Raw genomic sequence first — 72,089 nt, 5'->3', positions numbered from 1 at the left:
CAAGCCGCTGGGATAACCCCGACACAGGGCTCCAGGCCGCCGGAGCGACGCGCGCCGACCGCGGGACCCCGTGCCGCGCTGCATGGTAACACCCTGACTGACGAACAGGAGGCATTTGACATCGGAAACCAGCATGACTGTGTGACCCTCATGGCCCAGGAAATGGCTGGGTTTGCGCATGTCACAGACAAGCCCCTGCAGAATCCCCAGTTTGAGCTGTTTGTGGATGGATCTAGATACCTAAATGACGAGGGAAGGTTTGTAACAGGTTTTACAGTGGTCACGCAACAAGATGTCCTAAAAGCAGAATGCCTCCGCATGTCTCAAGACAGGAAGCGGAATTGCAGGCCCTCACTGAGGCGGGTAGAGTGGCAAAAGGCAAGATGGCAAACATTTACACTGACTCCCGGTATGCATTTGGCATAGCTCATGATTATAGCCCAACATGGAAGGCCAGACAGCTTGTTACCTCAGCAGGACAGCCAATTAAGAATGGTGCAGCGGTGCAGAGTCTCACAGAGGCCCTACTTACTTCTACCTGACAAAGTGGAAAGCTCACACCAATTCCTACACCGGAGAAACAAGAGGCAACGCCATCACTGACCACACAGCAAAGGCAGCGACCCTCAAGCCGTGGAAGAAAAGAAGAAAAGAAGAATTTAACAAAAACTTTGATACAAACTTTGGACTTTGATACAAACTTTGGACTTTGATACAAACTTTGGACTTTGATACAAACTTGGACTCTGATATGCTAAAGACTTTACAGTTACAAGCCAGCAAGGAAGGAAAGAATAAATGGACTAAATATGGGAGCAGCAGAAATGGGACGGCGTATGGCAAACAGTCAACAGCACTTGCCCACCACGGTCCCTGTGCCCCATGATGGCCCAGCTGATGCACGGAAAGACACACCTATCAAAGCAGCAATGATGTCGGCGCTTGAACAAGGACGGGTTGCTCCTGGGTTTTCTGTAGCTGCTGCATCATCATTTGTCCAATTTTGCATGATCTTTGCCATAAGCAGCAGGGCAGAAGTAAGTTTGCCACACAACACTTGCCTAGACCACTCTACCCATTTCAGGGATTGCAAATTGGCTACACCCAGTTCCCACTCGTTGGGAAGTATGAATATGTGCTTGTTGTTGTTGATTTCTTTTCAGGTTGGAGACCTACGCCGTTACTAAAGTAAATAAGCAGGTAACCACACGGAAGCTCATGAATGAGGTAATCTGCAGATACGGGGTACTAGAGACAATTGAGAGTGACAGAGGTACATATTTTACAGGTAAAGTGATGCGAGAGGTGATGTCTGCCCTTGGAGTGGAACAAGCGTTTCACACCCCATACCACCCGCAGAGTTTAGATAAAGTTAAAAGACTAAAATGGTACGCTTAAGTTAAAAGAAGTGTTGTTTGGCTCTATGCCAAGATTGGGGCTGTATCATCCACAGGCCCTACAGCAGGGCTATGACATAGTAGCCGGATATGTAAAGCACCTGTGTGACCAACTACCAGTAACCCAGAATCTAGTCTTTTTCTCCCATTCCAGACCCAGACAACATAGGGGGATCTCACTCCCTACAACCTGGAGACTGGGTGGTAGTAAAGAGGCGTGTCCGGAAATCCCTAGGGCCCAGACTCAAGGGGCCCTATCAAGTCCTGCTGATCACACTTACTTCAGTAAAGTGAACTGTTGCTTGTCTAGAGACTAATAGGACTTTTCACGCCCTACTTTGCCCCCCCCCCCCCCCCCGCCCATGAGAAGGAAAATGAAGGACATTTTTATTGATGGACTTTTGGACTCCTCACTCCATGCTTCGCCCTTGTGAGAGGGTGCAAAAGGACAATGCCCAGAACCACTTTGTTAGACACCACCAAATACTGGTAGATGGACTGAACACCTCACAGGTGAAAGACTGTTGGACTTGTACACACACCTGGTGCAACTAGTTTTCCTTTCCTGGCTGTTCCTGTTCCGTCAAAAGAACTGTTTGCATGGACAAATGAAAACTCAGAAACCAGAGATAGCTGGTGGGATAACACATTTAGTTCTTTGAACCCTGCCAATTGGTTTTCTGGTTTAGGAGGTTGGTTCATGGGGATTCTACAAAGTATATTACAAGTTGTGATGATTTTATTATGCAATTATAGAGCAATTAAGGTTATAATCTCATGTATTTCTAAATGTACTGAAAAAGTTTTCTCTGCGCCGATATGAATTACGTGTTTATGGACTAGGAGTCGTACTTGTCTTGACTCCATGTCCAAAATGGGGGAGATGTAGAGGGTTAATTTAGTTGCTAGGCTATCAAAATACGAATAAATAGTAAGAAATACAAAATGTGTTTTGGTTAGAGAAACAGGTGGATGAGAAGAGACTTCTCATGAAGCCGTTCAAGGTCTGTCTCTTATCGAGGGACAAGAACATCCTGTGTTCTAAACTAACGAGATGCTCTGTTTCAAGTTTTTATCTCTACAATAGCTCATTAAGAAGGAATGTATTCTTGCAGTTATTTGCTGACCACAGGACAAGCCCCTCCTGTCTGGGCAGTGGTCTATGTTCTATTTAATTTGATGTTTTTGCTTCAATAAACCAGAAGCCATTTTGATCACACTCTGTGTAGTCAGCGTGTCTTCTCAGAGCGCTCGTTGATTGCTTATACCAATTTGGGCCCAGGCGACATCAGCACTTTGGTCTCCTTTGCAAGGCCACCCCTAACACAGCCTAAACTTTTTCTACATAAATGTTACTGGGGTCCGCCTATACTCTTTGTACAGAAATGTTACTGGGGTCTGCCTATGCTCTTGCTACAGAAATGTTACAGGGGTCTGCCTATACCTTTTCTACTGAATGGTTTGAGGGGTCCGCCTATACTTTTGCTACAGAAATGTTACTGGGGTGCGCCTATACTCTTGCAAGAGAAACATTGCTAGGGTCCGCCTATACGCTTGATACAGAAATGTTACTGGGGTCCACCTAAACTCTTGCTACAGAAATGTTACTGGGGTCTGTATATATTCTTGCTACAGAATTGTTACTGGGGTCTGCCTACACTTTTGCTACAGAAATGTTCCTAGGGTCCGCCTAAACTCTTGCTACAGAAATGTTACTGGGGTCTGCCTATGCTCTTGCTACAGAAAAGTTACTGGGGTCCGCTTATACTCTTGCTACAGAAATGTTACTGGGGTCTGCCTATATTTTGGCTATAGAAATGTTACTGGGGTCTGCCTATACCTTTTCTACTGAATGGTTTGAGGAGTTCGCCTATAATTTTGCTACAGAAATGTAACTGGGGTCTGCCTATACTTTGGCTATAGAAATGTTACTGGGGTCCGCCTACACTTTCGCTACAGAAATGTTACTGGGGTCCACCTATACTTTGGCTACAAAAATGTTACTGGGGTCTGCCTATACCTTTTCTACTGGATAGTTTGAGACGTTCGCCCCTTATTTTGCTTCGGAAATTTTACTGGGGTGCGCCTGTATTTTTGCTACAGAAATGTTACTGGGTCTGCCTATACTTTTGCTACAGAAATGTTACAGGGGCCCACCTATGCTCTTGCTACAGAAATGTTACTGGGGTCCGCCTATACTCTTTGTACAGAAATGTTACTGGGCTCCGCCTATACTTTGGCTACTGAATTGTTACTGGGGTCTGCCTATTCCTTTTCTACTGAATGGTTTGAGGGGTTCACCTATATTTTTCCTACAGAAATGTTACTGGGTTCCGCCTATGCTTTTGCTACAGAAATGTTACTGGCGTCCGCCTACACTCTTGCTACAGAAATGTTATTGGGGTGCTCCTATACTCTTGCTACAGAAATGTTACTCAGGTTCGCCTATGCCTTTTCTACTGAATGGTTTGAGGCGTTCGCTTATACGTCTGCTACAGAAATGTTACTGGCGTCTGCCTAAACCCTTGCTACAGATATGTTACTCGGGTCTGCCTACACCTTTTCTACTAAATGGTTTGAGGGCTTCGCCTATAATTTTACTACAGAATTGTTATTGAGGTGTGCCTCTACTTTGGCTACAAAAATGTTACTGGGGTCTGCCTATACCTTTTCTACTGAATGTTTTGAGGGGTTCGCCCTTATTTGTGCCACAGAAACTTTACTGGGGTCCGCCTATATTTTTGCTACAGAAATGTTACTTGGTTCTGCCTATACTTTTGCTACAGAAATGTTCCAGGGGTCCACCTATTCTCTTGCTGAAGAAATGTTACTGGTGTCCGCCTATACTTAGGCTACAAAAATGTTACTGGGGTCTGGCTATATGTTTTCTACTGAATGGTTTGAGGGGTTCGCCAATACTTCGGTACAGAAATGTTACTGGGGTCCGCCTATAATTTGGCTACAGAAATGTTACTTGGGTCTGCCTATATTTTTGTTACAGAAATGTTACTGGGGTCTGCCTATACTTTTGCTACAGAAATGTTACTGGGTCCACCCATACTCTTGCTACAGAAATGTTACTGGGTACCGCCTATACTTTTGCTTCAGAAATGTTACTGGGGTCTGCCTATACCTTTTCTACTGAATAGTTTGAGTGGTTCGCCTATACTTTTGCTATAGAAATGTTTCTGGGGGCCGCCTATACTCTTGCTACAGAAATGTTACTGGGGTCTGCCTATACTTTTGCTACAGAAATGTTACTGGGGTCTGCGTATACTTCTGCTACAGAAATGTTACTGGGGTCCGCCAATACTCTTGCTACAGAAATGTTACTGGGGTCTGCCTATACCTTTTCTACTGAATGGTTTGAGTGTTTTGCGTATACTTTTGCTACAGAAATGTTACTGGGGTCCGCCTATATTCCTGCTACAGAAATGTTACTGGGGTCTGCATGTACTCTAACTACAGAAATGTTACTGTTGTCCGCCTATACTTTTGCTACAGAAATGTTACTGCGGTCTGCCTATACTTTTGCTACAAAAACTTTACTGGGGTCCGCCTATACTTTTCCTACAGAAATATTACTGGGGTCCGCCTATGCTTCTGCTACAGAAATGTTACTGGGGTCCACCTATACCTTTTCTACTGAAAGGTTTGAGGAGTTCGCCTATACTCTTGCTATGGAAATGTTACTGGGATACACCTATACTTTTGCTACAGGAATGTTACTGGGGTCCGCCTATGCAGTTTATACTGAATGGTTTGAGGGGTTCGCCTATACTTTTGCTAGAGATATGTTTCTGGGGTCCGCCTATACTCTTGCTACAGAAATGTTACTAAGGTCTCCCTATTCTTTTGCTACAGAAATTTTACAGGGGTCTGCCTATACTTTTGCTACAGAAATGTTACTGGGGTCTGCTTATACTTTTGCTACAGAAATGTTTTTGAGATCCGCCTATACTTTTGCTACAGAAATGCTACTGGGGTCCGCCTATACTTTTTGTATAGAAATGTTACTGGGATCTGCCTATACTCTTGCTACAGAAATATTACAGGGGTCTGCCTATACTTTTGCTACAGAAATTTTACAGGGGTCTGCCTATACTTTTGCTATAGAAATGTTACTGGGGTTTGCCTATACTTCTGCTACAGAAATATTCCTGGGGTCCACCTAAACTCTTGCTACAGAAGTGTTACTGGGGTCTGCCTATACTCTTGCTACAGAAATGTTACTGGCGTCTGCCTATACTTTGGCTACAGAAATGTTACTGGGGTCTGCCTATACCTTTTCTACTGAATGGTTTGAGGAGTTTGCCTATAATTTTGCTACAGAAATGTAACTGGGGAATGCCTATATCTTTTACTACAGAAATGTTACTGGGGTCCACCTATACTTTGGCTACAAAAATGTTACTGGGGTCTGCCTATACCTTTTCTACTGAATGGTTTGAGGGGTTCGCCCTTACTTTTGCTACAAAAACATTACGGGGGTCCGCCTATACTCTAGCTACAGAAATGTTACTGGGTCTGCCTATAGTCTTGCTACATAAATATTATTGGGGTCCGCCTATACTTAGGCAACAGAAATGTTACTAGGGCCTGCCTATTCCTTTTCTACTGAATGTTTTGAGGGGTTCGCCTATACTTTGGCTACAGAAATGTTATGGGGTCCGCCTATATTTTTGCTACAGAAATGTTACTGGGGTCCGCCTATACCTTTTCTATTAAATGGTTTGAGGGATTCACCTATAATTTTGCTACAGAAATGTTAATGGGGTCTGCCTATACCTTTTCTACTGAATGGTTTGAGGGATTCGCCCTTACTTTTGCTACAGAAATTTTATTGGGGTCCGCCTATATTTTTGCTACAGAAATGTTACTTGTGTCTGCCTATACTTTTGCTGCAGAAATGTTACTGGGGTCTGCCTATACTTTGGCTACAGAAATGTTACTTGGGTCCACCTATACCTCTTCTACTCAATGGTTTGAGGGGCTCGCCTATACTTTTGCTACAGAAATGTTTCTAGGGTCAGGCTAAACTTTTGCTACAAAAATGTTACTGGGGTCTGCCAATACTCTTGCTACAGAAGTATTACAGGGGTCAGCCTATACCTTTTCTAATGAATGGTTTGAGGGGTTCGCTTATAATTTTGCTACAGAAATGTTACTGGGGTCCGCCTATACTTTGGCTACAAAAATGTTACTGGGGTCTGCCTATACTCTTGCTACAGAAATGTAACTGGGTCTGCCTATACTCTTGCTACAGAAATATTACTAGGGTCTGCCTATTCCTTTTCTAATGAATGGTTTTTAGGGGTCTGCCTATGCTTTTGCTACAGAAATGTTACTGGGGTCCGCCTATACTTTGGCTACAGAAATGTTACTTGGGTCCGCCCATACATTTTCTACTGAATGTTTTGAGGGGTTCGCCTATGCCTTTTCTACTGAATGGTTTGAGGCGTTCGGCTATACTTTTGCAACAGAAATGTTACTGTCGTCCGCCTAAACTCTTGCTACAGAAATGTTACTGGGGTCCGCTATACCTTTTCTACTAAAGGGTTTGAGAGATTCGCCTATAATTTTGCGACAGAAATGTTACTGGGGTCCGCTTATGCTTTGGCTTAAAAAATGTTACTGGGGTCTGCCTATACCTTTTCTACTGAATGGTTTGAGGGGTTCGCCCTTACTTTTGCTACAGAAATTTTCCTGGCGTCTGCCTATATTTTTGCTACAGAAATGTAACTTGGGTCTGCCCATACTTTTGCTACAGAAATGTTCCAGGTTTCCGCCTATACTATTTCTACAGAAATGTTACTTGGGTCTGCATATACATTTTCTACTAAATGGTTTGAGGGGTTCACCTATACTTTTGCTACAGAAATTTTACTAGTGTCAGACTAAACTTTTTCTACATAAATGTTACTGGGGTCCGCCTATACTCTTTGTATAGAAATGTTACGGGGGTCTGCCTATGCTCTTGCTACAGAAATGTTACAGGGGTCTGCCTATACCTTTTCTACTGAATAGTTTGAGGGGTTCGCCAATACTTTGGTACAGTAATGTTACTGGGGTCCGCCCATATTTTGGCTACAGCAATGTTACTGGTTCTGCCTATACCTTTTCTACTGAATGGTTTGAAGGGTTCGCCTGTACTTTTGCTACAGAAATGTTACTGGGGTGCGCCTATACTCTTGCTACAGAAACATTACTAGGGTCCGCCTATACGCTTGCTACAGAAATGTTACTGGGGTCCGCCTAAACTCTTGCTACAGAAATGTTACTGGGGTCTACCTATGCTCTTGCTACAGAAATGTTACTGGGGTCCACTTATACTCTTGCTACAGAAATGTTACTGGGGTCTGCCTACACTTTTGCTACAGAAATGTTCCTAGGGTCCGCCTAAACTCTTGCTACAGAAATGTTACTGTGATCTGCCTATGCTCTTGCTACAGAAATGTTGCTGGGGTCCACTTATACTCTTGCTACAGAAATGTTACTGGGGTCTGCCTATATTTTGGCTACAGAAATGTTACTGGGGTCTGCCTATACCTTTTCTACTGAATGGTTTGAGGAGTTCGCCTATAATTTTGCTACAGAAATGTAACTGGGGTCTGCCTATACTTTGGCTATAGAAATGTTACTGGGGTCTGCCTATACTTTCGCTACAGAAATGTTACAGGGGTCCACCTATACTTTGACTACAAAATGTTACTGGGGTCTGCCTATACCTTTTCTACTGGATAGTTTGAGACGTTCGCCGCTTATTTTGCTACAGAAATGTTACTGGGTCTGCCTAAACTCTTGCTACAGAAATGTTACTGGGCTCCACCTATACTTAAAGGGGTGGTCTCGCGAAACCAAGTGGGGTTATACACTTCCGTATGGCCATATTAATGCACTTTGTAATATACATTGTGCATTAAATATGAGCCATACAGAAGTTATTTCACTTACCTGCTCCGTTGCTAGCGTCCTCGTCTCCATGGTTCCGTCTAAATTCGCTGGCAGCTTGCTTTTTTAGACGCGCTTGCGCAGTCCGGTCTTCTCCTTTCAGCACGAGCCGCTTCAGTGTGCTCCCCGCTACAGCTCTTCTGCGCATGCGCAGACGAGCTGTCACTGCTCGGGAGCGCGCTGGAGCGGCCATTCTGTACCTTCCTCTGTTAGAGGAAGGTGCAGAGCCGCCCAGCTGTCCGGAGAAGCCGCCCAGCTGTCCTGCCGTCCAGGTAAGTGATGGGCCGGGGGGCTGCCGCTGCGCTGGGGGGGCTGTCGTCGCTGTCGCTGCGATGGGGGGGCTGTCGCTAGGCCGGGGGGGGCTGCCGCTGCGATGGGGGGGCTGTCGCTAGGCCGGGGGGGGCTGCCGCTGCGATGGGGGGGCTGTCGCTAGGCCGGGGGAACTAGCGCTGGGCTCCGGAACCTAGCGCTGGGCTCCGAAACCTAGCGCTGGGCTCCGGGGCCTTCACCTGGGCTGAGGGTCTAGCGCTGGGGAGCCGGGGGCTAGCGCCGGTTACCTGCTGCCTGGCGGTGGGCGACTGGTCGGCGGCTGCGGGGCGTCTGGTCGGCGGCTGCGGGGCGTCCGGTTGCCATGGAGACACAGCTGGCGGCGTCTCGGGAGCGCGCACGTCGGGCTGCAGCGAGCGACGGGGAAAGAGCCGGCGGCCATCTTGAGGAAACTTTTATAAGTTGCTGAAACGCTGGAACGGTAAGTACAAACCAGCTAGGAAAGTAATTAACAGGGGTAATTAGTAATGTATGTTTAATTAGGGGGACTGGGCAAAAAAAAAAAATAACTGCTTCCTCGAGACATCTCCTTTAAGCTACAGTATTGTTACTGGGGTCTACCTATCCTTTTCTACTGAATGGTTTGAGGGGTTCACCTATGCTTTTGCTACAGAAATGTTACTGGGTTCAGCCTATGCTTTTGCTACAGAAATGTTATTGGGGTGCTCCTATACTCTTGCTACAGAAATGTTACTCAGGTTCGCTTATGCCTTTTCTACTGAATGGTTTGAGGCGTTCGCTTATACGTCTGCTACAGAAATGTTACTGGCGTCTGCCTAAACCCTTGCTACAGATAAGTTACTCGGGTCTGCCTATACCTTTTCTACTAAATGGTTTAAGGGGTTCGCCTAAAATTTTACTACAGAAATGTTACTGAGGTCTGCCTCTACTTTGGCTACAAAAATGTTACTGGGGTCTGCCTATACCTTTTCTACTGAATGTTTTGAGGGGTTCGCCCTTATATGTGCCACAAACTTTACTGGGGTCCGCCTATATTTTTGCTACAGAAATGTTACTTGGTTCTGCCTATACTTTTGCTACAGAAATGTTCCAGGGGTCCGCCTATACTCTTGCTGAAGAAATGTTACTGGTGTCCGCCTATACTTAGGCTACAAAAATGTTACTGGGGTCTGGCTATATGTTTTCTACTGAATGGTTTGAGGGGTTCGCCAATACTTTGGTACAGAAATGTTACTGGGGTCCGCCTATACCTTGGCTACAGAAATGTTACTTGGGTCTGCCTATACTTTGGCTACAGAAATGTTACTTGGGTCTGCCTATATTTTTGTTACAGAAATGTTACTGGGGTCTGCCTATACTTTTGCTACAGAAATGTTACTGGGTCCACCCATACTCTTGCTACAGAAATGTTATTGGGTTCCGCCTATACTTTTGCTTCAGAAATGTTACTGGGGTCTGCCTATACCTTTTCTACTGAATAGTTTGAGTGGTTCGCCTATACTTTTGCTATAGAAATGTTTCTGTGGTCCGCCTATACTCTTGCTACAGAAATGTTACTGGGGTCCGCCTATACTTTTGCTACAGAAATGTTACTGGGGTCCGCCTATACTTCTGCTATAGAAATGTTACTGGGGTCCGCCAATACTCCTGCTACAGAAATGTTACTGGGGTCTGCCTATACCTTTTCTACTGAATGGTTTGAGTGGTTTGCGTATACTTTTGCTACAGAAATGTTACTGGGGTCCGCCTATATTCCTGCTACAGAAATGTTACTGGGGTCTGCATGTACTCTAAATACAGAAATGTTACTGTTGTCCGCCTATACTTTTACTACAGAAATGTTACTGCGGTCTGCCTATACTTTTGCTACAAAAACTTTACTGGGGTCCGCCTATACTTTTGCTACAGAAATATTACTGGGGCCCGCCTATGCTTCTGCTACAGAAATGTTACTGGGGTCCACCTATACCTTTTCTACTGAAAGGTTTGAGGAGTTCGCCTATACTCTTGCTATGGAAATGTTACAGGGGTACGCCTATACTTTTGCTACAGGAATGTTACTGGGGTCCGCCTATGCAGTTTATACTGAATGTTTTGAGGGGTTCGCCTATACTTTTGCTAGAGATATGTTTCTGGGGTCCGCCTATACTCTTGCTACAGAAACGTTACTAGGGTCTCCCTATACTTTTGCTACAGAAATTTTACAGGGGTCTGCCTATACTTTTGCTACAGAAATGTTACTGGGGTCTGCTTATACTTTTGCTACAGAAATGTTTTTGAGATCCGCCTATAATTTTGCTAGAGAAATGCTACTGGGGTCCGCCTATACTCTTTGTATAGAAATGTTAGTGGGATCTGCCTATGCTTCTGCTACAGAAATGTTACTGGTGTCCGTCTGTGCAGTTTCTACTGAATAGTTTGAGGGGTTTGCCTATACTTTTGCTATAGTAATGTTACTGGGGTTTGCCTATACTTCTGCTACAGAAATGTTACTGGGGTCTGCATATGCTGTGGGTGCACAAAGATTTCCCATCGCGGTGATTTACCTATCTGGTACAAATACACTGACTGACTTGGGCAGAAATGTGGGCCGAGGCCGAGGTCCTTGACGGGGTGAAACTCTGCCATGTTTGGGGACTCGGATTTCTTCCTGTGTAATATCATCTTTGTGCACCGACAGCATAGGTAAGCCCAAGGAACTCAAAGACTTCCCATTGCTGTGTTGAGCTATGTGACACCTACACAGAATGAGTAGTGTGTGGACACATGGATTCCCCATTGCTATGTGACTTGCGGCACCTTGGGTCACACAAGGTGGAGGCTGGGACCGAGCCTGACCCAGGGCCCGCTCATGTGCTTCCCACACAGAGTATCGCTGCATTGTGGAGATGTGTAGAAGTGCTGGCACCTGAGCCCTCTTTATGCCCATGTTTGCGGTTCCTGATAATTTTGTGACGGAGGTGGCATGGGATTGGAATGATGACCGTATGTCTATCTATCGCCAATTCTCAACAGCATTGTGGGCTGGCTATCGCCTACACTTTCAAAGAGGGTTGCTGCCTAGCCCTGCCAACCATCTGCAGTGTGTGCCTCTGGTTCCTCCTCATTTATTACGCACCTATAAATAGACATGAGGGTGGTGTGGCTATGAAGCAAACGTGTGGCATAATGCCAGCTGAATGCTGTGCAGGGAAAATTTTGGGTGCGCTGTGGACACAGGGTTGTGCGGGAGGGGGGGTGGTGGACAGCAATAGCAGCATGTAATCCAGGAGAAGAGGCAGCGGTGTCACCCGCAGGCAGTGATTGTCCTTGGTTGCAGGTAGTGTGGTGCTTAGCTAAGATGTGCCAGCACTAGAGATGAGCGAGTATACTCGATAAGGCAAACTACTCGAGCGAGTAGTGCCTTAGCCGAGTATTCTCCCGCTCGTTTCTAAAGATTCGGGTGCCGGCGGGGGGCGGAAAGCAGGGAGGAACGGAGGGGAGATCTCTCTTTCCCCCTCCCCCACCCGCTCCCCCATGCTCACCGCTGCAACTCACCTGTCACCCGCGCCGGCAGCCAAATCTTTACAAACGAGCAGGAGGATACTCGGCTAAGGCACTACTCGCTCGAATAGTTAGCCTTAGCGAGTATACTCGCTCATCTCTAGCCAGCACATGTGCCTTGCTAATGAGGGTTTGTCCCAAGTAAATTGTTAGGGGGGTGATGCCAGACTTTTGCCCCCATTTTTGCTTAATAGTGGGACCTGGGAGCCTCAGATGCAGCCATGCTTGCTGCCCCTGGCTTTCCCTATCTGTTTCTTTGGTGTTTCCATGACTTTCTGATGTTTTCTGGTGTTTGACAAGTCATCACCTATGCGGAGCATCGGTCCCATACAAAAATGCTCGAGTCGCCCATTGACTTCAATGGGGTTCGTTACTCGAAACGAGCTTTCGAGCATTATGAAAAGTTCGACTCGAGCACCCGAGCATTTTGGTGCTGGCTCATCTCTAGTCATCACCTATGCAGAGCATCGGTCTCATACAAAAATGCTCGAGTCGCCCATTGACTTCAATGGAGTTCGTTACTCGAAACGAGCTCTCGAGCATTACGAAAAGTTCGACTCCAGCAACAAGCACCCGAGCATTTTGGTGCTCGCTCATTAAAAACGCATCGCAAAAAAAAATCGCAAAGCACAAACTTGTGATGCGTTTTTAACATTAGAAAGTCCCATTGACATTCTCATTTTAAAAATGCAGCGATATTGCATGAAAAAAAACGTACAGGAAAAACGCTATTCTGCCTTACTCCCTTACTCGTGCTCGTCTCTCTCCTTCACCTGTAGAGACCTTTGAGCTTGAACCATTCTGGCCTCTATATCTCACTTGGACCCACCTGACTCTGGGCACTGATCTTCCTAGCCCTCACCAGTCACTACTAGCCCCTACACTGCTTCCCAGCATGGGAATGCAGTCACACATGCAACTGGCACCGGTCTCTAATAGACAGGAAATTACATTTTACTTTCACACACACACAATAAGAATGACTCGGACAAGTATAGTTAGTTAAATAATATGAAATTTATTATAAATATGTATTGGTTGTTACCTCCCATCACTCACGGAGAGGGTACAGCAACACGCAGGACAGGAAAACCCCCCAGTGGAGGAAACCTGTAGGGAAACCATGGCTGCTGTACTGCCCTTCCTCCAGGCATACTAAGGGAGGGTAACACTATAAGATGTGTGCAAGACGCAAGAACTGTGTGTGTGTGTGTGTATAAGTACCTATATGAGTATGTGCCATGAATATGTGAAACGGGGTCTGTGTGACTATAAAGGGGATAAAGATGGTCTTCATCTGTCATACCTTCTTGATCTTCTTGCTGCTCCGTAGTGGTCATTCATCTTCCGTTATGGTTGATCTTCAAACTTACCCCTTGCATGGAGTGAGAGATGCATGGTCCTACAAAGCATGCATGGTGGAAGGCTGCTCCATGGGCCGTAGGTGTTGACCTGCTGCACATTCCTCCTCAACATGGGAAAAGCGCGGCTGTGATGGATGGGCCTCTCTCTTCTCCATGCCCAGTGTAGAGGCTCTACTGCCATGACCTAGAATCAAACAATACATGGATAACATTATTATCACCGCAGAACCTTCATCACAGACTGAAGTGCTTTGAATCATTTGTACTAACCTGCTCACAAGTGTCCTGGTCCACCAAAGCTCTGAATCCAATCCGGAGGAGCAACAGGTTGCGATCGTGGAGTATTTGCTGTCTCTTCTCCATCCAGGTGTATCCGAAGGCCCATTGGTAGATCTCGTGACGAAAGCCGACTTCCTCTTCCATCTGGTTGGCTAAGAATCTAGTAAAAAAAAAGTTAAACACAATGACGAACTGCTACTTATTTCATTATTCATTTTAGATCTTTTCATTAGCATGCATATACATAACTGTTATAAAAGAAACTCACAAAGCTGGAAAGAAGTTCTTATGATATTCTTGGGTCTGCAGTCCGGCTCTGATGAAATAAACGAAGACCATCGCCAGGAGATACTAGTGGGGTGAGAAGAACAGTTAGAATTTTTTAGTGCCACCTATTTTTCCTATTATAGAGCCTTTCTGTATCCTGTCTACCTCCATGAATGCTTTACTGATTAAAAGTGTGGACCCATTGGATCAACCAACCAGCCTGGCCTAAACCTGTCTTGGTGTGGTTGTAAGCTAGCTCCTGCAGTAATAGTGACTGCTACCAGAAAATGAGAGTCTGACCCTTGGTTGCAAAGGCAATGGGAAGACCCCTACCTACAAGCAAGGCGATTGCCCCAATAAGGGCAGCCCTGCACTGGAACCTCAGGTCTATCCCTGATGGGGTATTGAATGCAGGGACTGGCAGCAGACAGACATGCATGCAGATGCAGAAAAGGACAGGGGCAAACCATAAAACAGGAATGGGAACTGACAGAAAACAAACGTACACACACTCATATTACCTTGTCGGAAATCCTCATACAGCTGTCTAAGGTAAGAAATGTCCTGATGTTTGGGTCCTCTAGGAAAACAGGACAAATATCAATATTATGGGAAAATGGAATCAACTGGCTAAACAGATCCGTTTTATGAAAGAACCAGCAAATGGACCTCATTGAATATAATGGGGTCTGTTCAGTTTCTGTCTGTCTCTAGAATATGCAGTGGTACCTCGGGATGTGAGTGCCTCAGCTTGCAAGTTTTTTGACTTGCGAGCAGGCTCTGTCCTAAATTTTGCTCTTAAACTTGGGTTACGAGGTCTAATACTCATAAGGTAAATTCAAAAATAGAAAAAAGCGGCTTGTGTGAGACAATCTAGACCTTTATTAATTTAGTGCCTGTGTGTCAGAGCCAAACTGCAGGACGTGTTTCGGCCCGAAGTGGACCTTGGTCAGCTAACTTTTACAATAGACATTACTTCATTAAAAATCATGTGCAATTAAAAACATAGAAAGACAGCTGACATATAACTCTCACTGCGCCAATGTATTATGACTAAGATGTTATACAATATGGTGCAGTATAAATCACCTGGGGGGTAGGAACAAAGGGGATATCAAATACAGAAATACATATAAATAGCTGTAATAATGGTAACTCAAATTGTAATAAATAAATTCCTGACTATATAACACCATCAGAAACGAAGGCATAATGACAACAATTAATAATTAAATCAGGATAAAAAGCTTAGATATAAGGGTGACTACCCACTACAGTTTTTTTCCCTGCGAAATTCGCAGTATTTTTTTTTCTGCAGGGGTCTATGGGACTTGTAATGTTAAAATCGCGATCGCGCAAAATCGCAATTTACCGCGAAATCGAGATTTTAACATTACAAGTCCCATAGACCTCTGCAGAAAAAAAAAGCTGTGAATTTCGCAGGGAAAAAAAAAACTGTAGTGGGTAGTCACCCTAAGGGCGCCTACCCACTTGCGTTGCCGATTTTCGCGCGTGAAAAATGCCGCATTTTCACGTGTTTTTTGCTCATTTTCCGCGGTGTTTTTTGCGCGTTTTTTGCAGCCCTCCATTGACAATCATGGGTGCATTAAGAGAAAAATAAGGAGACATATGCAACTGACAGTTCCTATGTGAAAAAACCCCACGAAACGGAAAAAAACCCCAGATGGACAAGAACACATTCTATACTAAATGCTCTTGAGAAAAAACGCAAAACATCACAGGAAAAAAAAATCACAAGTGGGTAGGCACCCTAAGATTAAATATATGATCTCATGCAATTGAAAAATCAGCATAATAAAATATCTATATGATATAGCTGAAAAATAAAATTATCACAATACAGAAAAGAATATATAAAAGCTAATAGTAAAATATATATATATATATATATATATATATATATATATGTTTCCCTTCTTTCCCTCTATATTCCCCCTATATTCAATACATATACAGGAGATCTGATTCATAATTTAAGCCCTTTGGAAATCTGGTGTTTACTGTTAATATCCCGAATGCCTCTCGTTTCAATACCTGTTCTTGATTTACAAGATAATGATGTCATTCAATGGCTATGATTGGTTAACCCAGTGCCGGATTTCATAGTCTGATGCAGCGCTGAGTTATCCAATCAGAGCATTAGCTTGCTGGAGGCGGGGCATTCAAGCCCCACATCCAGAAAGCAATGCTCTGTTGGCATGGAAGAGAACGCGACAGCCTGCAGCAGCGCCGCAGACCATCGCAGATTGCCGGTGATAGGTGTGTATTGATTTGTTTTTTACTTGTAGTTAGTTTCTCCATTGAAATGAATTGGAATGTCATCAATGCGGAACACATTAATGGCGCTTCAAATCATTTCAATGGGAAAAGTGTTTTGACATACGTGTTTTTTGGCTTAAGAGCTCCATCACAGAATGGATTAAACTGGTATGTCAAGGCACTACTGTATATGATGGTGTTCTGTAGACCTTGTCCAACACTAGAAGCATTGGAAGGAGTAATGTGTTTTACCAAGCACGCTGAAGAATGCGGCCATCTCATCCTGCTGTAGGGGACGGTCCTCCTTCCTCCTCTTCTGCGGGCGTTCTTGAACCTCTTCGTCGCACGGACTGCGCTCTCTTTTCCTCGTCCGGCCGCTGTCTTCTCCTCTTCCTGGGAAGCTGAAAGAGGAGGAAATATTATCATGAAGATGTAGGGCTGCGGCTCCTCCTGCAGATTTATATACATTTATCATACTAGAGGCCGACACTATATGATACTGAATCCCCATTCCTCTGCCGGGTAAGGGGGCCTTTCCACGTTTTTTTAATGCTGCGATAAGGCTGTGTTTTTTTTAATACGAATGTCAATGGGATTTTTTAATGTTAAAAACGCATCGCACAAAAATAGCAAGTTTGTACTTTGTGATTTTCATGCGATGCATTTTTAACATTAGAAAGTCCCATTGACATTCACATTAAAAAATGCAGCGTTAACGCAGCGCTAAAAAGCGCAAGTGGAAAGGCGCCCTAACTTACACTAAATGTATTATACATTTCACTACATGGGGATCATTACGGAGCTAAAACCTCCCCCCCCCAAAAAAAAAACAAATAACAAAAACAAACAAAAAAAACACACAAAAAAAAATAGGCACTGGACCTCTGCCACCTACTGCCCAGACACTATAATAAACTTCATAGCTTACCTGGATCCCACGTCGTCTCTCCCAAACAGGTATCACAGGAACTTGATGATGGCGTCCATAATCCTTAACAGCGGAAATGAAAATAAATTATTCTGTTAGCACCAACTATTCACAGATAAAAGGGCAGATTTATGAAACTGTCTGAAAGAAAACTGTCTTAGTTGCCCCTAGCAACCAACCAAAGATTCCATCTTACCATAGCAGAATACACAATGAAAGCTGCTCTGTGATTGGTTGCTATCGGCAACTAAGACCGTCTTTCTTTTAGACAGTTTCCTAAATCTGCCCCTACATGTCCACCATAACTACAGTGTGGGTCCCTATAGGCCCTGTCATTGCATTAGTATATGTCCTGTCCATCCCTGTATAATAACTGACCACCATAATAAACTTCACAGCTATATTCATACAGTCACCCAAATATCTTCAGATTGACTCAGAACTATATAAAACCCTCCATATTTATTCATTATTACCTAAATACCTTCATATTTATCATTCAGCCCCAAATCTCTATTATTATTTAGAATCACCTAAAACTGCCCATATTTATACATTTTAGTTCCCCCATCTTCTGGTAATCATATGGATCATTTACAGTTTCCCACTAACACAGGTGGACAAACTCTCACTACTACAAATACATAAAGCAGTAATAACATTGGTCACATTTTGGCCTCTTACCTTTCTCGGCTGTCGGTTGGCGGTAAATCCTCCTTCTTGGTGATGATAAATCCTCCTTCTTGTTGATGGTAAAGCCTCCTTCTTGTTGATGGTAAAGCCTCCTTCTTGCTGATGATAATCCGCGTCTCAATCGAAAACACAAGTTTTGCAAATCGCTGTGAGAACAAAGGGAGCCGGTCTATTCTCTATAAAGAGCAATCGCTGACTGGCACCAACTGACGTTTTCCTTTGCGGTTTGAATCCAAATCCTGCGATTCTATTGGCTGCTGCTGGTGGCATGTACCATGATGGTTCAGACCACAGGTGATGTAAAGGGAAGCTGCACTCTTACCATCTCACCTTACATGGTCACAAATGTGTTTTTTGGATGGTCCATATTTGTCACCAAGTGTCCATGGATGGTGCCAGGCCAGCAGTATTAAAGGGATGGCTCTGACATGGCAGGTTCACTTTCTCATATAACATCTCTCCCTCCATGCAGTTACTTCTAAGTACCTTGGGGCTTTGTGATACTTACAGTCAGGGTGCTTTAACCCCTTCAGTGCCGGGTTTCTTACCACCCTGTCAGACCCGCCAGGGCAGGTTCTTTAAATGGGCCAATCATTTAATTTCAACTAATTTTCCAGTCGCTTTCCAAGAGCCATAACTTTTTCATTTTTCCATTGACACAGCCATATGAGGGCTTGTTTTTTTGCGGGACAAGTTGTGTTTTTTAATGGCATCATTTTGGGGTATATATCATGTATTGCATAACTTTAAAAAAAAAATTTGTAGGGAGATTGGGGGAAAAAGAAAGAAATTCAGAAATTCTGCCATTTGTTTTTTGGATTTCATTTTTAGGCGTTCAGCGTGCAGAATAAATAGTGTGATAACATTATTCTCTGAGTCAGCACGATTCCAGCGATACCAAGTTTATACCGTTTGTTTTATGTTTTGCTATTTTTGTACATTTAAAACCTCTTTTTTTTCTTGAAGGTTTGCTTTTGTGTCGCCACATTCAGCCGTATTAAGTTTATTTCTCCATTACCAGAGCTCTAGAAGGCCTTGTATTTTACGGGATGAACTCTAGTCTTTATTTATCTAAGTTTTGGGGACATGTAAAATTTTGACCGCTTTTTTTAGGGGCAAGATTAACAAAATCTGTAAACCTGCATGTTTTTTTTTATATATCACTGCATTCTCTGGGTTCTGCCTATACTTTGGCTATAGAAATGTTACTGGGGTTTGCCTATACTTTCGCTACAGAAATGTTACTGGGGTCCACCTATACTTTGGCTACAAAATGTTACTGGGGTCTGCCTATACCTTTTCTACTGGATAGTTTGAGACGTTCGCCCCTTATTTTGCTACAGAAATTTTACTGGGGTGTGCCTGTATTTTTGCTACAGAAATGTTACTGGGTCTGCCGAAACTCTTGCTACAGAAATGTTACTGGGCTCCGCCTATACTTAAGCTACAGTATTGTTACTGGGGTCTGCCTATTCCTTTTCTACTGAATGGTTTGAGGGGTTCCGCCTATGCTTTTGCTACAGAAATGTTACTGGGGTGTGCCTATGCTTTTGCTACAGAAATGTTACTGGGGTCCGCCTACACTCTTGCTACAGAAATGTTATTGGGGTGCTCCTATACTCTTGCTACAGAAATGTTACTCAGGTTCGCTTATGCCTTTTCTACTGAATGGTTTGAGGCGTTCGCTTATACGTCTGCTACAGAAATGTTACTGGCGTCTGCCTAAACCCTTGCTACAGAAATGTTACTCGGGTCTGCCTATACCTTTTCTACTAAATGGTTTGAGGGCTTCTCCTATAATTTTACTACAGAAATGTTACTGAGGTCTGCCTCTACTTTGGCTACAAAAAATGTTACTGGGGTCTGCCTATATCTTTTCTACTGAATGGTTTGAGGGGTTCGCCCTTACTTGTGCCACAGAAACTTTACTGGGGTCCGCCTATATTTTTGCTACAGAAATGTTACTTGGTTCTGCCTATACTTTTGCTACAGAAATGTTCCAGGGGGCCGCCTATACTCTTGCTGAAGAAATGTTACTGGTGTCCGCCTATACTTAGGCTACAAAAATGTTACTGGGGTCTGGCTATATGTTTTCTACTGAATGGTTTGAGGGGTTCGCCAATACTTCGGTACAGAAATGTTACTGGGGTCCGCCTATACTTTGGCTACAGAAATGTTACTTGGGTCTGCCTATACTTTGGCTACAGAAATGTTACTTGGGTCTGCCTATATTTTTGTTACAGAAATGTTACTGGGGTCTGCCTATACTTTTGCTACAGAAATGTTACTGGGGTCCACCCATACTCTTGCTACAGAAATGTTACTGGGGTCCACCTATACTTTTGCTTCAGAAATGTTACTGGGGTCTGCCTATACCTTTTCTACTGAATAGTTTGAGTGGTTCGCCTATACTTTTGCTATAGAAATGTTTCTGTGGTCCGCCTATACTCTTGCTACAGAAATGTTACTGGGGTCCGCCTATACTTTTGCTACAGAAATGTTACTGGGGTCCGCCTATACTTCTGCTACAAAAATGTTACTGGGGTCTGCCTATACCTTTTCTACTGAATGGTTTGAGTGGTTTGCGTATACTTTTGCTACAGAAATGTTACTGGGGTCCGCCTATATTCCTGCTACAGAAATGTTACTGGGGTCTGCATGTACTCTAACTACAGAAATGTTACTGTTGTCCGCCTATACTTTTGCTACAGAAATATTACTGCGGTCTGCCTATACTTTTGCTACAAAAACTTTACTGGGGTCCGCCTATACTTTTCCTACAGAAATATTACTGGGGCCCGCCTATGCTTCTGCTACAGAAATGTTACTGGGGTCCACCCATACTCTTGCTACAGAAATGTTACTGGGGTCCACCTATACTTTTGCTTCAGAAATGTTACTGGGGTCTGCCTATACCTTTTCTACTGAATAGTTTGAGTGGTTCGCCTATACTTTTGCTATAGAAATGTTTCTGTGGTCCGCCTATACTCTTGCTACAGAAATGTTACTGGGGTCCGCCTATACTCTTGCTACAGAAATGTTACTGGGTCCACCCATACTTTTGCTACAGAAATGTTACTGGGGTCCGCCTATACTTCTGCTACAAAAATGTTACTGGGGTCTGCCTATACCTTTTCTACTGAATGGTTTGAGTGGTTTGCGTATACTTTTGCTACAGAAATGTTACTGGGGTCCGCCTATATTCCTGCTACAGAAATGTTACTGGGGTCTGCATGTACTCTAACTACAGAAATGTTACTGTTGTCCGCCTATACTTTTGCTACAGAAATATTACTGCGGTCTGCCTATACTTTTGCTACAAAAACTTTACTGGGGTCCGCCTATACTTTTCCTACAGAAATATTACTGGGGCCCGCCTATGCTTCTGCTACAGAAATGTTACTGGGGTCCACCTATACCTTTTCTACTGAAAGGTTTGAGGAGTTCGCCTATACTCTTGCTATGGAAATGTTACAGGGGTACGCCTATACTTTTGCTACAGGAATGTTACTGGGGTCCGCCTATGCAGTTTATACTGAATGGTTTGAGGGGTTCGCCTATACTTTTGCTAGAGATATGTTTCTGGGGTCCGCCTATACTCTTGCTACAGAAACGTTACTAGGGTCTCCCTATACTTTTGCCACAGAAATTTTACAGGGGTCTGCCTATACTTTTGCTACAGAAATGTTACTGGGGTCTGCTTATACTTTTGCTACAGAAATGTTTTTGAGATCCGCCTATAATTTTGCTAGAGAAATGCTACTGGGGTCCGCCTATACTCTTTGTATAGAAATGTTAGTGGGATCTGCCTATACTCTTGCTACAGAAATATTACAGGGGTCTGCCTATACTTTTGCTACAGAAATGTTACTGGTGTCCGTCTGTGCAGTTTCTACTGAATAGTTTGAGGGGTCTGCCTATACTTTTGCTATAGTAATGTTACTGGGGTTTGCCTATACTTCTGCTACAGAAATGTTACTGGGGTCTGCATATGCTGTGGGTGCACAAAGATTTCCCATCGCGGTGATTTACCTATCTGGTACAAATACACTGACTGACTTGGGCAGAAATGTGGGCCGAGGCCGAGGTCCTTGACGGGGTGAAACTCTGCCATGTTTGGGGACTCGGATTTCTTCCTGTGTAATATCATCTTTGTGCACCGACAGCATAGGTAAGCCCAAGGAACTCAAAGACTTCCCATTGCTGTGTTGAGCTATGTGACACCTACACAGAATGAGTAGTGTGTGGACACATGGATTCCCCATTGCTATGTGACTTGCGGCACCTTGGGTCACACAAGGTGGAGGCTGGGACCGAGCCTGACCCAGGGCCCGCTCATGTGCTTCCCACACAGAGTATTGCTGCATTGTGGAGATGTGTAGAAGTGCTGGCACCTGAGCCCTCTTTATGCCCATGTTTGCGGTTCCTGATAATTTTGTGACGGAGGTGGCATGGGATTGGAATGATGACCGTATGTCTATCTATCGCCAATTCTCAACAGCATTGTGGGCTGGCTATCGCCTACACTTTCAAAGAGGGTTGCTGCCTAGCCCTGCCAACCATCTGCAGTGTGTGCCTCTGGTTCCTCCTCATTTATTACGCACCTATAAATAGACATGAGGGTGGTGTGGCTATGAAGCAAACGTGTGGCATAATGCCAGCTGAATGCTGTGCAGGGAAAATTTTGGGTGCGCTGTGGACACAGGGTTGTGCGGGAGGGGGGGTGGTGGACAGCAATAGCAGCATGTAATCCAGGAGAAGAGGCAGCGGTGTCACCCGCAGGCAGTGATTGTCCTTGGTTGCAGGTAGTGTGGTGCTTAGCTAAGATGTGCCAGCACTAGAGATGAGCGAGTATACTCGATAAGGCAAACTACTCGAGCGAGTAGTGCCTTAGCCGAGTATTCTCCCGCTCGTTTCTAAAGATTCGGGTGCCGGCGGGGGGCGGAAAGCAGGGAGGAACAGAGGGGAGATCTCTCTTTCCCCCTCCCCCACCCGCTCCCCCATGCTCACCGCCGCAACTCACCTGTCACCCGCGCCGGCAGCCAAATCTTTAGAGACGAGCAGGAGGATACTCGGCTAAGGCACTACTCGCTCGAGTAGTTAGCCTTAGCGAGTATACTCGCTCATCTCTAGCCAGCACATGTGCCTTGCTAATGAGGGTTTGTCCCAAGTAAATTGTTAGGGGGGTGATGCCAGACTTTTGCCCCCATTTTTGCTTAATAGTGGGACCTGGGAGCCTCAGATGCAGCCATGCTTGCTGCCCCTGGCTTTCCCTATCTGTTTCTTTGGTGTTTCCATGACTTTCTGATGTTTTCTGGTGTTTGACAAGTCATCACCTATGCGGAGCATCGGTCCCATACAAAAATGCTCGATTCGCCCATTGACTTCAATGGGGTTCGTTACTCGAAACGAGCTTTTGAGCATTATGAAAAGTTCGACTCGAGCACCCGAGCATTTTGGTGCTGGCTCATCTCTAGTCATCACCTATGCAGAGCATCGGTCTCATACAAAAATGCTCGAGTCGCCCATTGACTTCAATGGAGTTCGTTACTCGAAACGAGCTCTCGAGCATTACGAAAAGTTCGACTCCAGCAACAAGCACCCGAGCATTTTGGTGCTCGCTCATTAAAAACGCATCGCAAAAAAAAATCGCAAAGCACAAACTTGTGATGCGTTTTTAACATTAGAAAGTCCCATTGACATTCTCATTTAAAAAATGCAGCGATATTGCATGAAAAAAAACGTACAGGAAAAACGCTATTCTGCCTTACTCCCTTACTCGTGCTCGTCTCTCTCCTTCACCTGTAGAGACCTTTGAGCTTGAACCATTCTGGCCTCTATATCTCACTTGGACCCACCTGACTCTGGGCACTGATCTTCCTAGCCCTCATCAGTCACTACTAGCCCCTACACTGCTTCCCAGCATGGGAATGCAGTCACACATGCAACTAGCACCGGTCTCTAATAGACAGGAAATTACATTTTACTTTCACACACACACAATAAGAATGACTCGGACAAGTATAGTTAGTTAAATAATATGAAATTTATTATAAATATGTATTGGTTGTTACCTCCCATCACTCACGGAGAGGGTACAGCAACACGCAGGACAGGAAAAACCCCCAGTGGAGGAAACCTGTAGGGAAACCATGGCTGCTGTACTGCCCTTCCTCCAGGCATACTAAGGGAGGGTAACACTATAAGATGTGTGTAAGACGCAAGAACTGTGTGTGTGTGTGTGTATAAGTACCTATATGAGTATGTGCCATGAATATGTGAAACGGGGTCTGTGTGACTATAAAGGGGATAAAGATGGTCTTCATCTGTCATACCTTCTTGATCTTCTTGCTGCTCCGTAGTGGTCATTCATCTTCCGTTATGGTTGATCTTCAAACTTACCCCTTGCATGGAGTGAGAGATGCATGGTCCTACAAAGCATGCATGGTGGAAGGCTGCTCCATGGGCCGTAGGTGTTGACCTGCTGCACATTCCTCCTCAACATGGGAAAAGCGCGGCTGTGATGGATGGGCCTCTCTCTTCTCCATGCCCAGTGTAGAGGCTCTACTGCCATGACCTAGAATCAAACAATACATGGATAACATTATTATCACCGCAGAACCTTCATCACAGACTGAAGTGCTTTGTATCATTTGTACTAACCTGCTCACAAGTGTCCTGGTCCACCAAAGCTCTGAATCCAATCCGGAGGAGCAACAGGTTGCGATCGTGGAGTATTTGCTGTCTCTTCTCCATCCAGGTGTATCCGAAGGCCCATTGGTAGATCTCGTGACGAAAGCCGACTTCCTCTTCCATCTGGTTGGCTAAGAATCTAGTAAAAAAAAAGTTAAACACAATGACGAACTGCTACTTATTTCATTATTCATTTTAGATCTTTTCATTAGCATGTATATACATAACTGTTATAAAAGAAACTCACAAAGCTGGAAAGAAGTTCTTATGATATTCTTGGGTCTGCAGTCCGGCTCTGATGAAATAAACGAAGACCATCGCCAGGAGATACTAGTGGGGTGAGAAGAACAGTTAGAATTTTTTAGTGCCACCTATTTTTCCTATTATAGAGCCTTTCTGTATCCTGTCTACCTCCATGAATGCTTTACTGATTAAAAGTGTGGACCCATTGGATCAACCAACCAGCCTGGCCTAAACCTGTCTTGGTGTGGTTGTAAGCTAGCTCCTGCAGTAATAGTGACTGCTACCAGGAAATGAGAGTCTGACCCTTGGTTGCAAAGGCAATGGGAAGACCGCTACCTACAAGCAAGGCGATTGCCCCAATAAGGGCAGCCCTGCACTGGAACCTCAGGTCTATCCCTGATGGGGTATTGAATGCAGGGACTGGCAGCAGACAGACATGCATGCAGATGCAGAAAAGGACAGGGGCAAACCATAAAACAGGAATGGGAACTGACAGAAAACAAACGTACACACACTCATATTACCTTGTCGGAAATCCTCATACAGCTGTCTAAGGTAAGAAATGTCCTGATGTTTGGGTCCTCTAGGAAAACAGGACAAATATCAATATTATGGGAAAATGGAATCCACTGGCTGAACGGATCCATTTTATGAAAGAACCAGCAAATGGACCTCATTGAATATAATGGGGTCTGTTCAGTTTCTGTCTGTCTCTAGAATATGCAGTGGTACCTCGGGATGTGAGTGCCTCAGCTTGCAAGTTTTTTGACTTGCGAGCAGGCTCTGTCCTGAATTTTGCTCTTAAACTTGGGTTACGAGGTCTAATACTCATAAGGTAAATTCAAAAATAGAAAAAAGCGGCTTGTGTGAGACAATCTAGACCTTTATTAATTTAGTGCCTGTGTGTCAGAGCCAAACTGCAGGACCTGTTTTGGCCCGAAGTGGACCTTGGTCAGCTAACTTTTACAATAGACATTACTTCATTAAAAATCATGTGCAATTAAAAACATAGAAAGACAGCTGACATATAACTCTCACTGCGCCGATGTATTATGACTAAGATGTTATACAATATGATGCAGTATAAATCACCTGGGGGTAGGAACAAAGGGGATATCAAATACAGAAATACATATAAATAGCTGTAATAATGGGTACTCAAATTGTAATAAATAAATTCCTGACTATATAACACCATCAGAAACGTAGGCATAATGACAACAATTAATAATTAAATCAGGATAAAAAGCTTAGATATAAGGGTGACTACCCACTACAGTTTTTTTTTCCCTGCGAAATTCGCAGCAGTTTTTTTTCTGCAGGGGTCTATGGGACTTGTAATGTTAAAATCGCGATCGCGCAAAATCGCAATTTACCGCGAAATCAAGATTTTAACATTACAAGTCCCATAGACCTCTGCAGAAAAAAAAAGCTGTGAATTTCGCAGGGAAAAAAAAAACTGTAGTGGGTAGTCACCCTAAGGGCGCCTACCCACTTGCGTTGCCGATTTTCGCGCGTGAAAAATGCCGCATTTTCACGTGTTTTTTGCTCATTTTCCGCGGTGTTTTTTGCGCGTTTTTTGCAGCCCTCCATTGACAATCATGGGTGCATTAAGAGAAAAATAAGGAGACATATGCAACTGACAGTTCCTATGTGAAAAAACCCCACGAAACGGAAAAAACCCCCAGATGGACAAGAACACATTCTATACTAAATGCTCTTGAGAAAAAACGCAAAACATCACAGGAAAAAAAAATCACAAGTGGGTAGGCACCCTAAGATTAAATATATGATCTCATGCAATTGAAAAATCAGCATAATAAAATATCTATATGATATAGCTGAAAAATAAAATTATCACAATACAGAAAAGAATATATAAAAGCTAATAGTAAAAAAAAAATATATATATATATATATATATATGTTTCCCTTCTTTCCCTCTATATTCCCCCTATATTCAATACATATACAGGAGATCTGATTCATAATTTAAGCCCTTTGGAAATCTGGTGTTTACTGTTAATATCCCGAATGCCTCTCGTTTCAATACCTGTTCTTGATTTACAAGATAATGATGTCATTCAATGGCTATGATTGGTTAACCCAGTGCCGGATTTCATAGTCTGATGCAGCGCTGAGTTATCCAATCAGAGCATTAGCTTGCTGGAGGCGGGGCATTCAAGCCCCACATCCAGAAAGCAATGCTCTGTTGGCATGGAAGAGAACGCGACAGCCTGCAGCAGCGCCGCAGACCATCGCAGATTGCCGGTGATAGGTGTGTATTGATTTGTTTTTTACTTGTAGTTAGTTTCTCCATTGAAATGAATTGGAATGTCATCAATGCGGAACACATTAATGGCGCTTCAAATCATTTCAATGGGAAAAGTGTTTTGACATACGTGTTTTTTGGCTTAAGAGCTCCATCACAGAATGGATTAAACTGGTATGTCAAGGCACTACTGTATATGATGGTGTTCTGTAGACCTTGTCCAACACTAGAAGCATTGGAAGGAATAATGTGTTTTACCAAGCACTCTGAAGAATACGGCCATCTCCTCCTGCTGTAGGGGACGGTCCTCCTTCCTCCTCTTCTGCGGGCGTTCTTGAACCTCTTCGTCGCACGGACTGCGCTCTCTCTTCCTCGTCCAGCCGCTGTCTCCTCCTCTTCCTGGGAAGCTGAAAGAGGAGGAAATATTATCATGAAGATGTAGGGCTGCGGCTCCTCCTGCAGATTTATATACATTTATCATACTAGAGGCCGACACTATATGATACTGAATCCCCATTCCTCTGCCGGGTAAGGGGGCCTTTCCACGTTTTTTTAATGCTGCGATAAGGCTGTGTTTTTTTAATACGAATGTCAATGGGATTTTTTAATGTTAAAAACGCATCGCACAAAAATAGCAAGTTTGTACTTTGTGATTTTCATGTGATGCATTTTTAACATTAGAAAGTCCCATTGACATTCACATTAAAAAATGCAGCGTTAACGCAGCGCTAAAAAGCGCAAGTGGAAAGGCGCCCTAACTTACACTAAATGTATTATACATTTCACTACATGGGGATCATTACGGAGCTAAAACCTCCCCCCCCCCAAAAAAAAAAACAAATAACAAAAACAAACAAAAAAAACACACAAAAAAAAATAGGCACTGGACCTCTGCCACCTACTGCCCAGACACTATAATAAACTTCATAGCTTACCTGGATCCCACGTCGTCTCTCCCAAACAGGTATCGCAGGAACTTGATGATGGCGTCCATAATCCTTAACAGCGGAAATGAAAATAAATTATTCTGTTAGCACCAACTATTCACAGATAAAAGGGCAGATTTATGAAACTGTCTGAAAGAAAACTGTCTTAGTTGCCCCTAGCAACCAACCAAAGATTCCATCTTACCATAGCAGAATACACAATGAAAGCTGCTCTGTGATTGGTTGCTATCGGCAACTAAGACCGTCTTTCTTTTAGACAGTTTCCTAAATCTGCCCCTACATGTCCACCATAACTACAGTGTGGGTCCCTATAGGCCCTGTCATTGCATTAGTATATGTCCTGTCCATCCCTGGTACAATAACTGACCACCATAATAAACTTCACAGCTATATTCATACAGTCACCCAAATATCTTCAGATTGACTCAGAACTATATAAAACCCTCCATATTTATTCATTATTACCTAAATACCTTCATATTTATCATTCAGCCCCAAATCTCTATTATTATTTAGAATCACCTAAAACTGCCCATATTTATACATTTTAGTTCCCCCATCTTCTGGTAATCATATGGATCATTTACAGTTTCCCACTAACACAGGTGGACAAACTCTCACTACTACAAATACATAAAGCAGTAATAACATTGGTCACATTTTGGCCTCTTACCTTTCTCGGCTGTCGGTTGGCGGTAAATCCTCCTTCTTGGTGATGATAAATCCTCCTTCTTGTTGATGGTAAAGCCTCCTTCTTGTTGATGGTAAAGCCTCCTTCTTGCTGATGATAATCCGCGTCTCAATCGAAAACACAAGTTTTGCAAATCGCTGTGAGAACAAAGGGAGCCGGTCTATTCTCTATAAAGAGCAATCGCTGACTGGCACCAACTGACGTTTTCCTTTGCGGTTTGAATCCAAATCCTGCGATTCTATTGGCTGCTGCTGGTGGCATGTACCATGATGGTTCAGACCACAGGTGATGTAAAGGGAAGCTGCACTCTTACCATCTCACCTTACATGGTCACAAATGTGTTTTTTGGATGGTCCATATTTGTCACCAAGTGTCCATGGATGGTGCCAGGCCAGCAGTATTAAAGGGATGGCTCTGACATGGCAGGTTCACTTTCTCATATAACATCTCTCCCTCCATGCAGTTACTTCTAAGTACCTTGGGGCTTTGTGATACTTACAGTCAGGGTGCTTTAACCCCTTCAGTGCCGGGTTTCTTACCACCCTGTCAGACCCGCCAGGGCAGGTTCTTTAAATGGGCCAATCATTTAATTTCAACTAATTTTCCAGTCGCTTTCCAAGAGCCATAACTTTTTCATTTTTCCATTGACACAGCCATATGAGGGCTTGTTTTTTTGCGGGACAAGTTGTGTTTTTTAATGGCATCATTTTGGGGTATATATCATGTATTGCATAACTTTAAAAAAAAAATTTGTAGGGAGATTGGGGGAAAAAGAAAGAAATTCAGAAATTCTGCCATTTGTTTTTTGGATTTCATTTTTAGGCGTTCAGCGTGCAGAATAAATAGTGTGATAACATTATTCTCTGAGTCAGCACGATTCCAGCGATACCAAGTTTATACCGTTTGTTTTATGTTTTGCTATTTTTGTACATTTAAAACCTCTTTTTTTTCTTGAAGGTTTGCTTTTGTGTCGCCACATTCAGCCGTATTAAGTTTATTTCTCCATTACCAGAGCTCTAGAAGGCCTTGTATTTTACGGGATGAACTCTAGTCTTTATTTATCTAAGTTTTGGGGACATGTAAAATTTTGACCGCTTTTTTTAGGGGCAAGATTAACAAAATCTGTAAACCTGCATGTTTTTTTTTATATATCACTGCATTCTCTGGGTTCTGCCTATACTTTGGCTATAGAAATGTTACTGGGGTTTGCCTATACTTTCGCTACAGAAATGTTACTGGGGTCCACCTATACTTTGGCTACAAAATGTTACTGGGGTCTGCCTATACCTTTTCTACTGGATAGTTTGAGACGTTCGCCCCTTATTTTGCTACAGAAATTTTACTGGGGTGTGCCTGTATTTTTGCTACAGAAATGTTACTGGGTCTGCCGAAACTCTTGCTACAGAAATGTTACTGGGCTCCGCCTATACTTAAGCTACAGTATTGTTACTGGGGTCTGCCTATTCCTTTTCTACTGAATGGTTTGAGGGGTTCCGCCTATGCTTTTGCTACAGAAATGTTACTGGGGTGTGCCTATGCTTTTGCTACAGAAATGTTACTGGGGTCCGCCTACACTCTTGCTACAGAAATGTTATTGGGGTGCTCCTATACTCTTGCTACAGAAATGTTACTCAGGTTCGCTTATGCCTTTTCTACTGAATGGTTTGAGGCGTTCGCTTATACGTCTGCTACAGAAATGTTACTGGCGTCTGCCTAAACCCTTGCTACAGAAATGTTACTCGGGTCTGCCTATACCTTTTCTACTAAATGGTTTGAGGGCTTCTCCTATAATTTTACTACAGAAATGTTACTGAGGTCTGCCTCTACTTTGGCTACAAAAAATGTTACTGGGGTCTGCCTATATCTTTTCTACTGAATGGTTTGAGGGGTTCGCCCTTACTTGTGCCACAGAAACTTTACTGGGGTCCGCCTATATTTTTGCTACAGAAATGTTACTTGGTTCTGCCTATACTTTTGCTACAGAAATGTTCCAGGGGGCCGCCTATACTCTTGCTGAAGAAATGTTACTGGTGTCCGCCTATACTTAGGCTACAAAAATGTTACTGGGGTCTGGCTATATGTTTTCTACTGAATGGTTTGAGGGGTTCGCCAATACTTCGGTACAGAAATGTTACTGGGGTCCGCCTATACTTTGGCTACAGAAATGTTACTTGGGTCTGCCTATACTTTGGCTACAGAAATGTTACTTGGGTCTGCCTATATTTTTGTTACAGAAATGTTACTGGGGTCTGCCTATACTTTTGCTACAGAAATGTTACTGGGGTCCACCCATACTCTTGCTACAGAAATGTTACTGGGGTCCACCTATACTTTTGCTTCAGAAATGTTACTGGGGTCTGCCTATACCTTTTCTACTGAATAGTTTGAGTGGTTCGCCTATACTTTTGCTATAGAAATGTTTCTGTGGTCCGCCTATACTCTTGCTACAGAAATGTTACTGGGGTCCGCCTATACTCTTGCTACAGAAATGTTACTGGGTCCACCCATACTTTTGCTACAGAAATGTTACTGGGGTCCGCCTATACTTCTGCTACAAAAATGTTACTGGGGTCTGCCTATACCTTTTCTACTGAATGGTTTGAGTGGTTTGCGTATACTTTTGCTACAGAAATGTTACTGGGGTCCGCCTATATTCCTGCTACAGAAATGTTACTGGGGTCTGCATGTACTCTAACTACAGAAATGTTACTGTTGTCCGCCTATACTTTTGCTACAGAAATATTACTGCGGTCTGCCTATACTTTTGCTACAAAAACTTTACTGGGGTCCGCCTATACTTTTCCTACAGAAATATTACTGGGGCCCGCCTATGCTTCTGCTACAGAAATGTTACTGGGGTCCACCTATACCTTTTCTACTGAAAGGTTTGAGGAGTTCGCCTATACTCTTGCTATGGAAATGTTACAGGGGTACGCCTATACTTTTGCTACAGGAATGTTACTGGGGTCCGCCTATGCAGTTTATACTGAATGGTTTGAGGGGTTCGCCTATACTTTTGCTAGAGATATGTTTCTGGGGTCCGCCTATACTCTTGCTACAGAAACGTTACTAGGGTCTCCCTATACTTTTGCCACAGAAATTTTACAGGGGTCTGCCTATACTTTTGCTACAGAAATGTTACTGGGGTCTGCTTATACTTTTGCTACAGAAATGTTTTTGAGATCCGCCTATAATTTTGCTAGAGAAATGCTACTGGGGTCCGCCTATACTCTTTGTATAGAAATGTTAGTGGGATCTGCCTATACTCTTGCTACAGAAATATTACAGGGGTCTGCCTATACTTTTGCTACAGAAATGTTACTGGTGTCCGTCTGTGCAGTTTCTACTGAATAGTTTGAGGGGTCTGCCTATACTTTTGCTATAGTAATGTTACTGGGGTTTGCCTATACTTCTGCTACAGAAATGTTACTGGGGTCTGCATATGCTGTGGGTGCACAAAGATTTCCCATCGCGGTGATTTACCTATCTGGTACAAATACACTGACTGACTTGGGCAGAAATGTGGGCCGAGGCCGAGGTCCTTGACGGGGTGAAACTCTGCCATGTTTGGGGACTCGGATTTCTTCCTGTGTAATATCATCTTTGTGCACCGACAGCATAGGTAAGCCCAAGGAACTCAAAGACTTCCCATTGCTGTGTTGAGCTATGTGACACCTACACAGAATGAGTAGTGTGTGGACACATGGATTCCCCATTGCTATGTGACTTGCGGCACCTTGGGTCACACAAGGTGGAGGCTGGGACCGAGCCTGACCCAGGGCCCGCTCATGTGCTTCCCACACAGAGTATTGCTGCATTGTGGAGATGTGTAGAAGTGCTGGCACCTGAGCCCTCTTTATGCCCATGTTTGCGGTTCCTGATAATTTTGTGACGGAGGTGGCATGGGATTGGAATGATGACCGTATGTCTATCTATCGCCAATTCTCAACAGCATTGTGGGCTGGCTATCGCCTACACTTTCAAAGAGGGTTGCTGCCTAGCCCTGCCAACCATCTGCAGTGTGTGCCTCTGGTTCCTCCTCATTTATTACGCACCTATAAATAGACATGAGGGTGGTGTGGCTATGAAGCAAACGTGTGGCATAATGCCAGCTGAATGCTGTGCAGGGAAAATTTTGGGTGCGCTGTGGACACAGGGTTGTGCGGGAGGGGGGGTGGTGGACAGCAATAGCAGCATGTAATCCAGGAGAAGAGGCAGCGGTGTCACCCGCAGGCAGTGATTGTCCTTGGTTGCAGGTAGTGTGGTGCTTAGCTAAGATGTGCCAGCACTAGAGATGAGCGAGTATACTCGATAAGGCAAACTACTCGAGCGAGTAGTGCCTTAGCCGAGTATTCTCCCGCTCGTTTCTAAAGATTCGGGTGCCGGCGGGGGGCGGAAAGCAGGGAGGAACAGAGGGGAGATCTCTCTTTCCCCCTCCCCCACCCGCTCCCCCATGCTCACCGCCGCAACTCACCTGTCACCCGCGCCGGCAGCCAAATCTTTAGAGACGAGCAGGAGGATACTCGGCTAAGGCACTACTCGCTCGAGTAGTTAGCCTTAGCGAGTATACTCGCTCATCTCTAGCCAGCACATGTGCCTTGCTAATGAGGGTTTGTCCCAAGTAAATTGTTAGGGGGTGATGCCAGACTTTTGCCCCCATTTTTGCTTAAAGGAGATGTCCCGCGCCGAAACGGGTTTTTTTTTTTTCAACCCCCCCCCCGTTCGGCGCGAGACAACCCCGATGCAGGGGTTAAAAAAACCACCCGCACAGCGCTTACCTGAATCCCGGCGGTCCGGCGTCTTCATACTCACCTGCTGAAGATGGCCGCCGGGATCCTCTGTCTTCGTGGACCGCAGCTCTTCTGTGCGGTCCACTGCCGATTCCAGCCTCCTGATTGGCTGGAATCGGCACGTGACGGGGCGGAGCTACACGGAGCCGCTCTCTGGCACGAGCGGCTCCATAGAAGACTGCTGAAGACCCGGACTGCGCAAGCGCGGCTAATTTGGCCATCGGAGGCCAAAAATTAGTCGGCACCATGGAGACGAGGACGCTAGCAACGGAGCAGGTAAGTAAAAAACTTTTTATAACTTCTGTATGGCTCATAATTAATGCACAATGTATATTACAAAGTGCATTATTATGGCCATACAGAAGTGTATAGACCCACTTGCTGCCTCGGGACATCTCCTTTAATAGTGGGACCTGGGAGCCTCAGATGCAGCCATGCTTGCTGCCCCTGGCTTTCCCTATCTGTTTCTTTGGTGTTTCCATGACTTTCTGATGTTTTCTGGTGTTTGACAAGTCATCACCTATGCGGAGCATCGGTCCCATACAAAAATGCTCGAGTCGCCCATTGACTTCAATGGGGTTCGTTACTCGAAACGAGCTTTCGAGCATTATGAAAAGTTCGACTCGAGCACCCGAGCATTTTGGTGCTGGCTCATCTCTAGTCATCACCTATGCAGAGCATCGGTCTCATACAAAAATGCTCGAGTCGCCCATTGACTTCAATGGAGTTCGTTACTCGAAACGAGCTCTCGAGCATTACGAAAAGTTCGACTCCAGCAACAAGCACCCGAGCATTTTGGTGCTCGCTCATTAAAAACGCATCGCAAAAAAAAATCGCAAAGCACAAACTTGTGATGCGTTTTTAACATTAGAAAGTCCCATTGACATTCTCATTTAAAAAATGCAGCGATATTGCATGAAAAAAAACGTACAGGAAAAACGCTATTCTGCCTTACTCCCTTACTCGTGCTCGTCTCTCTCCTTCACCTGTAGAGACCTTTGAGCTTGAACCATTCTGGCCTCTATATCTCACTTGGACCCACCTGACTCTGGGCACTGATCTTCCTAGCCCTCATCAGTCACTACTAGCCCCTACACTGCTTCCCAGCATGGGAATGCAGTCACACATGCAACTAGCACCGGTCTCTAATAGACAGGAAATTACATTTTACTTTCACACACACACAATAAGAATGACTCGGACAAGTATAGTTAGTTAAATAATATGAAATTTATTATAAATATGTATTGGTTGTTACCTCCCATCACTCACGGAGAGGGTACAGCAACACGCAGGACAGGAAAAAACCCCAGTGGAGGAAACCTGTAGGGAAACCATGGCTGCTGTACTGCCCTTCCTCCAGGCATACTAAGGGAGGGTAACACTATAAGATGTGTGTAAGACGCAAGAACTGTGTGTGTGTGTGTGTATAAGTACCTATATGAGTATGTGCCATGAATATGTGAAACGGGGTCTGTGTGACTATAAAGGGGATAAAGATGGTCTTCATCTGTCATACCTTCTTGATCTTCTTGCTGCTCCGTAGTGGTCATTCATCTTCCGTTATGGTTGATCTTCAAACTTACCCCTTGCATGGAGTGAGAGATGCATGGTCCTACAAAGCATGCATGGTGGAAGGCTGCTCCATGGGCCGTAGGTGTTGACCTGCTGCACATTCCTCCTCAACATGGGAAAAGCGCGGCTGTGATGGATGGGCCTCTCTCTTCTCCATGCCCAGTGTAGAGGCTCTACTGCCATGACCTAGAATCAAACAATACATGGATAACATTATTATCACCGCAGAACCTTCATCACAGACTGAAGTGCTTTGAATCATTTGTACTAACCTGCTCACAAGTGTCCTGGTCCACCAAAGCTCTGAATCCAATCCGGAGGAGCAACAGGTTGCGATCGTGGAGTATTTGCTGTCTCTTCTCCATCCAGGTGTATCCGAAGGCCCATTGGTAGATCTCGTGACGAAAGCCGACTTCCTCTTCCATCTGGTTGGCTAAGAATCTAGTAAAAAAAAAGTTAAACACAATGACGAACTGCTACTTATTTCATTATTCATTTTAGATCTTTTCATTAGCATGTATATACATAACTGTTATAAAAGAAACTCACAAAGCTGGAAAGAAGTTCTTATGATATTCTTGGGTCTGCAGTCCGGCTCTGATGAAATAAACGAAGACCATCGCCAGGAGATACTAGTGGGGTGAGAAGAACAGTTAGAATTTTTTAGTGCCACCTATTTTTCCTATTATAGAGCCTTTCTGTATCCTGTCTACCTCCATGAATGCTTTACTGATTAAAAGTGTGGACCCATTGGATCAACCAACCAGCCTGGCCTAAACCTGTCTTGGTGTGGTTGTAAGCTAGCTCCTGCAGTAATAGTGACTGCTACCAGGAAATGAGAGTCTGACCCTTGGTTGCAAAGGCAATGGGAAGACCGCTACCTACAAGCAAGGCGATTGCCCCAATAAGGGCAGCCCTGCACTGGAACCTCAGGTCTATCCCTGATGGGGTATTGAATGCAGAGACTGGCAGCAGACAGACATGCATGCAGATGCAGAAAAGGACAGGGGCAAACCATAAAACAGGAATGGGAACTGACAGAAAACAAACGTACACACACTCATATTACCTTGTCGGAAATCCTCATACAGCTGTCTAAGGTAAGAAATGTCCTGATGTTTGGGTCCTCTAGGAAAACAGGACAAATATCAATATTATGGGAAAATGGAATCCACTGGCTGAACGGATCCATTTTATGAAAGAACCAGCAAATGGACCTCATTGAATATAATGGGGTCTGTTCAGTTTCTGTCTGTCTCTAGAATATGCAGTGGTACCTCGGGATGTGAGTGCCTCAGCTTGCAAGTTTTTTGACTTGCGAGCAGGCTCTGTCCTGAATTTTGCTCTTAAACTTGGGTTACGAGGTCTAATACTCATAAGGTAAATTCAAAAATAGAAAAAAGCGGCTTGTGTGAGACAATCTAGACCTTTATTAATTTAGTGCCTGTGTGTCAGAGCCAAACTGCAGGACCTGTTTTGGCCCGAAGTGGACCTTGGTCAGCTAACTTTTACAATAGACATTACTTCATTAAAAATCATGTGCAATTAAAAACATAGAAAGACAGCTGACATATAACTCTCACTGCGCCGATGTATTATGACTAAGATGTTATACAATATGATGCAGTATAAATCACCTGGGGGGTAGGAACAAAGGGGATATCAAATACAGAAATACATATAAATAGCTGTAATAATGGGTACTCAAATTGTAATAAATAAATTCCTGACTATATAACACCATCAGAAACGAGTGCATAATGACAACAATTAATAATTAAATCAGGATAAAAAGCTTAGATATAAGGGTGACTACCCACTACAGTTTTTTTTTCCCTGCGAAATTCGCAGCAGTTTTTTTTCTGCAGGGGTCTATGGGACTTGTAATGTTAAAATCGCGATCGCGCAAAATCGCAATTTACCGCGAAATCGAGATTTTAACATTACAAGTCCCATAGACCTCTGCAGAAAAAAAAAGCTGTGAATTTCGCAGGGAAAAAAAAAACTGTAGTGGGTAGTCACCCTAAGGGCGCCTACCCACTTGCGTTGCCGATTTTCGCGCGTGAAAAATGCCGCATTTTCACGTGTTTTTTGCTCATTTTCCGCGGTGTTTTTTGCGCGTTTTTTGCAGCCCTCCATTGACAATCATGGGTGCATTAAGAGAAAAATAAGGAGACATATGCAACTGACAGTTCCTATGTGAAAAAACCCCACGAAACGGAAAAAAAACCCAGATGGACAAGAACACATTCTATACTAAATGCTCTTGAGAAAAAACGCAAAACATCACAGGAAAAAAAAATCACAAGTGGGTAGGCACCCTAAGATTAAATATATGATCTCATGCAATTGAAAAATCAGCATAATAAAATATCTATATGATATAGCTGAAAAATAAAATTATCACAATACAGAAAAGAATATATAAAAGCTAATAGTAAAAAAAAAAAAAAAAAATATATATATATATATATATATATATATATATATATATGTTTCCCTTCTTTCCCTCTATATTCCCCCTATATTCAATACATATACAGGAGATCTGATTCATAATTTAAGCCCTTTGGAAATCTGGTGTTTACTGTTAATATCCCGAATGCCTCTCGTTTCAATACCTGTTCTTGATTTACAAGATAATGATGTCATTCAATGGCTATGATTGGTTAACCCAGTGCCGGATTTCATAGTCTGATGCAGCGCTGAGTTATCCAATCAGAGCATTAGCTTGCTGGAGGCGGGGCATTCAAGCCCCACATCCAGAAAGCAATGCTCTGTTGGCATGGAAGAGAACGCGACAGCCTGCAGCAGCGCCGCAGACCATCGCAGATTGCCGGTGATAGGTGTGTATTGATTTGTTTTTTACTTGTAGTTAGTTTCTCCATTGAAATGAATTGGAATGTCATCAATGCGGAACACATTAATGGCGCTTCAAATCATTTCAATGGGAAAAGTGTTTTGACATACGTGTTTTTTGGCTTAAGAGCTCCATCACAGAATGGATTAAACTGGTATGTCAAGGCACTACTGTATATGATGGTGTTCTGTAGACCTTGTCCAACACTAGAAGCATGGAAGGAGTAATGTGTTTTACCAAGCACTCTGAAGAATACGGCCATATCCTCCTGCTGTAGGGAACGGTCCTCCTTCCTCCTCTTCTGCGGGCGCTCTTGAACCTCTTCGTCGCACGGACTGCGCTCTCGCTTCCTCGTCCGGCCGCTGTCTTCTCCTCTTCCTGGGAAGCTGAAAGAGGAGGAAATATTATCATGAAGATGTAGGGCTGCAGCTCCTCCTGAAGATTTATATACATTTATCATACTAGAGGCCGACACTATATGATACTGAATCCCCATTCCTCCGCCGGGTAAGGGGGCCTTTCCACGTTTTTTTAATGCTGCGATAAGGTTGTGTTTTTTTAATACGAATGTCAATGGGATATTTTAATGTTAAAAACGCATCGCACAAAAATAGCAAGTTTGTACTTTGTGATTTTCATGTGATGCATTTTTAACATTAGAAAGTCCCATTGACATTCATATTAAAAAATGCAGCGTTAACGCAGCGCTAAAAAGCGCAAGTGGAAAGGCGCCCTAACTTACACTAAATGTATTATACATTTCACTACATGGGGATCATTATGGAGCTAAAACCTCCCCCCCCCAAAAAAAAAAAAAAACAAATAACAAAAACAAACAAAAAAAACACACAAAAAAAAATAGGCACTGGACCTCTGCCACCTACTGCCCAGACACTATAATAAACTTCATAGCTTACCTGGATCCCACGTCGTCTCTCCCAAACAGGTATCGCAGGAACTTGATGATGGCGTCCATAATCCTCAGCAGCGGAAATGAAAATAAATTATTCTGTTAGCACCAACTATTCACAGATAAAAGGGCAGATTTATGAAACTGTCTGAAAGAAAACTGTCTTAGTTGCCCCTAGCAACCAACCAAGGATTCCATCTTACCATAGCAGAATACACAATGAAAGCTGCTCTGTGATTGGTTGCTATCGGCAACTAAGACCGTCTTTCTTTTAGACAGTTTCCTAAATCTGCCCCTACATGTCCACCATAACTACAGTGGGGGTCCCTATAGGCCCTGTCATTGCATTAGTATATGTCCTGTCCATCCCTGGTACAATAACTGACCACCATAATAAACTTCACAGCTATATTCATACAGTCACCCAAATATCTCCAGATTGACTCAGAACTATATAAAACCCTCCATATTTATTCATTATTACCTAAATACCTTCATATTTATCATTCAGCCCCAAATCTCTATTATTATTTAGAATCACCTAAAACTGCCCATATTTATACATTTTAGTTCCCCCATCTTCTGGTAATCATATGGATCATTTACAGTTTCCCACTAACACAGGTGGACAAACTCTCACTACTACAAATACATAAAGCAGTAATAACATTGGTCACATTTTGGCCTCTTACCTTTCTCGGCTGTCGGTTGGCGGTAAATCCTCCTTCTTGGTGATGATAAATCCTCCTTCTTGTTGATGGTAAAGCCTCCTTCTTGTTGATGGTAAAGCCTCCTTCTTGCTGATGATAATCCGCGTCTCAATCGAAAACACAAGTTTTGCAAATCGCTGTGAGAACAAAGGGAGCCGGTCTATTCTCTATAAAGAGCAATCGCTGACTGGCACCAACTGACGTTTTCCTTTGCGGTTTGAATCCAAATCCTGCGATTCTATTGGCTGCTGCTGGTGGCATGTACCATGATGGTTCAGACCACAGGTGATGTAAAGGGAAGCTGCACTCTTACCATCTCACCTTACATGGTCACAAATGTGTTTTTTGGATGGTCCATATTTGTCACCAAGTGTCCATGGATGGTGCCAGGCCAGCAGTATTAAAGGGATGGCTCTGACATGGCAGGTTCACTTTCTCATATAACATCTCTCCCTCCATGCAGTTACTTCTAAGTACCTTGGGGCTTTGTGATACTTACAGTCAGGGTGCTTTAACCCCTTCAGTGCCGGGTTTCTTACCACCCTGTCAGACCCGCCAGGGCAGGTTCTTTAAATGGGCCAATCATTTAATTTCAACTAATTTTCCAGTCGCTTTCCAAGAGCCATAACTTTTTCATTTTTCCATTGACACAGCCATATGAGGGCTTGTTTTTTTGCGGGACAAGTTGTGTTTTTTAATGGCATCATTTTGGGGTATATATCATGTATTGCATAACTTTAAAAAAAAAATTTGTAGGGAGATTGGGGGAAAAAGAAAGAAATTCAGAAATTCTGCCATTTGTTTTTTGGATTTCATTTTTAGGCGTTCAGCGTGCAGAATAAATAGTGTGATAACATTATTCTCTGAGTCAGCACGATTCCGGCGATACCAAGTTTATACAGTTGTTTTATGTTTTGCTATTTTTGTACATTTAAAACCTCTTTTTTTTCTTGAAGGTTTGCTTTTCTGTCGCCACATTCAGCCGTATTAAGTTTATTTCTCCATTATCAGAGCTCTAGAAGGCCTTGTATTTTACGGAATGAACTCTAGTCTTTATTTATCTAAGTTTTGGGGACATGTAAAATTTTGACCGCTTTTTTTAGGGGCAAGATTAACAAAATCTGTAAACCTGCATGTTTTTTTTTTATATATCACTGCATTCTCTGGGTTCTGCCTATACTTTGGCTATAGAAATGTTACTGGGGTTTGCCTATACTTTCGCTACAGAAATGTTACTGGGGTCCACCTATACTTTGGCTACAAAATGTTACTGGGGTCTGCCTATACCTTTTCTACTGGATAGTTTGAGACGTTCGCCCCTTATTTTGCTACAGAAATTTTACTGGGGTGTGCCTGTATTTTTGCTACAGAAATGTTACTGGGTCTGCCGAAACTCTTGCTACAGAAATGTTACTGGGCTCCGCCTATACTTAAGCTACAGTATTGTTACTGGGGTCTGCCTATTCCTTTTCTACTGAATGGTTTGAGGGGTTCACCTATGCTTTTGCTACAGAAATGTTACTGGGGTCTGCCTATACTCTTGCTACAGAAATGTTACTGGGGTGCGCCTATGCTTTTGCTACAGAAATGTTACTGGGGTCCGCCTACACTCTTGCTACAGAAATGTTATTGGGGTGCTCCTATACTCTTGCTACAGAAATGTTATTCAGGTTCGCTTATGCCTTTTCTACTGAATGGTTTGAGGCGTTCGCTTATACGTCTGCTACAGAAATGTTACTGGCGTCTGCCTAAACCCTTGCTACAGATATGTTACTCGGGTCTGCCTACACCTTTTCTACTAAATGGTTTGAGGGCTTCTCCTATAATTTTACTACAGAATTGTTATTGAGGTCTGCCTCTACTTTGGCTACAAAAAATGTTACTGGGGTCTGCCTATACCTTTTCTACTGAATGGTTTGAGGGGTTCGCCCTTACTTGTGCCACAGAAACTTTACTGGGGTCCGCCTATATTTTTGCTACAGAAATGTTACTTGGTTCTGCCTATACTTTTGCTACAGAAATGTTCCAGGGGTCCGCCTATACTCTTGCTGAAGAAATGTTACTGGTGTCCGCCTATACTTAGGCTACAAAAATGTTACTGGGGTCTGGCTATATGTTTTCTACTGAATGGTTTGAGGGGTTCGCCAATACTTCGGTACAGAAATGTTACTGGGGTCCGCCTATACTTTGGCTACAGAAATGTTACTTGGGTCTGCCTATACTTTGGCTACAGAAATGTTACTTGGGTCTGCCTATATTTTTGTTACAGAAATGTTACTGGGGTCCGCCTATACTTTGGCTACAGAAATGTTACTTGGGTCTGCCTATAATTTGGCTACAGAAATGTTACTTGGGTCTGCCTATATTTTTGTTACAGAAATGTTACTGGGGTCTGCCTATACTTTTGCTACAGAAATGTTACTGGGTCCACCCATACTCTTGCTACAGAAATGTTACTGGGGTCCACCTATACTTTTGCTTCAGAAATGTTACTGGGGTCTGCCTATACCTTTTCTACTGAATAGTTTGAGTGGTTCGCCTATACTTTTGCTATAGAAATGTTTCTGTGGTCCGCCTATACTCTTGCTACAGAAATGTTACTGGGGTCCGCCTATACTCTTGCTACAGAAATGTTACTAGTGTTCGCCTATACTTTTGCTGCACAAATGTTACTGGGGTCCGCCTATACTCTTGCTACAGAAATGTTACAGGGGTCTGCTTATACGTTTGCTACAGAAATGTTACTGGGGTCCGCCTATACTTTTGCTACAGAAATGTTACTGGGGTCCGCCTATACTTCTGCTACAGAAATGTTACTGGGGTCCGCCAATACTCCTGCTACAGAAATGTTACTGGGGTCTGCCTATACCTTTTCTACTGAATGGTTTGAGTGGTTTGCGTATACTTTTGCTACAGAAATATTACTGGGGTCCGCCTATATTCCTGCTACAGAAATGTTACTGGGGTCTGCATGTACTCTAACTACAGAAATGTTACTGTTGTCCGCCTATACTTTTGCTACAGAAATATTACTGCGGTCTGCCTATACTTTTGCTATAAAAACTTTACTGGGGTCCGCCTATACTTTTGCTACAGAAATATTACTGGGGTCCACCTATACCTTTTCTACTGAAAGGTTTGAGGAGTTCGCCTATACTCTTGCTATGGAAATGTTACAGGGGTACGCCTATACTTTTGCTACAGGAATGTTACTGGGGTCCGCCTATGCAGTTTATACTGAATGGTTTGAGGGGTTCGCCTATACTTTTGCTAGAGATATGTTTCTGGGGTCCGCCTATACTCTTGCTACAGAAACGTTACTAGGGTCTCCCTATACTTTTGCCACAGAAATGTTACTGGGGTCTGCTTATACTTTTGCTACAGAAATGTTTTTGAGATCCGCCTATAATTTTGCTAGAGAAATGCTACTGGGGTCCGCCTATACTCTTTGTATAGAAATGTTAGTGGGATCTGCCTATACTCTTGCTACAGAAATATTACAGGGGTCTGCCTATACTTTTGCTACAGAAATGTTACTGGTGTCCGTCTGTGTAGTTTCTACTGAATAGTTTGAGGGGTCTGCCTATACTTTTGCTATAGAAATGTTACTGGGGTTTGCCTATACTTCTGCTACAGAAATGTTACTGGGGTCTGCATATGCTGTGGGTGCACAAAGATTTCCCATCGCGGTGATTTACCTATCTGGTACAAATACACTGACTGACTTGGGCAGAAATGTGGGCCGAGGCCGAGGTCCTTGACGGGGTGAAACTCTGCCATGTTTGGGGACTCGGATTTCTTCCTGTGTAATATCATCTTTGTGCACCGACAGCATAGGTAAGCCCAAGGAACTCAAAGACTTCCCATTGCTGTGTTGAGCTATGTGACACCTACACAGAATGAGTAGTGTGTGGACACATGGATTCCCCATTGCTATGTGACTTGCGGCACCTTGGGTCACACAAGGTGGAGGCTGGGACCGAGCCTGACTCAGGGCCCGCTCATGTGCTTCCCACACAGAGTATTGCTGCATTGTGGAGATGTGTAGAAGTGCTGGCACCTGAGCCCTCTTTATGCCCATGTTTGCGGTTCCTGATAATTTTGTGACGGAGGTGGCATGGGATTGGAATGATGACCGTATGTCTATCTATCGCCAATTCTCAACAGCATTGTGGGCTGGCTATCGCCTACACTTTCAAAGAGGGTTGCTGCCTAGCCCTGCCAACCATCTGCAGTGTGTGCCTCCGGTTCCTCCTCATTTATTACGCACCTATAAATAGACATGAGGGTGGTGTGGCTATGAAGCAAACGTGTGGCATAATGCCAGCTGAATGCTGTGCAGGGAAAATTTTGGGTGCGCTGTGGACGCAGGGTTGTGCGGGAGGGGGGGTGGTGGACAGCAATAGCAGCATGTAATCCAGGAGAAGAGGCAGCGGTGTCACCCGCAGGCAGTGATTGTCCTTGGTTGCAGGTAGTGTGGTGCTTAGCTAAGATGTGCCAGCACTAGAGATGAGCGAGTATACTCGATAAGGCAAACTACTCGAGCGAGTAGTGCCTTAGCCGAGTATTCTCCCGCTCGTTTCTAAAGATTCGGGTGCCGGCGGGGGTCGGAAAGCAGGGAGGAACGGAGGGGAGATCTCTCTTTCCCCCTCCCCCACCCGCTCCCCCATGCTCACCGCCGCAACTCACCTGTCACCCGCGCCGGCAGCCAAATCTTTAGAGACGAGCAGGAGGATACTCGGCTAAGGCACTACTCGCTCGAGTAGTTAGCCTTAGCGAGTATACTCGCTCATCTCTAGCCAGCACATGTGCCTTGCTAATGAGGGTTTGTCCCAAGTAAATTGTTAGGGGGGTGATGCCAGACTTTTGCCCCCATTTTTGCTTAATAGTGGGACCTGGGAGCCTCAGATGCAGCCATGCTTGCTGCCCCTGGCTTTCCCTATCTGTTTCTTTGGTGTTTCCATGACTTTCTGATGTTTTCTGGTGTTTGACAAGTCATCACCTATGCGGAGCATCGGTCCCATACAAAAATGCTCGAGTCGCCCATTGACTTCAATGGGGTTCGTTACTCGAAACGAGCTTTCGAGCATTATGAAAAGTTCGACTCGAGCACCCGAGCATTTTGGTGCTGGCTCATCTCTAGTCATCACCTATGCAGAGCATCGGTCTCATACAAAAATGCTCGAGTCGCCCATTGACTTCAATGGAGTTCGTTACTCGAAACGAGCTCTCGAGCATTACGAAAAGTTCGACTCCAGCAACAAGCACCAGAGCATTTTGGTGCTCGCTCATTAAAAACGCATCGCAAAAAAAAATCGCAAAGCACAAACTTGTGATGCGTTTTTAACATTAGAAAGTCCCATTGACATTCTCATTTAAAAAATGCAGCGATATTGCATGAAAAAAAACGTACAGGAAAAACGCTATTCTGCCTTACTCCCTTACTCGTGCTCGTCTCTCTCCTTCACCTGTAGAGACCTTTGAGCTTGAACCATTCTGGCCTCTATATCTCACTTGGACCCACCTGACTCTGGGCACTGATCTTCCTAGCCCTCATCAGTCACTACTAGCCCCTACACTGCTTCCCAGCATGGGAATGCAGTCACACATGCAACTAGCACCGGTCTCTAATAGACAGGAAATTACATTTTACTTTCACACACTCACAATAAGAATGACTCGGACAAGTATAGTTAGTTAAATAATATGAAATTTATTATAAATATGTATTGGTTGTTACCTCCCATCACTCACGGAGAGGGTACAGCAACACGCAGGACAGGAAAAACCCCCAGTGGAGGAAACCTGTAGGGAAACCATGGCTGCTGTACTGCCCTTCCTCCAGGCATACTAAGGGAGGGTAACACTATAAGATGTGTGCAAGACACAAGGACAGTGTGTGTGTATATGTACCTATATGAGTATGTGCCATGAATGTGTGAAACGGGGTCTGTGTGACTATAAAGGGGATAAAGATGGTCTTCATCTGTCATACCTTCTTGATCTTCTTGCTGCTCTGTAGTGGTCATTCATCTTCCGTTATGGTTGATCTTCAAACTTACCCCTTGCATGGAGTGAGAGATGCATGGTCCTACAAAGCATGCATGGTGGAAGGCTGCTCCATGGGCCGTAGGTGTTGACCTGCTGCACATTCCTCCTCAACATGGGAAAAGCGCGGCTGTGATGGATGGGCCTCTCTCTTCTCCATGCCCAGTGTAGAGGCTCTACTGCCATGACCTAGAATCAAACAATACATGGATAACATTATTATCACCGCAGACCCTTCATCACAGACTGAAGTGCTTTGTATCATTTGTACTAACCTGCTCACAAGTGTCCTGGTCCACCAAAGCTCTAAATCCAATCCGGAGGAGCAACAGGTTGCGATCGTGGAGTATTTGCTGTCTCTTCTCCATCCAGGTGTATCCGAAGGCCCATTGGTAGATCTCGTGAAGAAAGCCGACTTCCTCTTCCATCTGGTTGGCTAAGAATCTAGTAAAAAAAAAAGTTAAACAAAATGACGAACTGCTACTTATTTCATTATTCATTTGAGATCTTTTCATTAGCATGTATATACATAACTGTTATAAAAGAAACTCACAAAGCTGGAAAGAAGTTCTTATGATATTCTTGGGTCTGCAGTCCGGCTCTGATGAAATAAACGAAGACCATCGCCAGGAGATACTAGTGGGGTGAGAAGAACAGTTAGAACTTTTTAGTGCCACCTATTTTTCCTATTATAGAGCCTTTCTGTATCCTGTCTACCTCCATAAATGTGTTACTGATTAAAAGTGTGGACCCATTGGATCAACCAACCAGCCTGGCCTAGACCTGTCTTGGTGTGGTTGTAAGCTAGCTCCTGCAGTAATAGTGACTGCTACCAGGAAATGAAAGTCTGACCCTTGGTTGCAAAGGCAATGGGAAGACCCCTACCTACAAGCAAGGCGATTGCCCCAATAAGGGCAGCCCTGCACTGGAACCTCAGGTCTATCCCTGATGGGGTATTGAATGCAGGGACTGGCAGCAGACAGACATGCATGCAGATGCAGAAAAGGACAGGGGCAAACCATAAAACAGGAATGGGAACTGACAGAAAACAAACGTACACACACTCATATTACCTTGTCGGAAATCCTCATACAGCTGTCTAAGGTAAGAAATGTCCGGATGTTTGGGTCGTCTAGGAAGACAGGACAAATATCAATATTATGGGAAAATGGAATCCACTGGCTGAACGGATCCATTTTATGAAAGAACCAACAAATGGACCTCATTGAATATAATGGGGTCTGTTCAGTTTCTGTCTGCCTCTAGAATATGCAGTGGTACCTCGGGATGTGAGTGCCTCAGCTTGCAAGTTTTTTGACTTGCGAGCAGGCTCTGTCCTGAATTTTGCTCCTGAACTTGGGTTACGAGGTCTAATACTCATAAGGTAAATTCAAAAATAGAAAAAAGCGGCTTGTGTGAGACAATCTAGACCTTTATTAATTTAGTGCCTGTGCGTCAGAGCCAAACCGCAGGACGCGTTTCAGACCGAAGTGGACCTTGGTCAGCTAACTTTTACAATAGGGATCACTTCATTAAAAACCATGTGCAATTAAAAACATAGAGAGACAGCTGACATATAACTCTCACTGCGCCGATGTATTATGACTAAGATGTTATACAATATGATGCAGTATAAATCACCTGGAGGGTAGGAACAAAGGGGATATCAAATACAGAAATACATATAAATAGCTGTAATAATGGTTACTCAAATTGTAATAAATAAATTCCTGACTATATAACACCATCAGAAACGAGTGCATAATGACAACAATTAATAATTAAATCAGGATAAAAAGCTTAGATATAAGGGTGGCTACCCACTACAGTTTTTCTTTTCTCTGCGAAATACACAGTATTTTTTTTTCTGCAGAGGTCTATGGGACTTGTAATGTTAAAATCGCGATTGCGCAAAATCGCAATTTATCGCAAAATCGCGATTTTGTGCGATCGCGATTTTAACATTACAAGTCCCATAGACCCCTGCAGGAAAAAAATGCTGCGAATTTCGCAGGGAAAAAAAACTGTAGTGGGTAGTCACCCTAAGGCCTCGATCAGACGACCGTTTTTTGCCGTGATTTGCAGATCGCATGTCGGATGCACATCCGCAAATCCCGTGACCAGGGCCGACGAATCGCCGAAAAATCTGCAGCTAGCAGCGTTTTCAGCGAAACGGGCATTATCAAAGGAGCGCTGTCCAACCCATTGAAATACAATGGAGCCAGCAACACAGCCGGCTCCATTGAAAGCAATGGGCTGCCGGCGAGTGCGGGATAAATTTTTGGGAAGGGCTTAAAAATATAAGCCCTTCCCTGAAAATCATCCTAAAATGAGTAAAAATAAAAAAAACATATATACTCGCCTTGTCCCTGCAGCCGGAGTTCAGCTGCGGCCGGCCGGCAGTTCTCTTGAACTGCTCTGTGTAGTATTCAGCCGGCGGGGATTTTAATCCCCGCCTGCTGAATGGGCTGCCTCTGATTGGTCACAGCCCTCACCAATCAGAGGCAGCTCTTACTCACCCATTCATGAATTCATGAATGGGTGAGTGAGTGCTGCCTCTGATTGGCTGAGCGCAGGGACCAATCAGGGGCAGCTCTCAGCTGTCATTCAAAATTTTATTTTTACACATTTTGGGATGATTTTCAGGGAAGGGCTTATATTTTTAAGCCCTTCCCGAAAATTCATCCCGCGCTCGCCGACAACCCATTGCTTTCAATGGAGCCGGCTGTATTGCCGGCTCCACTGAATTCAATGGGCGAACATCGTTCTTCTCTGCCACAGCTGTTACAGCTGTGGCAGAGGAGAATGATCTTTGTAGTATATGTTCTCAATGGGGTCGGCGCTGCTGCCGCCGGCCCCATTGAGCACATATATAGAACACAAGGAATCGCAGAACGCAGATAGGCGCAATCTGCGATCTGCAATTCCTCGTGTCCTATAATTTATCGGACATCCGCATAAAAAGCGGCCCTGTGTCCGATCCCATTGTGAAGCAATGGTTCTATATATGCGCAGATCGCATGCGCATGCACAAATCGCACGAAAAAACGCCCGTCTGACCGAGGCCTAAGATGGAATATATGATCTCATGTAATTGAAAAATCTGCATAAAATATCTATATGATATAGCTGAAAAATAAAATTATTACAATACAGAAAACAATATATAAAAGCTAATAGCAAAAAAAATATATATTTTTTTTTTCCTTCCTTTCTCTCTATATTCCCCCTATATTCAATACATATACAGGAGAACTGATTCATAATTTAAGCCCTTTGGAAATCTGGTATTTACTGTTAATATCCTGAATGCCTCTCGTTTGAATACCTGTTCTTGATTTACAAGATAATGATGTTATTGAATGGCTGTGATTGGTTAACCCAGCGCCGAATTTCATTGGCTGATGCAGCGCTGAGTTAACCAATCAGAGTATTAGCTTGCTGGAGGCGGGGCATTCAAGCCCCACATCCAGAAAGCAATGCTCTGTCAGCGTGGAAGAGGACGCGACAGCCTGCAGCAGCGCCGCAGACCACCGCGGATTGCTAGCGGTAGGTGAGTATTGATTTTTTTACTTGTAGTTAGTTTCCCCATTGAAATGAATTGGAATGCCATCAATGCGGAACACATTAATGGCATTTAAATTCATTTCAATGGGGAAAAGTGCTTTGACATACAAGTTTTTTGGCTTAAGAGCTCCGTCCCGGAACGGATTAAACTGGTATGTCAAGGCACTACTGTATATAATGGTGTTCTGTAGACCTTGTCCAACACTAGAAGCATGGAAGGAGTAATGTGTTTTACCAAGCACTCTGAAGAATACGGCCATCTCATCCTGCTGTAGGGAGCGGTCCTCCTTCCTCCTCTTCTGTGGGCGCTCTTGGACCTCTTCGTCGCACGGACTGCGCTCTCGCTTCCTCGTCCGGCCGCTGTCTTCTCCTCTTCCTGGGAAGCTGAAAGAGGAGGAAATATTATCATGAAGATGTAGGGCTGCGGCTCCTCCTGCAGATTTATATACATTTATCATACTAGAGGCCGACACTATATGATACTGAATCCCCATTCCTCTGCCCGGTAAGGGGGCCTTTCTACGTGTTTTTAATGCTGCGATAACGCTGTGTTTTTTTAATTCGAATGCCAATGGGATTTTTTAATGTTAAAAACGCATCGCACAAAAAACGCAAGTTTGTACTTTGTGATTTTCATGTGATGCGTTTTTAACATTATAAAGTCCTATTGAGATTCACATTAAAAAAATGCAGCGTTAACGCAGCGCAAAACAGAAATGGAAAGGCGCCCTAACTTACACTAAATGTATTATACATTTCACTACATGGGGATCATTACGGGGCTAAAACTGAAATAACGATGAATTAGTGTCTATTCTATCATGCTGACGCTTGTATTGCGTCCCTAATCCTTACCGGGGGTAGAGGAAAGGGAATATTCTGTAAGGATAAACACTTCAGAGGGAAGGAGTGGGAAAAAAATGAAAAATACAGAAATACATTTTTCCTCTCTCGGTGTTGACCCCCCCCCCCCCCCAAAAAAAAAACCCAAACAAACAAAAAACACACGCAAAAAAATAAAAATAAATTGTGACTGGACCTCTGCCGCCTACTGCCCTGACACTATAATAAACTTCATAGCTTACCTGGATCCCACGTCGTCTCTCCCAAACAGGTATCGCAGGAACTTGATGATGGCGTCCATAATCCTTAACAGCGGACATGAAAATAAATTATTCTGTTAGCACCAACTATTCACAGATAAAAGGGCAGATTTATGAAACTGTCTGAAAGAAAAACTGTCTTAGTTGCCCCTAGCAACCAACCAAAGATCAGCTTCCATCTTACCATAGCAGAATACATAATGAAAGCTGCTCTGTGATTGGTTGCTAGGGGCAACTAAGATAGTCTTTCTTTTAGACAGTTTCCTAAATCTGCCCCTACATGTCCACCATAACTGCAGTGTGGGTCCCTATAGGCCCTGTCATTGCATTAGTATATGTCCTGTCCCTCCCTGTATAATAACTGACCACCATAATAAACTTCACAGCTATATTCATACAGTCACCCAAATATCTTCAGATTGATTCAGAACTATATAAAAACCTCCATATTTATTCATTATTACCTAAATATCTTCATATTTATCATTCAGCCCCAAATCTCTATTATTATTTAGAATCACCTAAAACTGCCCATATTTATACATTTTAGTTCCCCCATCTTCTGGTAATCATATGGATCATTTACAGTTTCCCACTAACACAGGTGGACAAACTCTCACTACTACAAATACATAAAGCAGTAATAACATTGGTCACATTTTGGCCTCTTACCTTTCTCGGCTGTTGGTTGGCGGTAAATCCTCCTTCTTGCTGATGATAAATCCGCCTTCTTGTTGATGATAAATCCTCCTTCTTGCTGATGATAAATCCTCCTTCTTGTTGATGATAAATCCTCCTTCTTCTTGGTGATGATAAATCCTCCTTCTTGCTGATGATAATCCGCGTCTCAATCGAAAACACAAGTTTTGCAAATCGCTGTGAGAACAAAGGGAGCCGGTCTATTCTCTATAAAGAGCAATCGCTGACTGGCACCAACTGACGTTTTCCTTTGCGGTTTGAATCCAAATCCTGCGATTCTATTGGCTGCTGCTGTTGGCATGTACCATGATGGTTCAGACCACAGGTGATGTAAGGGGAAGCTGCACTCTTACCATCTCACCTTACATGGTCACAAATATGTTTTTTGGGTTGTCCATATTTGTCACTAAGTGTCCATAGATGGTGCCAGGCCAGCAGTATTAAAGGGATGGCTCTGACATGGCAGGTTCACTTTCTCATATAACATCTCTCCCTCCATGCAGTTACTTCTAAGTACCTTGGGGCTTTGTGATACTTACAGTCAGGGTGCTTTAACCCCTTCAGTGCCGGGTTTCTTACCACCCTGTCAGACCTACCAGGGCAGGTTTTTTTAAATGGACCAGTGATTTAATTTTAACTAATTTTCCAGTCGCATTCCAAGAGCCATAACGTTTTCATTTTTCCATTGACACGGCCATATGAGGGCTTGTTTTTTGCGGGACAAGTTGTATTTTTAATGCCATCATTTTGGGGTATATATCATGTATAGCATAACTTTTGTAAAAAAAATTGTAGGGAGATTTGGGGAAAAAGAAAGAAATTCAGAAATTCTGCCATTTGTTTTTTGGATTTCATTTTTAGGCGTTCAGCGTGCAGAATAAATAGTGTGATAACATTATTCTCTGAGTCAGCATAATTCCGACCCTCTAGACCGTTTATTCCATTGTAGGATCTCCAATTTAACTTTAGCAGATTTTTATTCCATAATAAACTCCTAAATATCGTGTGGAGTCTAAAAAATATTGTGATTGAATCCAAAGTGGAGGGTTTTGAAATATATAAAGGAATTGTGGCATCAAAACCATTTTACAATTATCGACGGAGGGAGTCAATTGCAGAACTTGACATTATCCTCAAAATCTTATACTAATGGATGCAAAGGGGAATGAGCCATTCTTTGCCGTAACAGCATAACAGGCAGTATAAATGCAGCGCTCCTGTTTGATGGAGCAGGAAGGAAGTGTTAATCTACATACGGCTCAGATAGAATAGGGGTACAGGCAGGAGGGGGATAAGCCCAGCAATGTCAGTGCCGATCAGGAGCCTCTGGACTTCCCTAGCCTAGAGGCCCAGGTTGCAACTGTAACCTCTGCAACCACTATTTTTATGCCGCTACTCCTTTTTTGATTACCTACTAAAATCTATGTTAGCTAGAAATAAGTGTCAGATAGAAAGGGAGTATGACCACAGGGTCAGACTACACAGGGCTTGTAGTCTGTTACTATGGAGACACAAAGCTCTGCATAGGAGCTGAATGCACAAAACAGTAGGAGAATTATAATCAAGACTATTTTCAAAGTTGCTCCATTTTTTTAATTTAGATGTATTGGAAAATATTTATTTTTGTGTTTTAATTAGAGATGAGCGAACGTACTCATCCGAGCTTGATGCTCGGGCGAATATTAGGGTGTTCGGGATGCTCGTTACTCTTAACGAGCACCAGGCGATGTTCGGGTTACTTTCACTTTCATCTCTGAGACGTTAGCGCGCTTTTCTGGCCAATTGAAAGACAGGGAAGGCATTACAACTTCCCCCTGTGATGTTCCAGCCCTACACCACCCCCCTGCTGTGAGTGGCTGGGGAGATCAGGTGTCACCCGAGTATAAAAGTCGGCCCCTCCCGCGGCTCGCCTCAGATGCGTTGTGACAGAGATCAGGGACAGTGGTATCGTGTTGGAGCTGCTGTAGGGAGAGTGTTAGGAGTTAGTGTAGGCTTCAAGAACCCCAACGGTCCTTCTTAGGGCCACATCTAACCGTGTGCAGTACTGTGGAGGCTGCCTTTTGCAGTGGTGCACATTTTTTTTTTTCCAAATCGGCCGTGCAGAGCATTGCGCCCTGCAGTAATACTACAGGGACAGAAGTGGTGGTTAGGCAGGGAGAGTGTTAGGAGTTAGTGTAGGCTTCAAGAACCCCAACGGTCCTTCTTAGGGCCACATCTAACCGTGTGCAGTACTGTGGAGGCTGCTGTTAGCAGTGCTGCACATTTGTTTTTTTTCAAAATCGGCCGTGCAGAGCATTGCGCCCTGCAGTAATACTCCAGGGACAGAATTGTGTAGGCAGGGCCAGAAGACATATTTTATTGATTGAATATAGGCAGTGGGCCTTTCCTTTAAAAAAAAAAGGGCAAAAATTCTATTTGGCCTGCCTCTGACAGTCCTCAGCGTTCTGGGTACGTGTGTGCTGGGTGGAGAACGTAAAAAAAATCATACGCAGCCAGCTAAGTTTAACAGCAGGCTTGCGCCAATTTATTTCCTGGCTGGGAAATCACCGCTCTGCTGCAGTTAATAACAGTGCAACACTGCAGTTCTGTGAAACACAGCAGGGCCACACAACACATTTATTAATTGATTGAATATAGTCAGTGGGCCTTTCCTTTAAAAAAAAAGGGCAAAAATTCTATTTGGCCTGCAGGCTTGCGCCAATTTATTTCCTGGCTGGGAAATCACCGCTCTGCTGCAGTTAATAACAGTGCAACACTGCAGTTCTGTGACACACAGCAGGGCCACAACACATTTATTATTGATTGAATATAGTCAGTGGGCCTTTCCTTTAAAAAAAAAAGGGCAAAAATTCTATTTGGCCTGCCTCTGACAGTCCTCAGCGTTCTGGGTACGTGTGTGCTGGGTGGAGAACGTAAAAAAAATCATACGCAGCCAGCCAAGTTTAACAGCAGGCTTGCGCCAATTTATTTCCTGGCTGGGAAATCACCGCTCTGCTGCAGTTAATAACAGTGCAACACTGCAGTTCTGTGACACACAGCAGGGCCACAACACATTTATTATTGATTGAATATACGCAGTGGGCCTTTCCTTTAAAAAAAAAGGGCAAAAATTCTATTTGGCCTTCAGGCTTGCGCCAATTTATTTCCTGGCTGGGAAATCACCGCTCTGCTGCAGTTAATAACAGTGCAACACTGCAGTTCTGTGACACACTGCAGGGCCACAACACATTTATTATTGATTGAATATAGGCAGTGGGCCTTTCCTTTAAAAAAAAAGGGCAACTATTCTATTTGGCCTGCCTCTGACAGTCCTCAGCGTTATGGGTATGTGTGTGCTGGGTGGAGAACTTAAACAAAAATCATACGCAGCCAGCCAAGTTTAACAGCAGGCTTGCGCCAATTTATTTCCTGGCTGGGAAATCAAATCACTGGTAATACAGCATGCTGAGGGGTAGGGGTAGGCCTAGAGGACGTGGACGCGGCCGAGGACGCGTAGGCCCAAGTGAGGGTGTGGGCACAGGCCGAGCTCCTGATCCAGGTGTATCGCAGACGACTGCTGCGCGATTAGGAGAGAGGCACGTTTCTGGCGTCCCCACATTTATCGCACAATTAATGGGTCCATGCGGAAGACCTTTATTAGAAAATGAGCAGTGTGAGCAGGTCCTGTCGTGGATGGCAGAAAGTGCTTCGAGCAACCTATCGTCCACCCACAGTTCTGCGCCGTCCACTGCTGCAAATCCGAATCCTCTGGCTGCTGCTCCTCCTTCCTCCCAGCCTCCTCACTCCACTACAATGACACATGCTCAGGAGCGGGAAGACTCCCAGGAACTGTTCTCGGGCCCCTGCTCAGATTGGGCAGCAGTGGTTCCTCTCCCACCAGAGGAGTTTATCGTCACTGATGCCCAACCATTGGAAAGTTCCCGGGGTCCGGGGGATGAGGCTGGGGACTTCCGGCAACTGTCTCAAGACCTTTCAGTGGGTGAGGAGGACGATGACGATGAGATACAGTTGTCTATCGGTGAGGTAGTAGTAAGGGCAGTAAGTCCGAGGGAGGAGCGCACAGAGGATTCTGAGGAAGAGCAGCAGGACGATGAGGTGACTGACCCCACCTGGTTTGCAACGCCTACTCAGGACAGGTCTTCAGAGGGGGAGGCAAGGGCAGCAGCAGGGCAGGTTGCAAGAGGCAGTGCGGTTTCCAGGGGTAGAGGCAGGGCCAGACCGAATAATCCACCAACTGTTTCCCAAAGCGCACCCTCGCGCCATGCCACCCTGCAGAGGCCGAGGTGCTCTAAGGTCTGGTAGTTTTTCACAGAGACGCCTGACGACCGACGAACAGTGGTGTGCAACCTTTGTCGCGCCAAGATCAGCCGGGGAGCCACCACCAACAGCCTCACCACCACCAGCATGCGCAGACATATGATGGCCAAGCACCCCACAAGGTGGGACGAAGGCCGTTCACCGCCTCCGGTTTGCACCGCTGCCTCTCCCCCTGTGCCCCAACCTGCCATTGAGATCCAACCCCCCTCTCAGGACACAGGCACTACCGTCTCCTGGCCTGCACCCACACCCTCACCTCCGCTGTCCACGGCCCCATCCACCAATGTCTCGCACCGCACCGTCCAGCCGTTGCAAGCGCAAGTGTTTGAGCGCAAGCGCAAGTACGCCGCCACGCACCCGCACGCTCAACCGTTAACCGTCCACATAGCCAAATTTATCAGCCTTGAGATGCTGCCGTATAGGGTTGTGGAAACGGAGTCCTTCAAAAGTATGATGGCGGCGGCGGCCCCGCGCTACTCAGTTCCCAGTCGCCACTACTTTTCCCGATGTGCCATCCCAGCCCTGCACGACCACGTCTCCCGCAACATTGTACGCGCCCTCACCAACGCGGTTACTGCCAAGGTCCACTTAACAACGGACACGTGGACAAGCACAGGCGGGCAGGGCCACTACATCTCCCTGACGGCACATTGGGTGAATTTAGTGGAGGCTGGGACAGAGTCAGAGCCTGGGACCGCTCACGTCCTACCCACCCCCAGAATTGCGGGCCCCAGCTCGGTGGTGGTATCTTCGGCGGTGTATGCTTCCTCCACTAAAGCACCCTCCTCCTCCTCCTCCTCCTCCGCAACCTCTGTCTCGCAATCTAGATGTATCAGCAGCAGCAGGACGTCGCCAGCAGTCGGTGTCGCGCGTCGTGGCAGCACAGCGGTGGGCAAGCGTCAGCAGGCCGTGCTGAAACTACTCAGCTTAGGAGATAAGAGGCACACGGCCCACGAACTGCTGCAGGGTCTAACAGAGCAGACCGACCGTTGGCTTGCGCCGCTGAGCCTCCAACCGGGCATGGTCGTGTGTGACAATGGGCGTAACCTCGTGGCGGCTCTGCAGCTCGGCAGCCTCACGTACGTGCCATGCCTGGCCCACGTCTTTAATTTGGTGGTTCAGCGCTTTCTGAAAAGCTACCCACGCTTGTCAGACCTGCTCGTAAAGGTGCGTCGGCTCTGCGCACATTTCCGCAAGTCCCACACGGACGTTGCCACCCTGCGCACCCTGCAACATCGGTTTAATCTGCCAGTGCACTGACTGCTGTGCGACGTGCCCACACGGTGGAACTCTACGCTCCACATGTTGGCCAGGCTCTATGAGCAGCGTAGAGCTATAGTGGAATACCAACTCCAACATGGGCGGGCGGAGTGGGAGTCAGCCTCCTCAATTATTTTCAGAAGAGTGGGCCTGGTTGGCAGACATCTGCCAGGTCCTTGGAAAGTTTGAGGAGTCTACCCAGGTGGTGAGCGGCGATGCTGCAATCATTAGCGTCACCATTCCTCTGCTATGCCTCTTGAGAAGTTCCCTGCAAAGCATAAAGGCAGATGCTTTGCGCTCGGAAACGGAGGCAGGGGAAGACAGTATGTCGCTGGATAGTCAGAGCACCCTCCTGTCTATATCTCAGCGCGTTGAGGAGGAGGAGGAGGAGCATGAGGAGGATGAGGAGGAGGGGGAAGAGACAGCTTGGCCCACTGCTGACGGTACCCATGCTGCTTGCCTGTCATCCTTTCAGCGTGTATGGCCTGAGGAGGAGGAGGAGGAGGAGGAGGAGGATCCTGAAAGTGATCTTCCTAGTGAAGACAGCCATGTGTTGCGTACAGGTACCCTGGCATACATGGCTGACTTCATGTTAGGATGCCTTTCTCGTGACCCTCGCGTTGCACGCATTCTGGCCACTACGGATTACTGGGTGTACACACTGCTCGACCCACGGTATAAGGAGAACCTTTCCACTCTCATTCCCGAAGAGGAAAGGGGTTTGAGAGTGTTGCTATACCACAGGACCCTGGCGGACAAGCTGATGGTAAAATTCCCATCCGACAGCGCTAGTGGCAGAAGGCGCAGTTCCGAGGGCCAGGTAGCAGGGGAGGTGCGGAGATCGAGCAGCATGTACAGCACAGGCAGTGCAACACTCTTTAAGGCCCTGGACAGCTTTATGGCTCCCCAGCAAGACTGTGTCACTGCTCCCCAGTCAAGGCTGAGTCGGCGGGAGCACTGTAAAAGGATGGTGAGGGAGTACGTAGCTGATCGCACGACCGTCCTCCGTGACGCCTCTGCCCCCTACAACTACTGGGTGTCGAAGCTGGACACGTGGCCTGAACTCGCGCTGTATGCCCTGGAGGTGCTTGCTTGTCCTGCGGCTAGCGTCTTGTCAGAGAGGGTGTTTAGTGCGGCTGGGGGAATCATCACAGATAAGCGTACACGCCTGTCAACCGACAGTGCCGACAGGCTTACACTCATCAAGATGAACAAAGCCTGGATTTCCCCAGACTTCTCTTCTCCACCAGCGGACAGCAGCGATACCTAAGCAATACGTAGGCTGCACCCGCGGATGGAAGCATCGTTCTCTATCACCATCCAAAACGGGGACATTTCTGCTTCATAAATCTGTGTATAATATTCCTCCTCCTCCTCCTGCTCCTCCTTCTGAAACCTCACGTAATCACGCCGAACGGGCAATTTTTCTTAGGGCCACAAGGCTCACTCATATAATTTTTCAAACAATTTTTATACGTTTCAATGCTCTTAAAAGCGTTGAAACTTTAACTTGAACCAATTTTTCGTTAAACTGGGCTGCCTCCAGGCCTAGTTACCACTTAAGCCACATTAACCAAAGCGATTAATGGGTTTCACCTGCCATCTTGGTTGGGCATGGCCAATTTTTTCTGAGGTACATTAGTACTGTTGGTGCACCAATTTTTTTGGGCCCTCACCTACAGTGTAATCATAGCAATTTCTATGTTCTTCGCCTGCACTCATGGTACAGAAAGGTGTGTGGGGTTGGCCTACACTTTAGCTACATAAATGTAACTGGGGCCTTGTCTATACTGCAGCTACTGAAATGTGAAAGAGACTGTTATCTCCCTAAACTGCTGCAATGGGAATGTTACTGGGGCCTGTCTTGAGTGCTACTATTACTGAAATGGAACTAAGACTGCGCTCCCCCTATACTGCTGCTAGTGATATGTTAGTGGGGCCTGTCCCTAATGCTACCGCTGAAATGTTAATAATTCTGGGCTCTGCCTATACCGCTGCTAATGGTATGTCACTGGGGTGTGGAAACAGAGGCTTCACAAAGACATGATGGCGGCGAGGCCATTTCCCACCAACGCTGTTACTGTTAAGGTGCATATAACCACGGACACGTGGAGAGGACACATAGTGCCTCCAAAACATCCCCCTCCTCCTCCAACAATGAAAACATTCTTGGCAAATACCTTTGCATTGGTCCGTCTGGTGGCAATCCAAGAATTTCACCTTTAACGACACAACAAGAGAGCACCACCACCATCCCCCCGCCACGGCCCACTTAATCCTGGCCACATTCCGAAAACCAACTACATAAAACCGCGCTACTAGGTCCGCAGTCACCACCACATTACCACCAACGAGGTTACTGTTAAGGTACATATTACCAGTCTGACTGGGGCATGCAGTGTGGGCCGAAGCCCACCTGTATTGTATCTGACGTTAGCTCTGCTGAGTAGGGCACTGCAATGGGATATATTTATGTACCGCCGGTGGGTTCCAGGGAGCCACCCATGCTGTAGGTGCACACGGAGTTTAACCTACATCTGTCCACTTGTAAAGAACCCCAGTCAGACTGGGGCATGCAGTGTGGGCCGAAGCCCTCCTGTATTAAGCACGACATTACCTCAGCTGTGATGGGCAATGCAATGGGATATTTTTATGTACAGCCGGTGGGTTCCAGGGAGCCACCCATGCTGTGGGTGCACACGGAATTTGCATTGCGGAGTTGGACCTGGCTGTGACTATTTATAAAAAAACGCGGTCTGACTGGGGCATGCAGACACCTTGACAGAATGAATAGTGTGTGGCACATAGGTTCCCCATTGCTATGCCCACGTGTGCAGCTCCAGATGGAGGTGCCACAGGATTGGATTTCTCATTGCTTCTGTACAGCATTGTGGACTATCGGCCCGCCCCTTTTATGGGGGGGTCGCTGCCTAGCCATGCCAATCCTCTGCAGTGTGTGCCTGCTTTTCCTCTGGCAGATGCACTTATAAATAGACATGAGGGTGGCGTGGCATGAGGGCAGCTGAAGGCTGGGCAGGGACAATTTGGTATACGCTGTGGACACTGTCGTGCGGGGGGGGGGGGGGGCGTTGGGCAGCATGTAACCCAGGAGAAGTGGCAGCGGAGTGTCATGCAGGCAGTGATTGTGCTTTGTTGGAGGTAGTGTGGTGCTTAGCTAAGGTATGCCATGCTAATGAGGGCTTTTCAGAAGTAAAAGTTGTTGGGAGGGGGGGGGGGCCCACTCTTGCCGGTATTGTGGCTTAATAGTGGGACCTGTGAACTTGAGATGCAGCCCAACATGTAGCCCCTCGCCTGCCCTATCCGTTGCTGTGTCGTTCCCATCACTTTCTTGAATTGCCCAGATTTTCACACATGAAAACCTTAGCGAGCATCGGTGAAATACAAAAATGCTCGGGTCGCCCATTGACTTCAATGGGGTTCGTTACTCGAAACGAACCCTCGAGCATCGCGATAATTTCGTCCCAAGTAACGAGCACTCGAGCATTTTGGTGCTCGCTCATCTCTAGTTTTAATATATTCAATAAATTTACATTAACCAACTGAAGATAAATCAATTTTTTATATTTTCAGTCTGCCTGATTCATGCCATTCTTCTCATTGCCCGTCTTTTCCTATTTTATCTCCAGTAATTACTTGCAGAAAGAAAGGAAACAGCCAGTTTTGTTTAATATTTTTTAATTCAAATACACAGGAGTACGGCCATCTGTGAAAACAGGCTGTAGATTTCATCATCCTCCGTCCTGCATTGTGGAGGATTAATAACAGCGCCACACGGGAGCTCTTCTGTTGTGACTTGAAGAGGCGCTTCCATAGCAGGCCCAGGAAATGTTTATTTCAGCTTCATATTATGGACATTTATGGATATTTACAGTGAGAACACAATGATAAATCTCAGACATGGCACATATTTGAGTATTTTTTGATGTGACCATACATTAAGTACAGCTCGAAGGGAAGCAAATTGAATTATGCAAGTAAATAAGGTGCTTGGAGCACAGAAATATATTGGAGTGCAAACCATAAAATATATGTAGAACATAAATCCTATATATTTAACATAATACTAGGATATTATGGCAGTATCAGAAGCTTGTCTTATGGATGTGACAAAGTGGGCAACTCTCACTCTTGCAGATCCAGACAATCTATGTGCATTCATTGACGAAATTACTAATGCACCCAGATAGAAATGTTGGATTGATGCAAAATTGGGCATGCAGTTATGCTTCAGGCAGATATGTAAATGATTACAGTTGTGATCTCATTAGACACTGGTAGAAATAGATACGGTGCCAGCAGCACAATCCAGAGCACTTTAGTGGTTAAGCAACAAATGCATAGTTACCGGGAACCAGAATCCGTTGGATCCAATCCAGCATCATAAGAATAAAGACGTGACGGCATTCAAGGTGCAAAATGTAAAGGTCTTTATTCCTGCAAGGACATTATAGCAGCAACGTTTTGACCAGAAGGTCTTTGTCAAGTATAGACATACATAAAAGTATATATTTTTATATATATGTATATATCTATATATATATATATCATGTTTCCCCCAAAATAAGACCCAGTCTTATAGTAATTAAAAGAGGCACTTATAATTAAAAGAGGCACTTATTTTCAGGGGAGGTCTTATTAGACATACCTAGCCCTCCCGCTGCTCTCAACAGCTCTGACACACTTCCTGCAGTCCTCGGCCGCTCATACAACATAATTTCCTAGTTACGGTATTCATAAATCCCGCCATGCGTTGGCTATGATTGGTTTATCCAGCACTGCATTGATTGGCTGAGCAGCAGTGGAAGAACCAATCAACAGCTATCATGTTGAAAAGTCGGGATTTATGAAGTCGCTGAGCCACGGCTAATCACAGCCATCGCATTGCTTTATCCAGCGCTGCATTGATTGGCTGAGCATTGGTCGAAAAACCATCACTTCTTGGAGGTAGGCTTTATGAATCCCATAACCAGGATGTGATGTTGTGCAAGCAGCTGAGGACTGCGGGAACTGCGCCAAACCTCTATAGAGCAGTGGGAGGGACATAGACCGAGCCTGCTAGGTAATATATTCCTTATTTTTAATCTAGTGTTACTGGGAGTTATTTTCAGGGTAGGGCTGATATTTAAAGTCTCCCCGAAAGTTAGGCTAGGGCTTTTTTGGGGGGTAGGTTGTATTTTATGGGAAACATGGTATGTGTGTGTGTGTGTGTATATATATATATATATATATAGTGGGAGAGTTAGGTCAGGTAGACACAGGGTTGCAGTGTGAGCTACAGTCAGATACCACATCAGCAGATACAGTCCATACAGGCTTAGCCTTTGTTTATTAGAAAGCATAAAGTAAACAAAATACAGCCTTAACTTCAGGCATAAACAAAAATCCTGCTTATCCAGCACTTACTATACAGCGTACTTCCCTGTCTATACATATGGCTTGCTGCAGCTGCATGCCAAAACCACACAGTCCAGTTTTCTTCCCTGGGTCAGGGATAGAGCATCCCATGAGACCAGCAGCTTCCAGCATCTAGCTGCACCCGGCCTCTCCTCTATCTGCATAACTGCAGACTTTATGGACTGGGTAAATTACCCAGTCTCTAAACCTGGGGAGCTAATCCCCCATAATAAGACCTAGAGTGGAGGGGGTGGAATGGACAGCCCCACTACCAAGCCTGCCATCCATTCCAGAAAATATCAGGCCCAACACATTTTACAAAAAGCATCTCCAGCAACTATATGCTGGAGATCACATCGCCTCACTGTTTTTTCCCCCGTGTCCCATACCGTGAGACACGGACTCTCTTCATATCCACTGTGCGTAACATCTAAATTGAGGTAGAACATACTGACCGTCCATTATTAACCCCTCCAGGCTCTCACTATATATATATATATATAGTCACTCAAGATAAAATTAGTCATTTAAGCCACAAGAATAAATCCAACACACTTACATCATCTTTGATCAGCCTTCATCACAGCGTGGAAATCCAACATGGCGCCAGCCACATCATTTAGCATCAAGGCATTTTAACTGAGCCTAGTTATTCACCTATGGACTTATTGTACAGTTCTTCTGGATTATTTTGGTTCATGAATTGAATGTTAGGACATCAGTGAAGACTGGAACTACATAGACAGCTGAAACAATAAGAGAAAGAGACAGCTAGGATTATAGTCATGCATGATATTATAGATTAACCCTTAAAGCTCTTTATCGTTATTTGATTCCTGTATTCTGACAGCTGTAATTTTTTTTTTTAATATGGGTTATTTTTTTTTTTTTTTGCAGGATAAATTGTACTTTTCTAGTGTTATATATAAATTATCCTTTACTTTATATGAACTGTAGTTCAATGCTATCTTTGTTGCATGGGTTGCCATGGTAATGTGAATATTAAATACATAAATGTTTTTGATATTTACTAGAGATGAGCGAGTATACTCGCTAAAGGCAATTACTCGAGCGAGCATTGCCCTTAGCGAGTACCTGCCCGCTCGAGACAAAAGGTTCGGGTGCCGGCAGCGGGCACGGAGCTGCGGGGGAGAGCGGAGCGGAACGGAGGGGAGATCTCTCTCTCCCTCTCTCCCCCCCGCTCCCTCCCGCTGACAGCCGCTACTCACCGCTCCCCCGCGCCGTCACCCGAACCTTTCATCTCGAGCAGGCAGGTACTCGATAAAGGCAATGCTCGCTCGAGCAATTGCCTTTACCGAGTATACTCGCTCATCCCTAATATTTACTTAATAGAAGCCTTTAATTTGTTGTTTGTTTTATTGTTAAAACATTTTGTTCAACTTTTTCCTATATTGAAGAGTTTTACAAGGGCTAGATTAATGGCCCATCCTTACAAGAGACTATCAATATCAGATCTGTAGGGCCTAAAGGAACAGCGCCAAACTTTTGGTAGTGGCTATTCCTGGTATTGCAACTCAGCCCCATTCACTTGATTGGAACTGGGATGCAGTGAGCTGCAAGAAAGGGGTACAGTCACCACTAAATGTATGCAGCTGTGTATGGTAAACAATGAAAGGGACCCCTCCTTGATGAGCAAGGGTGCAGCAATTTGGATCCCTACAATCTGATTTTGATGGACTATGCTTAGACCAATTAGATTTATCTATTCTCATTTAATCCCTTAAGTAATGCAGTGCTTGTCAATGGTTCTGACAAACACAGGGGTGTTACGATGGCGCCACCCATCTATGCATGGCGGGCAATGAAACAGTTGGAGCTGCTGGTGCTTGTCGGGAGATCAGACAATCCTCTCTACTGGAGGTCTGTCGAGGGCATCCTGAGCCCGGTCACCTTGTGTGCTCTCACAAATCCACTGTTCCCAACACCCCCTAACAGTCTGGTCAAAACGGCCCAGGTGGGGGGCAATTCATCAATGTGACCATCCAGCTTCTCACGTCTCAATAATGCGCCCCTCTCAAACTCTGTTAACTGGGTGAAATCTCTTCTCTGCGTCGTAGAGGCGTCTAGTCGCCAACAAGCTCTACACAAGCAGAAGAAGAGGTCACTACACACAAGGAGGCTCTGTGAGCCTCTTTATAGGCCAAGGGGGGAACCACTTTTAGGGCGTCAGGTGGCAAGGCCGTTCATCTAATCACACCACAACTCTAATTATTTGCATATCTGCCTGAGATGTAACTGCATGCCGAGTTTTGCAGCAAAACGACAACTCCTTCTAGATGTTTGAACTTCTTTTATAAAGACTGTATATATATATATATATATATATATGTATATATTACCAGTGCAATGCCAGTCTTGAATCTTAATCATATCTGGCAATAATCTCTGTACAATTCCGAATACAAATAACAGTAAAGTAACACAGAAATGTCATTAGCTCCTTATACCTTGCACATCCATTAATATTGCCTGAAACTAATCAGGTCAAATTGCTGTAAAGTTGAGAGTAATTTATTGAACTTTCACAACTCTGTAATAGTAAAGTATTGATTGATGAATCTGCTCGCTCCGTAACTAAATGACACGTCCCCTCAGCTGCAGAACTGAGAGGAGGCGAAAATGAATCTTCAAAACCAAAATCATGTTTGATCATATTTGCTCACTGATCAATTGTAATGCTGTGTAATTAAATGTGAAAAGATGGTTATAAAATGATCCATAATTTACGACTTCAATTTTTAGAACATTGCAGAGGAAAAGATACAGTCACTTCTGAAGTATACTTAAAGGGGATGCCCACCATTGTACACCATCACAATCTACAAAATCCTTAATAAATCTTTACAATAGTTGGCCTGAGCTCCAAATCCTCTGCATAGGCATACGCTAAATGATAACATGGCTGACTATCTGTAGCTACCACTAGAGAGAGCTTACTGCATACAATTTCGAGATTCAACATAAAGGGAGTATTGTTAGGTGAAATATGCCTACTAAATGACTCATAGGGTCATTTTACATGGGCCAATTATTGGGCCCAAACATTCCTCCAAATCTTTGTTTGCCGACAGTTCGACTGTCTAAAGGGACCAACAATCAGCCAACCAACAAAGGAACATTCACTTCAGCTGATTGACTATACATCCCCACGTGTGAACATAGGGCCAAGTACTTGACCCATCTAAAAGGACCTATAGCATTTTGTAGAGTACTTACACATGTGGGTACATAATTTTTTCTGCAGTTCATAGCTTATTGATTGCAGAGAAGAAGTATAATGTGGTATGCAAATTATGTCACAAGTGCCCTGAGAGCGTAAGTGCTAAGCCTAGTAAGTGCTCCAGGTCTCACTGGTAATTCCTCCTACCTGTCTCGATTGATGATGCTGGCCTTAGGGTACTTTTACACAGTTGCCAGAGTGATCGTTCAAAAGAGCATGTGTAAGTGGCTATTGGAGGGCAAGAGAGTGAGAATCGCTCACTTGTCAGAGATTCTCCGTTTTCAGCTCACTTAAAAACTAAGTGACTATCAGCCCCTGTGAACAGGCAGTCATTCATCTAAGAACAACTGCCTGTTTTCTCTGAATTGAGACATGAAGCCGGAAAAGATCTACAAAGCGCTCTGCTTGCACACAGGGAGCAATCATGGCTATTGTTTAAAGGCACAGGAGTAATAATTGTTGGGACGGCTGTTGGGTGCTTAAGCGCTGGACAGTCATCCTGTGTAAAAGTACAGAGAGGAGTAGACTAGTCATGTTCTGGTAATAACAGCACTTGCCAATTCTGCACTGAGAAGCACAGTGTAGTGCTTTGGAGAAAGATCCCTGCTCCCCTATCAGAGAGCTGAGGCAGGGTGCGGGGAATGTCAGGCACAAGGCACCAATTTGTAGTAGCTTTGGGGAAAGCTGAGTGAAGAGAGGGGTTCTGCCCCTTAGTGGTGAGGAATATCAGCCCACAGATCTGCAGATTACTAGTATACCTGCAGGGCACTATAAACATATTTGTAGCTGCATCACTGAAATCAAAGCAGCAGAGAGAGGTGAATGCAATAGCAGCATTATATAAGAGAGACTCAGCAGATGCAGCAGAACATGTGGTGGCGGCCATTGTTAGTGGTGACCAAAGCGCTATCTCTATGCTGGGGAAGCAGTGCCATGGAAGAAGAAGTTATTAAAAGGGCCTCGATGACCAGGAGCTGAAAAGGCAATGCCAGATGTGGACCAGCTAGAAAGATCACTGGGGAGAAGGACCCTGCAGTATGTGGAAGGAGAGTTAGCCTCCCTCCCCGCATGGGACTCAATCCCAGACAACACCAGCAGCACCATGGACCCAGGATGATGAAATCTGCTGTACTACCCTGAACCTACGTCTCACCACCACACATGATGAGTAAGCCCTGTGGGCGTGCATGGTTTTGTGTCCTGGTCACAGCAGTGACCACTGAAACCCCTATAGCTGTGCCACTGCTTGGACAACCCCTTTAGATTAGGTAATATACAAGGGTGTATGTACAATGGAGGCAGACCATGTAGCTGCTTTGGGAGCCCTGGAAAGAGGGAGCCCATACCTGTTTGATCCCATCATTCTTCCTATTCGGTGACAACAACTTATGTAGCACTCCCATGACCCTAGTTCCTCTAACAGGAAAAAGAGGATCCAGCTGGCTGGAGGTGAGTTGACCTGGGGGACTGGAGGAGCCAGAAGAAGATTGGCAGGGAAAAGATGTGGTAAGAAGACTCCCTGGGGAGGAATAGATAAGTATCCCTTTAATCTCTGCTATGAGGCTTTCTCCCTTCTATGATACTGTATATAATGAATATAAATTTGGCCATTTTTTGCTGTCGTCATACAAAATGGCCAAATTCAAATCAAAACTGACAACAAGGCCAAAGAATGCATGCAAGACTTCATCTTCCTTGGTTCGAAAATTGACCAGGATGGAGAATCTATGCCAGAGAAAAAACGTAGAATAGCATTGGGGCGAAGTGCGATGCTAAACATGGACATAATCTGGAAAAGTAGGGATATCGGAATAGCAACTAACGCAGTATAGTGCAAACCACCGTTTTCCCCAAAGCATGTATGGATGTGAAAGGTGGACTGCGAATAAAAGCTGATAGGAGGAGGATTAATGTGTTAGAGCTGTGGTGCCGGCGAAAGCTGCTGCGTATGCCCTGGATGGAGAGATTAACAAAGAGAGAAGTCCTAAATTGTATAAGACCCGATATACCACTGGAGGGCAAGATGACCAGACTCACATATTTTGGCCATGTAATGCGAGCAGAGTCGCTACAAAAGTCTACAATGTTTGGACAGATCAGTGGAAAAAGAAGACCCGGCCACCAAAGAACATGATGGCTGATACTGTCAGAGCTAATACTGGCATGGATATCACACAACTGAAAGAAGCAGTGCACAACTGAAAAACATGTAGGGAGCTCGCCTTTAGGGTCACCGAGGGTCGTGAACGACTAAATGGCTAGCAACCACAGTAATAAATATTAGTATGTTTGGGGCAATTGAATGGGTTCAATTGAAACCTTATTATGGTATCTGCTGCAATGTATGTATGACCATATTTTTGGTAAAAAAGAAAGCAATGACTCTCCCACTTGTACACATGAGCATTGCATACTATACTGAAAATTGGAAAATGGAACACCCAGCGCCACCTATTGGAAGGCAGCATTTCTTTAAAGGAGATGTCCCGCGCCGAAACGTTTTTTTTTTTTTTTTAAACCCCCCCCCCGTTCGGCGCGAGACAACCCCGATGCAGGGGTTAAAAAAACCACCCGCACAGCGCTTACCTGAATCCCGGCGGTCCGGCGTCTTCATACTCACCTGCTGAAGATGGCCGCCGGGATCCTCTGTCTTCATGGACCGCAGGGCTTCTCTGCGGTCCATTGCCGATTCCAGCCTCCTGATTGGCTGGAATCGGCACGTGACGGGGCGGAGCTACACGGAGCTACACGGAGCCCCATAGAGAAGAGGAGAAGACCCGGACTGCGCAAGCGCGGCTAATTTGGCCATCGGAGGGCGAAAATTAGTCGGCACCATGGAGACGAGGACGCCAGCAACGGAGCAGGTAAGTAAAAAACTTTTTATAACTTCTGTATGGCTCATAATTAATGCACAATGTATATTACAAAGTGCATTATTATGGCCATACAGAAGTGTATAACCCCACTTGCTGCCTCGGGACATCTCCTTTAAGTCAAAATCAGACTTTTTAACAAGCCTTATAACAAAGACTAGGTATTGTAACCCAAAGCCAGAGTCTTCTCCATAAGGAGAAGATAACCATGTACAAACAGCTGTTTCGGGGTGATTGTGCTTCATCAGTGTACAGTAAGTTTCGGTCTTGGCCTGTGAGAGGCCTATAGACATGGATCAGGAAGGGTATCGTTTCTCCTTTGGATGAGCCCCTAGAGGGTGAGAGGAAACTTATAAGGTCATTCATTCTCCTCTGGGAAATATGCAAATTGGAAGATGGAACAATACCCCTGCAGCGTCAACTATTGGAACATATATCCCAGAGGAGCATGAATGGCCTTATAAGCCTCCTCACACTTTCTAGGTACCCACCTACTATACTGAAGAACAGTTCCAACCTTAGAAGAGGATAGTTGTTGCTGAGAACTGGCTCAATGGTTATGTCCATAAATGTTATTTACTAAACTACAAATCAGCTGTCTGAGAAACGTCAAGAGGCCGTCATCTCAAGATAATAAAAGTCATCCTTAATCCAGAAATGTAATCTCTTAATGAATGGGCCAAGTGTCACCATTTGTAGGATCTCATGTAACACCCAATAACTCACGGGCCACGGCCAACAATATGACAAACTCGACAGGAGTGCTACATACTGCGTAAAATATACTTATTTGAGTCCATTTTTCAGCGCTCCTACTCCATCTTGAGCTGTCCTTACGTGCTCTCTGATCTCCACACGATTCTTCACCCTAAACCCGGCTAATAAGAGGATCATATTTTTGCTTTATAGAATTCCTTAATTAAAGTAGCCGATCGTATTTCTGGAGAGTAAATTCCTGGGTTGTGACTCATGACACGACAAGCGCCATGATAACAAGACGTTATAAAGAGGCATTTGTTTCCGGCCAATCATCGGGGCACTGTAAGCTAGAGATTAAATTGTGCATGAGGTCATTTTCATTAATTCTTAACTTATTTGTATCACTGAAAGGAATAGCTTCAGGTAATATCAGGTAATGGATCACCAACCAGAAATTAAACTAGTAAAACAGGTACAGATGTAGTGGAGCTGAGTTTGTGATTTGGTTCAGCTTGTTGCATTACCTGTTTTTTTTTGTTGTTTTTTTTTTACATAGGGGTGCTGGCAAACTTTTACAGCCAGTTAATGCATTTAGCAAAGCATGATTTTTATTTATGACTTGAAGATTAGATAACAAACTTTTGAAAGTAAGTTTTACTTAAAGGGGTTGTCCAGTTTTAAACTATTGTTGGTTTATTTTCAGGATAGGCCATCAATAGTAAAGCAGTTGGGTCTGCTGCTCGGTATTAGTAGCGATCAGTTGCGCACTGGGGTGAGGCACTTGTGCAGTGAGATGATTTTTCTAGTAGATAGCTCCGTTCTCAATTCAGTGGTCAGGCTTGGTATTACAGGCCATGCGGATCAATGGTTCCCATTGATGCGAGGAAAAGGCCAAGATAGCCTTGAAAAGTGAAAATTTATGAGAACAGGATCACTTGTTTTATTAAACCTGTGTATGAATATGCACTTGCATATTCCAAAATGCTCTACTAACTTGGTCACCTATCATTGTGAGAATAGAGAAGGTGGACTTGCGTAAATACTTGGAGCCTTTATCACCACTCTGCTTGGTGACAATATCAGTCAGTGTTAAAGGGGTTGTCCCGCGGCAGCAAGTGGGTCTATACACTTCTGTATGGCCATAATAATGCACTTTGTAATATACATTGTGCATTAATTATGAGCCATACAGAAGTTATAAAAAGTTTTTTACTTACCTGCTCCGTTGCTAGCGTCCTCGTTCCCATGGAGCCGACTAATTTTCGCCCTCCGATGGCCAAATTAGCCGCGCTTGCGCAGTCCGGGTCTTCTGCAGTCTTCTATGGAGTCGCTCGTGCAGAATGCTGGCTCCGTGTAGCTCCGCCCCGTCACGTGCCGATTCCAGCCAATCAGGAGGCTGGAATCGGCAATGGACCGCACAGAAGAGCTGCGGTCCACGGAGGTAGAGGATCCCGGCGGCCATCTTCACCGGTAAGTATTGAAGTCACCGGAGCGCGGGGATTAAGGTAAGCGCTCCGGTAAGCTTTCTTTACGTCCCTGCATCGGGGTTGTCTCGCGCCGAACGGGGGGGGGGGGTTGAAAAAAAAAAAAAACCCGTTTCGGCGCGGGACAACCCCTTTAAGACTGTCTAGTCCAAGTTTAGATCTCCTTTTGCTTGGCCTAATTTAAGACAAAAATTGTGCCAAAGGTTTGGCACAGTTTGCACAATTTGGTGTAATTTTTGCACAATTTAGGCCACACCCCCTTTTTATGATATAAAACCGCTTTATTAGACACAGTAAAAAAGCGTAAGAATGTCTGTAACACATAGTAAAAGTGGTGCAAAGCATGTCTAACAGTTTTCTGGTACAATTTGCACCAGAAAATTGTCAAATTTTCAATAGTAAATAAGTCCCAATGTTTTTTTCTGTTGGTGGCAGTTTTGAGGTCATTGACATTTTTTCAAAACACAGCATGCTATCTGTACGGGATTTTTTCATCTGTTTTCATATAAGCTTTTCTATAGACTTGTAAAACACCAGAGAAAACATGTTGCAAGCGTAAGAAATCAAAACGCGTTATGAAAATGTTTGTAAAAAAACCCACCCAGAGTCCCAATAAACAGTTTTCAGTGTGTTCCAACTGCATTGAATTTTAACACTGATTCCTTTTCTTTTTTTAATAGGGGAGGCAAATACTTTAGCAGAACAAACATTATCCTACTAAAAGTATTTGGACCCCCCTATAAGTGGAATGGATCTTGCCTTATTAGCATGTCCTGTGTCCTAAACCATGCGTCATAAGATGCAGAACCTTGGAGGTGTCAGCCATGGTTTGTGATGGGAACATCATGCTATTGGGTATACGGATTATGCCGCTGCACATAAACCATCCATCACAAAGCTCAATGCATCAGCCTGACTACAATGGTGCAAAGAGCATCTTCATTAAACAGTTGAGTAATGGAAGAACGTTCTACAGAGTAATGAATCACACTACTCCATCTTCTCATCAAATGGAGGTACCTGGGTGTGGAGGATGCTGGGGAAGCCCTTTACCTGAGTGTGTTGTGCTAAAGGGTAGGTATGGCGGAGGTTCCGTTATGGTCTGGGGATGTTTCACATGCCATGGTCTCGGTCCTTGCCTGTAGTGACAAGAACCACGAACACGGAGGAGTACCTTTACCTTCTAGACAATAATGTACTGCCGACAATGTGGCAATACTCTGGGAACAAGACAACTCGCCTTGTCACACATCCAGCACTGTTTTATGTTAGTCTGAGTATATGGATGTTCCACGATTGGACTGGCTATCCAGAGTTCCCATCTGAACACTACTATTGAACAACAATGGGATGAACTGGAACGTTGGGTGGTCATGAAATATGAACAGCATCCATCTTCTTTGAGAGAACTCACCAGTCATTTGCAGGATGAGTGGAGGGAAATACCAGCTGAAGTGTATCAGACATTAGTAGATACTATGCCAAGGAGAGTAATCAATGTCATTAGGCCAAAAGAGCTACTAAGTATTAACATATGGAAATAAATACTAATTTTGATAGTTGATTAGGTGTCCAATTACCTTCGGACAGTGTATAGTTTTCTTGTAGCAGCAATGTTATAGCACATTTTCATTTAACTATCAGAAATTGTTAGCAATTCCTATTTACGCAGTAGTAAGGCCTGTTTTGCTCACATAACACT

General features: G+C 44.5%; 2 long non-coding RNA genes across 2 annotated transcripts; both read right to left on the bottom strand.

Annotated features, from left to right (window-relative positions):
• Nucleotides 1-27,462: 27,462 nt before the first annotated feature.
• On the bottom strand, nucleotides 27,463-28,891 carry LOC136619892 (uncharacterized). Its single transcript, XR_010791079.1, has 3 exons — nucleotides 28,819-28,891; nucleotides 28,134-28,196; nucleotides 27,463-27,605 (listed from the first exon to the last, which is right to left on the bottom strand). It is a non-coding gene; the product is annotated as an uncharacterized lncRNA (long non-coding RNA).
• A 9,413-nt stretch (nucleotides 28,892-38,304) lies between these two features.
• On the bottom strand, nucleotides 38,305-39,720 carry LOC136619891 (uncharacterized). Its single transcript, XR_010791078.1, has 3 exons — nucleotides 39,664-39,720; nucleotides 38,979-39,041; nucleotides 38,305-38,447 (listed from the first exon to the last, which is right to left on the bottom strand). It is a non-coding gene; the product is annotated as an uncharacterized lncRNA (long non-coding RNA).
• Between the last annotated feature and the right edge of the window lie 32,369 nt (nucleotides 39,721-72,089).

Source organism: Eleutherodactylus coqui, chromosome 3, assembly GCF_035609145.1.
Source record: "Eleutherodactylus coqui strain aEleCoq1 chromosome 3, aEleCoq1.hap1, whole genome shotgun sequence".
Taxonomy (NCBI): domain Eukaryota; kingdom Metazoa; phylum Chordata; class Amphibia; order Anura; family Eleutherodactylidae; genus Eleutherodactylus; species Eleutherodactylus coqui.
The sequence above is the reverse complement of the archived record's forward strand: the minus strand, read 5'-3'. Positions and strand labels throughout refer to the sequence as shown.